Source organism: Tursiops truncatus, chromosome 3 (genome assembly GCF_011762595.2).
Source record: "Tursiops truncatus isolate mTurTru1 chromosome 3, mTurTru1.mat.Y, whole genome shotgun sequence".
Taxonomy (NCBI): Eukaryota; Metazoa; Chordata; class Mammalia; order Artiodactyla; family Delphinidae; genus Tursiops; species Tursiops truncatus.
Window position 1 is genome coordinate 38,834,838 of NC_047036.1, and position 72,089 is coordinate 38,906,926.

General features: G+C 40.9%; 1 protein-coding gene across 1 annotated transcript; it reads left to right on the forward strand.

Moving 5' to 3' along the window:
- Window positions 1-29,447: 29,447 nt before the first annotated feature.
- Window positions 29,448-40,125, forward strand: ISL1 (ISL LIM homeobox 1). Its single transcript, XM_004328915.4, has 6 exons — window positions 29,448-29,641; window positions 30,467-30,656; window positions 33,403-33,662; window positions 35,494-35,780; window positions 37,018-37,185; window positions 39,237-40,125. Exons 1-6 carry the CDS (start codon window positions 29,614-29,616, stop codon window positions 39,351-39,353), a joined length of 1,050 nt encoding a protein of 349 aa, XP_004328963.1. The 5' UTR covers window positions 29,448-29,613; the 3' UTR covers window positions 39,354-40,125.
- The last annotated feature ends 31,964 nt before the right edge of the window (window positions 40,126-72,089 follow it).

Below are 72,089 nucleotides of genomic sequence, written 5' to 3' on the forward strand. Positions count from 1 at the left end.
GATTCCCAAAGGTAGTCTATCTGACAGCACAAGTCTCAGTCCTGTTTAGTCCGATCCCAATCCTCCGTGGATGAGGCTCCATACTCATATATACCTAAAAATTATTGCGATACATAATCCAGGTCGATTGGGAGTTCAAACTATAGGATGAATTTTGGTGGGAAGAGATTCTCCTAAAGTCTCAAGGTCTTCTTGGTTAAAGTTTTCTTCCTCCATCATATAATCATCCTTGAGAAATGGGCTGAAAAAGGTCACCTTGCCCAAGAGTATACCTCCCCTGACCCCACGTCCCAGGGCAGCGCACAGCCCTGGTTGATACAGTGTTATAAAACCAAACTCTCTTTTCCCAATTCTGGGCAACTCTGAAAGGCCATTAAAGCTTCAAGGCCTTCATGGGGTCACCTGAAATGTTGTTGGGACTGTACCATAGCCCAGCTTCTTATTCATCCCAATTCTACTTCATTCCCTTCTCCCAAAAGTGTTGATCATGAGAACAACCACCATGGAAAAAACATTAAACAACCAGATTGATAGAACAATTCAGCCAGTTGACATCAATCCCAGTCTGTCATTAACCACCACAGTGCTGATACAATGGATACATAAATGGAGTAGCCAGAGTAGCAGGGGTGGTAGCTAAGCAATGGCTAAACAACATGAATCCTCACTTGCTAAAGCTGATACAGCAGAATCCCAACCTGCCAGAGACAGAGACCAATACTGAGCACCTAATATGGCACAGCTCCTTGAGGAAACCAATTGGACATTTGATGGCAAGTTTATTATATCTGATCCCTTCTACTATGGGAAGGGACAGAGACACACTTGGTTGGTAATGGACATGTGTTCCAAATACGAGTGTGACTTTATTGTCCACAGAGTTTTAACTAGCACCACCATTCGAGGACTTATGGAATGTTTGATACACTGATACATCATGCTTTATAACTTCATTAGAGCTGTGGGCCCACTTTACAGCAAAAGGGCTGTGATAGTGAGCACATGACCATGAAGTCCACAGGTCCTGTCACATACCATGCACACAGCAGTTGATGGCCTCATAGAGAATGTAATGGCCTACTAAAAACACAGCTGAGGCGCCAGCTGGAAGATGATACCCTGCAAGGATGATGAGTGTTATCTTCCTGGACACAGTGTACATGCTAAATCAATGACTACTGTAGAGTGCAATGATCCCAGTAGACAGAGTATATGGGTCTGGAAACCAAAGATGGAAGCAGGAGCGGCCCTGCCTACCATCATTCTCAGTGACCCACTTGAAAACTTTATGCTTCCCAACGCTGCAACTCTGTCACCAGGGAAAACAGAAAGAGTCTCACTGACCATTAAGCTACAGCTGCAGGGGTAAGAGCTCCCTTCTCTGAAGGAGAACTTGATAGGTTGCCTAAGCACTCTGAACAACTTTTGCCAAGGTACTCAGCAAGCAAAAAGAGAAACTGCCATTCTGGCAGAAGTAATTAACCCAGACCATGAAGAGGAGGTAGGGATGCTGTTACACAATGGGGATAGGAAGGAATGAATATATTTGGCATCCAGGTTGTCAAATGAGACGTGCGTGAGACAAGAGCAGCAGACTCAAAAGAGCATGGTAAGAGGACCTTGTACCCCTCAGATCAGGGTCTTGCCACCTCACCAGATAAGCCATCTAGACCAGCAGAGTTGCCAAGGATGAGGCAAATCTAGAATAGAAAATAGGGGAAGGAGATGCTGAGTATCAGTTGCAGCCTTTAGACAAGCTGCAGCACCAGAGGCTGGAGATCAACCACTAAACTTTCTCTTATTTGTTTTGCTGAGGAAAAGAGGCCCATCAGAGCCCTGAAGGAGTTGCTCTTGACCTCCTCTAAAGCAAGTGGAGGCAAGTAGCTCAAGGGTTGGACTGTGAGAGATGCTGTGCTGTCCTATTCAAATCCTCTTTTCAGGACTCAAGAAATTATTCTTCAGCTGCTGGGAAGTTTGTTGAAGGCTTCCAGATCTGTTCTCAGCCCCTCACAGAATTACCATAAGCTTCAGAGAGCCAGACAGCTGTCTTGCCTCTCAGAGGAGCCCCCATCCAATGACTAGTAAATATGGGGTTATAAAGGCTAGGCTCCCTCACCTTAACTTGGGACAACCTTGAAGAACCATCCCAGCTTCAACCATGAGGTTGGCTGAGACCTTTGTTGCATTTGCATCACAGCCCAAATTCTCCTTCTACTTAATCCTGTTTCCTTCCTTTTTCAAAAAACAGCCTAGTCAACTTCCTGCATAGTAATCTTCCATTTCAAAGTCTGCTTCTCAGGGGACTTAATCTGATATCTACAATAGTAAGTGAGTTAGGTACTTCTGAAAATTATATAAACTTTTGCTAATGGCTAAAACAGATATAACCTTCATGGTCTGTGAAAGAAATACCCATTATATTGTGTGTACTCAGTTATATCATCAATGTGGTCAATTTATGAGAAAGTATAAGTTCTCTGGAGTTATTCTGATTTTTATCCAGTAGGAACGCAGATAGGTACATTTCAAAACATCCTTAAATGTTGGGAAGATACTTTAATACTGAAGAGAACTAAAGTTATAAATCCTTAATATCCATATCCCATAATCATAGCCAAAGATTACATCATATATATAAATTAATTTTCAACCACAATATCCCAGGTTTTAGTTTCAGGAGGATCATTACTCAAGTAGAGTAAACTCTACTCTATTATCCATCATGAGCAAGAAAAGGAATGTGTTGATTAATTATATTATTTTTAATGGAGATTCCATATGTACTATGTTTGAATTACCAATTTTCAAATAATTCAAAACATCAATGTACATTTAAGATCCAGGTGACTAAAAATAACACTTTTTTTTACAATGCAAAAGTCATTTTAGGATCTTGTTACATCACACATGTATCAATATAGACATTGTCATTTAGACTTGCAGGAACAACTACTAATGGAGACTTCTGCTGTCGGGTCACAGAATAATTATTATACTGTTATAACACAGTTTGAACTACATGTTCTAGTTGCAAACACCACCGGAGACCATCATGCTATATCTTAACTGTACCCCACAGTTGAAAAGGAATAGATGAAGTGTTTGCTTAGCTTTCAAGTTAGAAACTAGTTGGTCAGTATATACAACATAAGAATAACTGGGGGAAAAAAGTGAACAGTGGTAGTAAGCTAATGCAAAACTATGATAGTCCAGGGTTGAGTAATATGTGTATCTATCCCCTCAGATCCATGGAAATCATTGGCGACGTGAAGCTCCTTCATTAGCTGCGGCGAGCCGTTTCTGACTGGCAGAATAACGAGCCGCCACACGCAAGATTCTTCTCGTATCACACTTTATTGGAGCACAGCTTGGTTGAAGAAAGATGGAAGGAAGACCCCGCAATCCTATAGCAGTCTGCTTATATAGGGATTAAGAACATGTGTCGCTCTGTGATTGGCTTTCGCCGATGGTGCGATTTGTGAGCCAGCATCGGATAGGTCGCTACTCAGCGCAAGCGCAGTGGCCACAGGAAGGATGACTCAGCTTATTTCAGCTTCCTGCCGCGTAGCAGTTAGCTGACCGCGCCCTACATCTCCCCCTTTTTTATTTATTAGAACACCAAGCGGAATGTAGCCCGTACAAGTGTTCACCTCATGATGTGCTCACTGTTCGAGGGCAGTTTTCTGTTGGCATGTCTGAGACACCTTCCTGCGTGCAATGCCAACAAGGGCTGCAGGGTGCAAAGGCTGACTCAGAATAATGGCTGATTCCCTATAGAGGTGCAATGGCAACAAGGCCTCTCTGTGCAAGGGCAATCAGGACAATGAATGAATGACTCCCTATAGAGGTGCAATGGCAACAAGGCCTCTCTGTGCAAGGGCAATCAGGACAATGAATGAATGACTCCCTATAGAGGTGCAATGGCAACAAGGCCTCTCTGTGCAAGGGCAATCAGGACAATGAATGAATGACTCCCTATAGAGGTGCAATGGCAACAAGGCCTCTCTGTGCAAGGGCAATCATTTCGAATTATTCAGGGCGGAGAGCCAGGCTGCGGGAGAATCTCCTTCATTAATAGCCAGAAGTGCCTGAGTGAGCAGGACCCTATCTCGATGTGCCCTGATGCGCACACGACAGACCAACCAGAGACACAGCATAATCCCAAATACACAGCAGACTCCAAAGATTCCTACCCCCACCCACTCCCCAAAGGAGGAAAAGGCAGAAGAGAGCCAAGAGGCAAAATCTCCAAAGGCAACGGGCTCCAGCCCGGCAGCACTCAGTTGCACAATTTGAATAATCCTTTGTGGAATTCCAACTAATACAAAGACTTCGATTAAGAATCATCAGGAACATCCAGCTCAGCATCTTCTCTGAAGTTTTCTTCAACAATTCTCGTCAGTCTTGATGGCACCCAGATCGGATCTTGATCCTGTGGGGAGACACAAAGAGATCCCCTGGATCGAGTAATAACACGATCCGGGCCCTTCCATTGATTGGACAACACATCTTTCCACATCACTTTGCCATAATTTTTATGGTTTGTTGCCACATGGCGTTCAGCAGAGGTTTCTTTATCATCATTTAAATGTAAATCACAATAGGCTTTCATTAGTTTACTAAGTGGTGTATGCCTCTTAATCTTAAACTGCACCACAGAACCATCCTGCCCCGCCACCTTCAAATTAATATGATCGTTGTTCTCAGTCTTGACTCCTTCCTTGGGCTTTTCGTCGGCCATGGCCTTGTGGATTATAGGGCAAGCCTGTAATATGAATCACCTGCATTTTTTGACTAAAAAGAGCAAAGCTTTTGGAATGCCTCTGGGGTTAACCCCAGTCTTTTGGGTAACAACTCTTCACAATATTCCTAGCCAAAGCTCTGGTAATGTTAAATTTTTTTTTTTTTTAAGACTGTAGATGACACATGATATAGCTTATGAAACTCTTGAGCCTGTGTCGTAGAGTCTAGCGCTGTTAGAGCGCGTGTGGAAATTAAATTAAAAGGACACATCCAAACAGGTTGAGAATCATCACAGCGTTCTAATTGTGCATTTGTAATAGCTTGTTCTACCTTTTGAAGTGCCTGATGGGCTTCTGGGGTCAATTGGCGTGGGGAATTAAGATCAGGCTCCTAAAAAATTTCCCTCGGGAGCAAGAAACAATCCCCCATTCCCTAAATATTTAATCAAAACGCCTAAGGCCTGTTCAAGCAACTCCATACAAGAGGCTTTATCTCGACTATTCAAAGGAATAGAAAAGAAACAATCTTTACGCCATTTCCCTAATTTTTTCTTAATTATTCCAGGGTGACTAGGAGGGTTCTAAATGCCCTAATTGTAACTGCTCATCCACTAGTTTGGATGCCGCCTCCAGCTTTTCCTTTGACAAAGGCCACTGAGGTACCCACACAGGTGTTGTGGTCCTCCATGTAATAGGAGTCATAAATTCAGTGACCCTTGAGAAAAACCCAAGTCTCGGCGGTTTAAATTTCCGCGGGCTTCTATAGGGGCGGTCATGCCTTATAACTTACGTCTTATCCCTCTATTAGATATCAGGGGCGGAAGCTCTAGCCTCCGCAGGATTAAAATATGGTGGGCTAGCGAGTGGCGGCATGTACCAATGCCCATACCGCTCTTGTTCATATGCCGCGGCCGCTCCTTCTAAATCTTCCTCCTCTCTAGGATTTAATTCATCTTGAAACAAATATAATTCCTTAAACTCATCTAGGATTGGATATAATCCCGGCACCGTTTCTTGCTTTTCCTTTTGTTTTTTTTTTTTTTTTTTTTCTCTTTTCATATTTTCAGGCCTGTCTACCGTAGTCCCTGTTTGTTCATTCTCTGATGCGCTATCTTGACACATGCTAAGAGCCTTGCGTCCTCGTTGAATAATTTCTTCACATTTTCCTTCCTTTAGGCAAGAAAGTATCATGCTCCACAAGGGGAGAGCGCCTCGAGAAAGTTCTCCCCTTGTGTTACACTCCTTTAGGTCTTTTCCGAGTTTTTCCCATGACGGAACAGTCAAGCTGCCTGATACCCCAAACCACGGCGCGGCACTTTCGATATCTTGTAGCAGCCTACTTATGTTTTTATGAGAGAGCTTTAGCCCTCGGTCCCTTAAAAGGGCTTGAATAGGCTCATGAAAATCAGTTGTAGGCTCCGTGGACGAACTATTCCCAAAAATGCTTGACTTATCTATCGGCCAGGGAAGACACACTCGATCGGGCTGGTGGCACCGTAGCCACAAACAAACGAAAAACATGAGAAACACTAAAAGGACAAAAGCGAAAGTAAAAACTTCAGGCTCCAAACCCCCGAAAAACATACCTGACTGGACTACTCACCGACGGTTACCACTCCGTGTGTCGAGTTCTGAATCGGTCCTCCATGCAGGGCGCGAAGTTCCCGGGTTTCGGCACCACTTGCGGCGAGCCGTTTCTGACTGGCAGAATAACGAGCCGCCACACGCAAGATTCTTCTCGTATCACACTTTATTGGAGCACAGCTTGGTTGAAGAAAGATGGAAGGAAGACCCCGCAATCCTATAGCAGTCTGCTTATATAGGGATTAAGAACATGTGTCGCTCTGTGATTGGCTTTCGCCGATGGTGCGATTTGTGAGCCAGCATCGGATAGGTCGCTACTCAGCGCAAGCGCAGTGGCCACAGGAAGGATGACTCAGCTTATTTCAGCTTCCTGCCGCGTAGCAGTTAGCTGACCGCGCCCTACAATTAGCATCTTTGCTCATGAAGGAAGACAAGGTTGCTCTGATATATTTCCTCTGAACAACTACAACTCATTTTATGAATACATCTGACATGTACTCAGTATCATTTCAGTGCTTACACTACCTTGTTGTCAAGGAAACAGCCATCAGGATCACTTAGGAAGTAGTGAAAAGAAACCAGTAAAAGAGGAGTATATTGTATGTTGCAATGGTAAGAGTTTCCTTCTCTGAAGGAGAACATGATAGGTTTCCGACGTTAATGAATAGAACCCAAACTCACTGCAAAACATGAAATCTGAGCATGACAGAAAAGGTGTTATGAACAATGCTTGCTGATGGCAGAAAATTAACAAGGGTGAACTGGCCTTATATTTACAGAGAGATTTAGTACATAATATACTCATTATATCCAACATAAGGTATGCTATGTCCACATTTGAAAATTAATAAACTGGTTGAACTTAGTAAGTTAGTTATTGTTTTTAAATTAGTTGCTATAAACAAGTACATAAGCAGTTGACCAAATGCAACTAAGTCATTTCAAGTTATAAATTCACTTGCTTGGGGGATGTGTTTTTGTTAAAGTCACTACATGGAAATGATTAAGAGCTCAGCCTCTAAGTCAAATATCCTTGTAATCAAATTGCAGCTAACTTCCAAAGGGAGAAAAAAAGACGGCACCTTCAGAAGGGTTTAAATAAAAATCATTGAATGGAGGAATTATTTGCAGAGGTAGGGGAAAGTTGAAAGGAACAACAAGGGATGCTGAATAACTCAGGGACTCGCAAAAATGGGAAGCCATTGCTACCCCCAAGAAGTCAAGAAACAGTATTACCAGAATTTGGTGAAACACCAACAAGAGCACCCAACAGGAGCTACGACTGTACGGGAAACAGACTCTCCACAAGCCAGGCAGGAAGGGAGCAGGGTGGCAGTAGGGTAGGGAAAAATAACACCACTTCCCTCTTCTTTCACTTTTAAGCCTCCTGCTGAGATCTTCCTTGTGTTGAAGGCTCCCAGAAGCCAGGAGAAAAGGAAGCCTGGATGATGCAGTTTGAATAGTTTTGCCTCCCACAGCAGGGCAGAGGAGAACAGAAAATTGATCTAGGGAAGCAAATGGAAAACGATAGCCAACATATCCGCTTGTTGGTTATATTATCTGAGACATTTACTTCTCTGTTTCATCATCTCTAAAGTCCAGCTATAATAGTATCTTCTTCATAGGGATATTGTGGAAATAATATACGAAAATAGCTAGAAAATCATAACTACTCAATAAAACTTAGCTATTATTTTTTATCCAAGTCAGTTTTTTTTAACTAAAAATTGTCAAAGTAATTCATGCTATGAGATGTGGAGAGGATAACTTGGGAAGCTGAAAATTTGGAAGAGATTAAAAACATAAAGGCCTAAACATATACAACAGTGTTAACACTAAATGGAACATTACTTTAACATTTTTTTTTGCATTCCTCCAAAAAATACTTTTCAGATTATGAAAAGCAATTCTTTCTTAGCTGTACAATGTGTAAACAAAGTCTCTAGTTTTCATCTCCCAATAGCAGAGGCATCAACTTCTTTCACATTCATAGCTAGTTGGGGTCTGTAATCTGAACACAGAAAAATGGCTCCCCAAAGATGCCCAGGTCCTAATTCTTAGAACCTGTGACTATGTTACCTTATACTGCACAGGAACTTTACAGCTAGGATTAAGTTAAGGATCTTAAAATGAAGAGATTATCCTGGATTACCCAAGTGGGCCCAAAGCAACCACGGGGTTCCTGAGGAGAGAAAGGCAAGAGGCTCAGAGTAACAGAAAGCAACGTAATGACAGAAGCAGAGGTTTGAGTGACTTGAGGAAGGGGTGATGAATCAAAGAATGCATGTAGTCTCTAGAAGCTGGAAAAGGCAAAGAAACGGATTCTCCTCTAGAGCCTCCAGAGGAATGCAACCCTGTAGACACCTTGTGTTTAGAACTTTGGCTGTAGAACCATAAGGTAATACACCTGTGTAATTTTAAGGCACTAAGTTTGTGGTCATTTGCTACAGCAGAAATAAGAACCTAAACAGGGTCTCTGCTTATTGTTGCTTTCTGACATCCCAGATTCATTTTCCACCCTTTCCTCTTTGGGTCTGTGCCATAGGAGGCTAATCTTTGGCTTCTAGCTGAGATCAGTGAATGGAGGCCCTGGCAGGAATGGGGAAGGCGAAGAGAGGCGCTAGAGTACTTATGCCTGTCCTGCCCACAGATCACTGCATTTTTGGCCTTTGATGGTGTCTCCCTACAGCCCCCATTCATAATAGGTATCCTTACTTCCACAGCTTCAGGATCCTAGGCCTAGGGCTGGTCACTCCCCACGGTGGCTAGTCCCAAATGCTTCACTACCCCTGTTGGTTCCCTTAACCCTGCCCACACTTCCCTAAATCCTTAATAATTCTCCGGTTAAGCCCTTTGAGTGTGCCATTTCTTTGCTGCTGGTAAACTGTCTGATTCAATACAGAATATCTATTTTCATATTCATTTAAGACTCAATTAGTTGAGTCTTACATTTTCCTTGAGGTGCTCTAAAAGAATACCAAGCATAAGAAAGTTTAAGACAGTGTAATCATCTACCAGTAATTAAAATTATAGTTTGTTCATCTTTTGAATCGAGTTATAACATGTCTGTCCCCACTTTAGAAAAACTGAATCCTCCTTCACTTAAAAAGTCCACAAAAAGTGTTACCAAACATACCTTTAGAGAGTAAATACTTTCAAGTGTTTTAGGCACTTTAAACTATTTAACAAAGGCACAAAGAAGAGTGGAGAGAAATGCTTTTCATGAAGTAATACAGTTCATTGCAATACTGAAGGTCAATCAGATAGACATAACAGATCATTACAGTAATAAATAAATGGTAACTAGAGTTTAAGAATTTAATTTTTAAAATGTATGTGCCCATCAGGAGCACATTTATTTTGTGTATAATCTATCAAAACTATTATTTAACATGGCTGCTTTTAGAAACTATATAAATGAAATGTCAAATACCTGGATTGATCAAAAATATTTAGTCAATCTTCAGGAGATTTGCTATAATATGGAAAATAAGTGTCCAAAATGACTTATAACTGAAATGCATTTGTCACTTTATGTCTAGATTATTAAGTGTGTGTGTATATATATATATATATATATACTTAATAATGTATATATATACTTAATAATATATGTATAATTAATATATATGTATATATATATATACACTTAATAATATACATATACTCTTAATTAATACACTTAATTATGCCTAAGTGAGAGTTGGTCAAAGTTGCCAGAAGAAGAAACTTTCTTCTGTGCATGCTTAAATCACAAACATTCACACTTTATTGAATTAGACAAATTAGGCAAAGAAATAAGATAGCATAATTTAAAGAACCCTCCACCAGCCCCCTCAAATAACTGTATTTCATAGAAATCATGAAATCCTCTCTCCTTTTGGAAAATATCAAGCCCTACAAGATTAATTTATGCTGTACAGGCAGATGATGAAAGATTCTGGGAAATGAAGCCAAAATGGGCTTGAGATTTCTCAAATCAATTAAAATTGTTTTCAGTTACCATTTTGCTACAGAGTCTACCCCGACTCAACTCTTTCCGCTTTGTTCACGGATGAATGTCACAAAGGAGAACAGAGAACTGAGAATGACTGTGGACACATTACTGCTCCTGGAAATGCCATAGATATGTGTCTTACATATAGAGACACGATAGTGTCAGTTTTACAGTCTCACTGAAACAAAGATACAAGAACAGGCTTCACTCTAGATATTGCATACTAAAAAAAAAAAGCCTCACATCAAAGGGTTGTGAAAATACAAAATTAACTAAATATGCACACTAAGATTATAATTTTAGCACTTGCATTTAACTATAAAATAGGCTCCTGTCTCTACAGGTTTATTCAGAGCAGAAAAGATTCATACATACATTGTCTGCACTAATTACTTGTTTGAACTACCCTAAGCTGCCTTCATTAGAGTCACTGGTACTCGTTAGTAAAACATAACGTGCTTGAAGTGTACAAGTATGGATGAATGCTTGCCCTTCCAAGTTCAATTTAATATTTTTACATAATATTGTAATAAATAATTTGTACTTTACAAGAGAAAGATAGAATTGTAATTAATATATATGATAATTAGTCTGTCTTTGGTATGAGGTATTAGTGCCTCTTTAACTTGATGTGTACTATATTGTAATATACATGGAATCTACATTATAGTAGTGTGATATATTACACATTACATCATGGATAGTACTTATAAAATCTATGCACAACATTCATAAATATGTGCTTATATTAGTATTTTTGCATGTTGTATATATATATATAATATTCCTCTGGTATCTCTAAGAAAACAACAAAGCTATATATTTCTACATGGCTAGAAAAATTATAATCATCAGCAATCTATTAACTAGCAATTATGTCTTTAGTGTATTTCCCATTCTGAAGTCTTTTGCCACTTGAACAGGAACATACATCTACAAGGTCCTTCCTAATGCTACTACTATATACCTTCAATGATAATAACTATAGTACTAATAATGAGAGTTATACTGCCTTAACTACAATGCCTATAGAACAAAACTGCTTTTTATTTACAAATTATTTTCACATTCATTACCTTATTTTGTTCACATCAACCTTGTGATATTCAAATATAATCTTTAATGATAGGGGTATGCATTGCAGGGGGTAGGAAAGAAAAATTAGATTCTGTCTCATTTATCTCTCGCAAGTAAGGGTTACACTTGACCTTCCCTGTGAATAGACTTTCATGCATGCATGCCTTTATGAAATCTTAAGCAGATGCCTTCAAAGTGGGTTTTCTGGGTTGGTGCTTGAAAACCAACCAAACATCAGCTGATATGGGGCTGCCTCAACCCATTAGGCACATCAGTTGAGAGCAATGAGGGTACCTGACTGGCCACATGAAAATAGGGAACGAATCTAGAATGCACAAGCCAGGGCTGAGAGAACAGGACATACTGCATGATAGATCACAATGTTGGGCACTAGAGCTCAGTCAGGATCAGTGTGGGTATCCAAACAACACCCACAGAGTTCAGAGTTTGGCAGGATGGCTCCTTAGGCATGAAGACCACAGTACTATAAGAAGTGGAAGGTCAGGGAGCCTGATTCCTCCAGCTCCATTTGTCTTTCTCAGGATTGCTTTGGGTGTTTGGGGTCTTTCATGTTTCCATACTTACAATAGTGAAGACATGGAAGCAACCTAAATGTCCATCAACAGAGGAATGGATAAAAAAGTTGTGGTACATATATAGAATGGAGTATTAGCCGTAAAAAAAAAAGAATGAAGTAATGCCATTTGCAGCAACATGGATGGAGCTAGAGATTATCATACTAAGTGAAGTAAGTCAGATAAAGACAAATATCATATGATATTGCTTATATGTGGAATCTAAAAAAATGATACAAATGATATTTACAAAACAGAAACAGACTTCAAAAACAAACTTCTGGTTACCAAAGGGGAACGGTGGGGTGGGGGAAGCATAAATTAGGAGTTTGGGATTAACATATACACACTACTATATATAAAGTTGATAATCAACGGGGACCTACTAGATAACACAGGGAACTCTACTTAATATTCTGTAATGACCTATATGAGAAGGGAATATGAGGAAGAATGGATATGCATACATGTATTGTGTGGGCCAAAAAGTGCCTTCAGGTTTTTAGTAAAAATAAAAGACACATTTTTCATCTTCACCAAGAACTTTATTTAACAATGTATTCACCCTTTTGTTCCACTACCTTCTGCCATTTTTCAGGCAACTTCATAATTCCATCTTCCCAAAACTTATCTTTTTGAGCAAAGAACTGTTCCAGGTGCCTTTTACAGTCTTCCAAGGGATTGAAAATTTTTCCATTAAGAGAATTTTGTAAAGACCTAAATAAATGGAAATCCGAAGGTGCAATAACTGGTGAATACAGCGAATGAATCAGAACTTCCCAACCAAGCTGTAACAGTTTTTGCCTAGTCATCAAAGAAACATGCGGTCTTGCGTTATCCTGATGGAAGATTATGTGTTTTCTGTTGAGTAATTCCGGGCGCTTTTCGTCGAGTGCCACTTTCAATTGGTCTAACTGGGAGCAGTACTTGTTGGAATTAATCATTTGGTTCAACGGAAGGAGCTCATAATACAGGACTCCCTTCCAAGCCCACCATATACACAACATCACCTTCTTTGGATGAAGACTGGCCATTGGTGTGGTTGGTGGCGGTTCATTTTGCTCCACGATCTCTTCCATTCCACATTGTTGTACAGTAACCACTTTTCATCGCCCATCACAATTTGTTTTAAAAACGGAACGTTTTCATTACATTTCAGTAGAGAATCGCATGTGGAAATATGGTCAAGAAGGTTTTTCTCATTTTGCTTACGTGGAACCCAAACATCAAAGCGATTCACATAACCAAGCTGGTGTAAATGATTTTCAACGCTTGATTTGGATATTCTGAGTATGTCGGCTATTTCCCACGTGGTATAACGTTGATTGTTCTCAATTATTGTTTCGATTTGATTGCTATCAACTTCAACTGGTCTACCCGACCGTGGAGCATCATCTAACGAGAAATCTCCAACACGAAACTTCGTAAACCACTTTTGACACGTTTGGCCAGTCACAGCACCTTCTCCATACACTGCACAAATCTTTTTGTGCGTTTCAGTTGCGTTTTTTTACCTTTCTTGAAATAGTAAAACATAATATGCCAAAAACGTTGCTTTTTTTCTTCCATCTTCAATATTAAAATGGCTACACGAAAATTCACCGATTTTGATGTCTTTTTTAAAATTCACATTGATATGACAGCTGTCACATACAATCTAACAAAATTGTTTCGAATGAAGTTAAAGACAACTAAGTGATACTAGAGCCATCTTATGGAAAAAACAAACAAACAAAGCTTTTGGCCCACCCCATATGACTGAATAACTTTGCTGTATGCCTGAAACTAACACAACATTGCAAATCAACTATACTCCAATATAAAATAAAAATTAAATTTAAAGAAAAGAAGTGGAAGGTGTGCTAAAAATCAACTTGCTTCATCATTCTGCCTTCTCAAGAGACCACAGAGCCTATTCCCTTTTCCTTTGATTCACCAGGTAACCTGGATATGAAGTGGCATATGAAGTAGATAGAACACCTGGGGGGAACAAGGACTAGGAAACTGAATAATGAACTGGGTGTCTTTTGGCCGCTAAACTGATCTATGGTAATTGCTTACTCACTTCTAGCAGAGACTCGTAAACACATGTTCTATGGCACCTTTCCGGGGTTTTGGAAAGGAAAGAAGGTACAGTATTGTGCTTATATTACACCTTTTTCAGCAACTTTAAATAGATTTGTGGAAGATTTCATCCTTTGAATACTGAAATTCAATCTAAACACTCAGAGATAACTTTCATTTTCTAACTTTTTCCCCCAAGAAATTACAAGTCATCTTAACTAATTTAGACAAGCAATCTACAGTCCCTTTCAGATAACTCTGTAACTACTTTGTAGACAAGGCTTCCAACACTTACTTGAAAGACTAGGAATGTGAAAAATACACATGACTCCAGTTGGAACTTCAGAATGAACTTCAAAGGGCTCTCTTTCTCTAACAGAAAAATGAGAAACCAGGCTGGTTGACTCTGGAAGAATCTCACTTACTCCAACTTTAGAGAGAAAAATCATTACAGCCCAGATCTATTTTGGACCAAGGATATTTCGATTACTAGAGAAGAATGCTATAAATGCTAGAGGAGAATTGAACTATTCTTCATTTGGTTTCAGTTGGAAGTATTTATTTGCCCACCCAAAAAGTTTCCCAAAATATAGCTTATTGAGATTATTAAAAAAGATAAATATTTAGAAGGACACAACATACTCTGCATATTTTTAGAAAATGTTGTTGATATTAGCAGCAGCAGTTGGTTGTTTATACAACTTTGAAACAAAGACCAATCAAGATAAATCCTACAAGTTCTAACTAGTATACTGATTCAGGATGTGATAGTTAGTAATACTTTCTCTTAACAAAGTATATACAAATTATATATTATAAACATGTCTATAGATACCTTTAGAGTAATGCTTTCTCTTAAAAAGTATATATATGAGACATATATAAAACATGTATTTCATATATGCTTGTAGGTGTGGTGTGTGTGTATCCTACCAACATAGGATATTTTCAGACAATATTGAAATGTCTCAAAGTCTAGAATTATCAGCTACATTATGATCCTACATATATAATTATGCATGTGATGGATAGTTTATAAGTGTTCTATCTCCAAATCAATGCAATATATTACCTCATTTGTATCTTTCTTTTTCTCTCAGTAGATAGATTCTCTGGGAGAATGAGAAAAGCAGATCCTGACATCTGTGTACTTAGTCTGACACAGCTGGGGCTCAGTATTGCTAGGAGCTGGCCTGGCCCTCACACCTAAGGCTCAGTGTTCTTCCGTTTGACCCACCAAAACAGTCTCACAGATATCAACATGAAGCGAGGTTTCTCTGTGACTCTAGAGACCAAGACCACTTCATAATTTTGTCTACTCACAAGACAAAAGCCAAGTCACTGTGCAAACCACAGAAATATCAAATATCTCCTGGCTCATTTAAGTGAGCGCTGCTTCTTCAGCAATGACAGCTTTGTTTTCCTTCTGGTCTTCCCTCCTTCTAGAAAAGATTGTTAAGATACTCAATCACAAAATTATCCCCACCTTCTGATAGCATCCAATCCAGAGTGTGCAAACCCCCATTTCTTTAAACCCTCCACCCAAATCACCCAACTAAAGTACAAATCCTCAATTCTTTCTAATACCCTTTTATCAAGATACTCCCAAGTTCTCCATGGTGTGCAGTCTCTCTTGCAGCAATGAACAATAAACCCGACTTGTTCCACTACAAGTGAATTCCTGGTGGTCTTTGGATGGAAGGCATTAACATACATAAAAATCCTACAACAATATTATGCATCACATGATTAATTTTTTAATAAATATAGATGTGTTATATATGTATAAAATATAATTAAACGTTTTATATATGTAATACATGCATATGGGAGTGTGTGACTGTAAATGCACAGAAAAATGACTGTGACTAACAGCCTCTACTCTTAGGGAATGAAGAGGTATTGGGGTGTTTGAAAGAGGGTGTTCACTTTTGACTTTTTAAAAAAATTTACAAACATATGTTTTTGTATTAATTTTGAAATTACTTTTTTTTACTCAGTTATTTCTTTATACATTTTCCCTTACACTTCCAAAGACTGTAACAGTTAGGAATTGTATTTTGTTGTAAGTATTAGAGATGTGTCTATGGTGAAAGAAATGAGGGGTTTATCCTCTGAATGTAAAGGAAGCCCATGGGCAGAATTCTAAGACAGCCTCCAAGATTCTCAGCCTCCTGCTATACGTGCTTTTTGACTGTGGACAGGACCTATGACTATTATGGGATACCACTCCAGTGATTAGGTTACAGTATGTGGCAAAAGCCAAAGGACTTTGCAGATGGAATTAAGGTCCCAGATCAGTTGAGTTTTGAGTTAATCACAAGGGAGATGTCATCTCCCTTCATCAGGTGAAAGCCCTTAAAAGAAGGACTGAGCCCTTCCTGAAGAGAGAGATTCTTCTGCTGGCCTCGAGGAAGCTAACAGACATGTTGTGAACTATGGAGATGGCTACATGGCAAAGTCCTGAACTAGATGTTGAGAGTAGTCCCTGGCTGACAGCTAGCATGAAAATGGAAACCTCAGTCCTACAACTGCGAGGATATGAATTCTACCAACAACCTGAGTGAGCTTGGAAGCAGATTCTTCCCTCAGTCAAGACTCCTGATGAGAATGCAGCCTGGCTGACACCTTGACTGCAACCTTGTGAGACCTTGAGCAAAGGACCCCTGAGTGGGTCTTTTGCTCAAGGACCTAGGCCATGCCCAGACTCACGACCCAAGAAAATTGTGAGATAATAAGCAGGTGTTGTTTTAGGCTGATAAATCTGTGGTCATTTTTTATACAGCAATAGATAACTAGCACAACATTTCAGAGATGGTATCATGGCTCTAGAAAATAATCAGAGACCCAGGAAACTCTTCCATCTGCTCACTGTGCCTGGCTTCTTCCTCATGGTCATCCCAAAGATACAATATGGCTGCTGGAGCTCCAGCCACAATGCCCAAGTTCCAATCAAAGAGAAGAGGGGAAATAAGAGCAGGAGAGATGCATGCTAGTTGTCTGCTACCCTTTAAATAGTTTTCCCACAAGACCCACACATATACCTCCACTTATACCTTGCTGGCCACTCCTATCTACAAGAGAGGTTAGGAAATAGAGTGAGTTAGCTGGGAATATATCCAATAGGCAAGCAAACAAACAGCAAACAGGATTCTATTTGCAAGGAAGAAGCGGGGTGGGAGAGGAATGGATATTGTGAGCAAACAGCAGTCTCTTCCACAGAGAGAAAAGGAAGAAAAAAATTGTTCTGGCAACAGCCTTTCAAATGCTCTTTTTTTTTTCTGCCACAAAAGTTTTCTGGGAGGGTGAGCAAAATAGATGAAGGGTGTCACAAGGTGCAAACTTCCAGTCTTAAAATAAATGTCTTGGGGATATAATGTACAGCATGGTGACTACAGTCAATAATACTGTGTTGCATATTTTGTAACTTTGAATGGTGATGGGAGAAACTAGTATGAAGAAAGGTTTCTAGTCAATACTAGTGTTCTTCATCTTGCTCCATCTCCTCTGCCCTCAAATGCCTCATACCCTCCTCTGACTTTAAGGGAGGTACGTGTTCACCCATGTACAAGTCCTGCCCTGTGGAGAGACCCACACACATAAGCTACAGGCAAAAAAACTAGCTGATCCCTTCCCTCGTGAGTAATGTTTAAACCCCAAATCCAAAACATGGAGACATAAATCTTACATTTAAGCACTGTCACATTAAATCATGTCTCTTTCCCCTCCTTTCCACCTCACAGAAGGGCCTGTGTGTGTCTGAGTGATTAAAGATAGAACCAATGTGATTACTTGAAGATCAGATATAGAGGTCAGCTCACAGCAACTTAAGTTGACAAGGAAGAGGTGAGCTGGGGACGTGCTAGAGACCCATCCACAGGGACAAAAAGAGGAACATGGCAGCCTGTCTAGAAAGCCATGGGCTGCAGCCAGGAGTTGAAGGCAGTGCCTGAAGGGTGTGAAGAGCTCAGACATAAATCAGGCTGACTTTAGGACCTGCTGGGTGACAGAACCAAGTGGCCAAGATTACTGTTCAGGGGAGCCACACACTGACATCTGGAGGAGTTCAGCCGAAGGCAGCAGGGCTCATCTGGCTGGGAGACCATTAGATAATTCACCAAAGATCTGTAGATAGCCAGTGGTTTATAATAATGGACTGGATGTGGACCCTCTGTTAGACTTTCTGATAATGATGGAAAGACATATGCTTAAACAAAGTAGAAAGTTATGTATCATAAACAATTATCAACAAAGTGCTAAAAATGATAGAATTAATTTGACTTTGGGGAAAGTAGGATACTTGAGAAACCTTCTTGAAAGCATATCTTGGGATCCTCCCTAATAGTGATAGTACAAGAGGAAGGGAAAGTGTTTAAAATTATAGAATTAGGCAATAGAAAATTCAGATTGGTGTTCCTGATCAACTGCTGACAAAGCTCCAATCAGGGCAATGGCTGAGGTAAGTTCCTTCTCTCTTCAAGCACCTTATTTCATCATGTACAATGCTGTGCACTTGTCCCTTCCCCTATCACCTCACTGTAAAAAGTATACAGGAATGATAATAATAAAGAATGGGGCAACACAATACTTCAAGCTTCTTTCTTGAGGTTGATTTTTTAAGAGCTTTATTGAAGTCTAACTGATGAACAATAAACTGCACATATTTAAAGTATATAATTTGGTAAGCTTCGATATACACCAGTGAAACTATCACCACAATCAAGGTAATGAAACTCCAAAAGATACATCACCTCCAAAAGTTTCCTTAAAGGCCCTTTGTAATCCCTCCCTGCCTCCCCTCCATTACCTGTCCCATCCCTAAGCCCCTACTTATCCAATTTCTGTCACTATACATTAGTTTGTATTTCCTAGAATTTTACATAAATGGATTCATACAGTGTGTCCATCTGTTGGTTTTACTTCTTTCACTCAGCATATGTATTTTGAGCCTCATCCATGTAATAGCATGTATCAATATTGCATTCCTTTTCATTGCTGAGTTGTATTCCATTGTATATCACTCGTTTTTAGATCCACCATCTTTGTTTCCTTTTTGACATCTTCCTTCCTTTTTTCTTGTTGTCAACCTGCTTATTACAGAAACTTTCATAATAATGCAAAAGGGTAAAGGGACAGGGGAAAAAATCACCTACAGAAAGCTTTCATATTTGAAATAAAAACCAACAAACAAAACTAAACAAAAACCTCTGAAGATTAAAAAGCCTTTTATGAATGTCAAAGAAGTAAATCCTTACAAGAGTTGTTTGGTGTCCCTTGATAGATACTGGGGGAGGGTTGTGGTGCTATTTCAGTCTCGGTAGCCTTGCCTAGAGCTAACGTTTAGAGCTACCTGTTCAGTCCTTCAAAGGCCGTTATGTAAATGTTTTACTTACACAAAGGATGTCTTAATGAGGAGAGGTTATGAAATGAGGCAACATGCTAAATCTAGTAACATAAGGGATATACATAAAAAGTCCTGAAGACCCACAGGCTAATAGCATCCAATAATCTTTATAAATCCATGTTACTCCCCAAAGTGAACGGCATGAGCGCTGAGAGGGAATGCAATTTTGATTACCATGTGTTATCAGAAGTATTTCTACTGTTAAACCACAAATAATTTTTTTTTAACATTAAAAATCTTTAAGTGTCATCCATCTGCCATGGGATACACTCAGCAGCTGCTTCTTTTAGCCTAGCAAAGATCAACCTGACCTTGACCAATCAGCTTGTACTTTGAAGAGTGTACTTTGTGAAACATGTGAGTAGAGAAGTATTCATGCTTGGCAGAATTTGCTGTCTCTTCTGCTCAGTATTTTACCATGATTAATCCCCATCCATCTCTCTTCACTGCTGCTGCCACTGCTGAAGATGACGTTGTCAGTCTCATATTTCTTCTCTATAGCAGACGCCTTTCAAATGTTGTTGGATTCTGGCTGGGTATGACATTTTATGGGGCACTGCTGCCTCCAATCAGGCTGTTATGGGCTTGTTGCTTTGCGCACATGTGCAGACATTCTGACCCCAGGACCTCCGGAATAGATTCTGAGAACAACTGTATCTGACCATTCCAACATTTTGGACATCCCAGCTCTTCCCAAGGGCATGGGTGCGAAGAGTGCTCCCTTGTGGTTTTGGCTTACATTCTTCTCACATCAGAAGAACTAGTCTAGGAGAATGTGAAGCCAGGTCAGAAATGCTAACAGAGCAACGATTTTGCTGGCAGCCCTTCAAGTTCCCTGGCATGAATTTGAACATAGGGTAGTTTTTTCACAACATCTTTCTGTTTTTATTATGGTTTAAGTGAGCAGTTCCAAATACGTGAATTACACTTTCTGGTATAATCCAATCTGTAGAAAGGGCAATGACTGACAAAAACTCTGGAAAACTTTGAAGCCATTTTATAAAATTCCTTCTCAGATCTAGTCCTTTCTCCTTTCTGAGTCCTGAATCTTGTTGTGAAATGAAAATAGTTACATAAAAAAAATGTAGGAATCCATTCTGTGGTATTTCTAATAATTTTAGTTTGTATTTTCTGTGCTGATTCAGTCTAACAATAGTGAGTTTACTTTTGGTAAGCATTCTAGCATAAGACATTTAAAGATGCAATACAACTTTTTAAAATTATTACCAAATAGTCTACAAAAAATCTCCCCCCCCTTAAATCAGAGTTTTAAAGTATAAATGCCAGATTAAAATAATTATAAAGTCTATTTTTTTCCCAAATTCCATCTATTGCTAGTAAAGATCTGGGTGCCAGATGAACTGGGTCATCAAGGCCTCTTCCTTTCTTTTGTTCCTCTTGATATTTACTCCACTTTTTCCTTTTCCTCAATAAGCTTTCTCTTACCCTTCTCAAAATTGAATACTTTTCTCTTAGTCTAACATCTATTTTCATCCTCTCTTTTGATGGTTGATAAAGTCACGTACACTCAATTCTTTCTCCACCACCATATTCAAAGGAGTGATGTTCTACCCACTTACCTTTTCTTCCACTTTGAGAGCTTTACTCATGTTTCCTCCTCACTACTGGCAACATTCAAAAGAATATACTTGCCCTGGCACAGCATATCCAAAATCATGTCAGCAGATCTGCAATGACTTGGGTACAGGATTATGGAGAGGTACGTCATGTGATGTTCGGGATAGCTCAATCAACATCTCAGGATTGGAAGAAACACGCCATCAAGACCTAAAAAGATAAGACTTCTATTTTGTCAAAAAACATAGGAGATTCTAAAGCCAATGAAACTTATCCAGCACTTCTCATCACTATCCCCAATGGTTTGTGCAGCTCATAAAAAGGAGAGTGAATAATAAATTGTAACACTGAGCCAAGAAGACAAAACAGCACACTGTACCACATTCTGAAGTAAGACATGATTTGAGTCCTGATATTCAAGTGAAAGTCAGCAGGATGCTAGTTATAGGTAATAATATAATATCTGATTTAGCATTACCGTTGATGCAGTGATCTTCCTAGGCTATTACACATACCTAGGGAGTGTGGGGAGGATTCTTAAAAATGACAAAGCATTAATTTAACTCCATTCAAGTGAGAGCACACATGATATAATAGTTCAATGTTTTTATAACTAGACTGAACACTCTGATAGCAGAGTGGATAGCTACATTTTGGTTACTCATATGAATCTTATTACTGTATTTTGATAATAGACCCTAAGTAGACATTACAGAAAGTAATGCTTGCTCTTTCACTATATGAATGTCTTGTAAATTATGAGATGGTGAACTATCTAGTTATATTAATATATTAATATTTACATTTAAATAAAGAAGAGCACAATACTCTCAAACCACAGAAGTTAATCGTAGTCATTCCTTAAGCATTATCTAGGACTTATTCATATTTTAATTCTTGTTGATATGATATGATTGGAAATTTCAGAATAGTAAGTGGTAAAATACATACTTTAAATGCACAACTGAAATAAAATGAGACTGTGCAAAACAGAAGGGTATTTCTTTATAGAATTAACCTGTAGCAAACTAGCTATGGACCATGATGTTTGATGGGATTTTGGTCTATGAAGCTTCAGATTTTGTTCTTATTACAAAGCACCCTGAATATTATTTTGAAGCTTGCTAATTATTTTCTTGGAAGGAGGGTGTTATGTGTACCATGAAACAGCATTTCAAACATTTCTTTCTGGAATTATATTAAAATATTAAATAATATTATCATTAGCACATAATTATACATAATTATACATAAAACATACGCTATATACTTTTAATGTTTTTCATATATTTGTAAGGTATATACAATCCACACACAAAGTCAGTTAAAATAGATCTGTCTTACCATTGTTACCTTTTTGCCTTAATTTTTTTTCATTTTTGGATTGAATTTTGTACAATGGAGGCATTCCAGATACAAGTCAACAATAGAGAATTGAGAAAACGCAACAAGGTAATTGTTACCTCTTGCCTGATGAACTCTTAAATCAACAAAGGAGTCCGCTTCTCCGGCTAATCAGCGCATGTGGGTCCCCCGCCTGACAGAAGAGCACAGAAGTGAATCTACGCTGCGGGGTTTCCCTCGTTTTCCAATTCAAACACTTGCCACACAAAGTGAATAAAATAAACCTGGAAAAAAATGCCAGCGAATACTTGGGGCTATCTATATTTTGGTGGTGATATTAAGAATTAAACCACTCACTCCAATGTTCTGTATCAATAGCTATACCATCCTTTCCGGACGCTGCCACCAAGGCAAATGCAGAAGGAATGTCCTTACCATTTTCTGGAATGTAGGCGCTCAGATCAAGTTGAGCCCCTGGCAGCTGGCATAAAGAGATGATTTGACAAAGGGTTTGAAGCAATTAAAATGGTACCTTGATTCTTTGATTTCCACAAGTATATTCATCTGGGGGGGGGGGAAGCCCGGGGGATTGGGGTATGGACAGAGAAGGGGGCAACCTAACACTGAAAGTTTTACCTTCCCAAAGGGTTAGTCTCTGAGCCTGCAGCCGCGGATTCTGCTTTCTTCTCCACTCTTCGGGTCTAGGAGGTTGCAGGGTCTCCCAGCAGGCAGCCCCCAGGTGGCAGGCAGAGACCCCTGCTCTTATAGTGCTCGGCACCGCGGGCAGGCGACCTGATTCACTTTTACTTTCGAGTCCCCACCCGGGCCCACCAGTGCGCGACAGAGACAGGCCATCCGGGGCTCTGGTCCCAAAGGTGCGTGACAAGCAGATTCACACTAAGGAACTGAGTAGCCTCTCTCGGGGGGCCGCGCTCGCCAACCCGGACGGAAAGAGGTCTGCGGGACGTTGGTTTTTTCCCAAGTCTAGCAGGAATTAGGGCCGGGGGTGTAGATTCAGTTCGATTTTCCCACTTCTTTCAATTGGAAGATGAAATTGAAAAATGCCCTTAAGCGCAGAACACGGGGCGCGGGGAGTGGGGGGGGGATTCCAGCACAGGGTTTGGCAAGTTGGAAATCCGGAAGGGAGGAGGCCGAGAGACAGAGATGTGGGGCGCGGGGGGGGGTCTCTTTGTTTCGCGCTCCTCTTATCCTTGGACTCGGGGCAGGCTAAATTTCTAGCGACCTTTGTTGCTTGAACGCGGGCGAGTGGGGTTCTAGGAAACACCAGAAACATGATCGCAAAGCTCTGAGCCCTACAGAGAACAGTCAGACAGGGTTTCCGGCGCCCTCGATGAGAGGCTACCTGGGGTAGAGCGGTCGACCTCGCGCCGCGCGGCTGCCCCAGGGGGAAGGGATGGCGTTCTTGACCCCTTCCGGGAGGCAAGTGATTAACTCGGTTGAGTTGATCAAATGACGTTCTTTCTGAAAGGGGTCGTCTCCTGCGCCCCTTTCTCAGCTGGTATTTAGCAGGTAGGGGGGCAAAGCAAATTCTCCTCTCAGCCTGAAGTCGCAAAGAATTAATGATTTTTCTTAACACCCTGGATCTGGAGGCGTAGAGAATTCTATAAATGTACACGCGCCCGGAGCTCATCCTCCCATTCACCTTCGCGGAGTCGACCTTTAAGATTGTCCCTAACATCATACCTTCTGAACTGACCAGCCATTTACTGGGGTTTGGAGATTTGCCTCCAGCCCCGAAACCACCTTCTCTCCTACGCTCACAATCTGCCGGTAGATGCCACCAATGATTGCCTCCCCCCCCGCTTAAAAACAGCCTCCACCCACGCTCCTCTCAGATACAGTAAACGGCCCCGACACGCTTTAGCCACCAGTTTTATTCGTAGAAAGTAGCTATAACTCTTGACATCACCTCCGCAACCTACCCGAGGACTCCACCCGAGGACACCTTACTGAGGCTGTTTTTTTCGAGCGCTGAATTCTGAGACGTGAGGGAAGGTTATTTGAGGCATAGTGGTAGATTTCCGGGCTTCCAGTTCCCTCCCCCGCTTGGCCGGTAATTTTCTGCTGCCCCTCCTCCTCTTGACCTCCAACAAGGTACCTTCGCCTCCCTTCCCCCCACTCGTTCCCAGTAAACCTCCATCGCGCGTTGGAAATCAATCCTTTGGCGCTAAATTCAGAGCTGCCGGTTGGACAGGATTGCAGTGGGGCAAAGGGTGTCACTTCTTTCGGAAAGAATGTCATTTGATCAACTACACTTGAGTTAACTTGCTCCGGGTTTCCCGAGAGCTCGGGTGGACCCGTGGGTGTTTTGCTAGATTCGGTACAGATGTGGTAGCTTTCAGCTGAACCGCCCAGGATCTGGGAGAGAAGCTTTTTCGCCCCTCAGGACTCCAATTACCCCCGAGAGAATCCGATGCATTTAATGAAGGCTTTGCCAGAGGTAGGGTTCAGTGCGTCCTTGGGTCAGAACCTCTTCGCACATTGCACTCACTGACTCCAACCTGGGGTCCACACAGACCTCCAGTCCAGTTAAAAATTGCCTGTTCCTAGTCACATAGAGTTTCAAAAAGAAAAAAGAAAAAAAAAACTTTAAGAAGGAAGAAAAGGGTTTCACCTGACATGGCCAGCGCTTTTGTGAAATCATAAATGTTTCCAAAAGCACAATTTTAAAGGGAGGGTGCAAATTTCTGTCCTCGCTTGGTCGAAGTCCTACCGGCAATGAGATGCGGAAACTCGCATTCTCAAGACTGATCTGAGGTTTGCGGCTTCGCCGCTTCCGGGAGTGTGGAATTCTATCCTGACTGGGAACCGACCAGGAGACCGCACATGAACGCTGCCTCCCTGGCTGCCGTCCGCCAGTAGAGAATAGCAGAACCGCTGGTGACAGACACAGCGGTTACCTGAATTCAGGCTAAGAAGCTCTGCATGCAGAAGAAAATTCTTGCTAATTCACCCAGATTGTTTTAACTGGTTAATAAAGCAACTGACACTCAACAAAACTACAATCACAGCAGGAGTCCTTGGCAATAAGAATGACAACTAAAGGTTTGTTGTTGTTAACTGCCTTTATTATTATCTTTGCTTAGAATTATTTTTAAAAAAAAGTAAAAGGAGAGAAAAAAAGACAATCATTTCATACCCAATGGTACATAAAGAATATCCCTTCCATTCTTCTCTGAAATTAGAGTGCAGATTCTCTTGATTCATCCTCATTAAGCCAGCACCAGCAACTGGAAGAGAGGCAAATTAGTTCTAAACATCCACACCCGGTTCTGGGTGGAATATAAATGGTTAATCGTGACTCCCTTTATACAGCTGTAATTTTATCTGACCCTTGGATGTGATTTAAGATACTGATGGTTTGTATAGCCTTATTCTTATTCCTATCTTACATAGGATAAGTAAAAACAAAAAGTGTGAATGGGATAAATATATATATATTCCATACCTATTTTCTGAGGTGAATAAAATATGTCCATGTTTCATTTTGACCCCCAAATTATGTATTTGTGGATATCAGAAAATATAAATCCTTCAGTTATATATATATTTTTATATCTGAACACCTTACTCGTGGAGATTGGCATTCCAATTGTTATTCTCAAGCCTGATCCTGATGTGGGCTAAACTGAGCATCACCTCCCTGGGAATAAGTTCCCAAACAAATCCATAGTTCAGGGAAAGCTGATCAAAGCCGCCTCTCCTTCCCAATCTTGGTTAGTTGGGGAGGGAAAAGTTTTCCCCCTTACCGTACATAATTTCCCAAAGAACCTACTTAAAACCCACTTATATCTGCCAGAAGTTGTTGGGAAATAAATAAATCCTAAATATGTAATGCTACTTGTCAATTGCAATTAAAGCCTATTTAGATATTTGAAACGTAGCTTGAGAACATGGTATTTGTTTAGGAATCTGTATTTGGCATTGTTTGATGTGGAGTGTTTAAATTTTAATCAAAGCAGAGAAAGAAAGCAACAACACACAATGCGCAGCTGTAAGAGCCCACCAGGCATTTTAGGTGGAAAAGCTGCGTTTTGGAAGGTGTGTACAAGTCCATGTGGGTGGATGCCACAGACTCAAGTGGAACTTACTAAATCTTAGCATCCCTTTTATATTCAAAGACACTAAAATGTATTTGTGATGGCCAGGAGGTAATGGGAACTATACTTAATAAGAACTCATATTCTTTCTTCTCTCACCAGTAGAGGAGCTGACAACGGGATTCACACAACTGCTGTTTTAAAGGATAGATTTTTTTGACCTACCAGAATATACAAAGGTCAAAATTGAATCCATTTTTGACAAGAGAGGGTCTAATCCCCCCTTTGAACACAAGAGGTCGCTCCTGTGATCAAATACGGGGCGGGGGGGGGCGGAAATATTGCTAATCACAGTTTGATGTGAGTTTGATGTATTCTATAAAAACATTACAAAATTTTTTTTAGATATATTTGATGCGTTAAATGTGTGTATAGAAATCATTTAAACAAACAGGGGAATAATCTGTGATCGCACTTGAACTTCAGGGTGAAGTGAAACAATAATGCCTGCTACCCTAACTTTGATTTTAATGCAAAATGTATTAGCTACAGACACACAGAACTCCAGAGTACATCCGTCATGGAACAACATAACTGGGTTCCCTCAAATTTCTCCCTTTGACAGAAGGTATCTAACAGCTTAGAAACTTCTTAAGAAAATACTTGTTTACAGTAATAGTGTGGGTTGAAGAAAGGAAAACATCTTGTCTTCATCATTATGATAAAATTGCCTACTACTAACGGTTTACCTCCAAGCCACATGCCAGCTTTTCTATTTGGACTTGCTATCATCAGGAGCAATAATTCTTTAGAATAGCTTATGAGTTTAGGGAGTTAAAATACCACAGTGTGTGTGGGGCTGGTTTGAAGGAGGATGGATAGTGAGGGTGCTTTCTGGATCTCAAATATAAGTCATCAGGCTTCTGGCAGCTTCCGTTGTTTAATTCCATGTTATAAAGGTGGCATGATGGAATATGATTGGTTAAAATTCTCTACTTCCTGGAGATATAGTACCTTTTTAAAAAATAGAGTCAGCTTGGTTATCTGTACAGGAAACATACCCGTATGCTGGGAAGATTTGCTTCGTGTTGTCATTACCAGCATCAGTTTTACAAAAGCAGCCTGACAAAAGGCTCCACGCATATAATACCATCGAGACTAGAAACTATGACCAAAAACCAAAACCACCCCGCCCCCCCCCAGTCTGGTAAATGTATCAACCTACCTCTAACTTTCGATTTCACACACGCACTCTGATATAACTTATTGATACAATAAAAACAGAAGGGATGAGATCCATTTAGAAATTTTCCTTGAGAGAAAACAAAACAAATGCATGTTCTTGGCAAAGCCCCAGCCAGATCAGGAGGAAATTCAGCATCTTAGTTTCTCTCTGCGCTCTGGAGAAGCATATCCCTGTAAACCGAGCCACTGAGACCGGCTGAGGGCTCACGGCTGTTATCAAGGGCTAGATCTGGCGAATGATACAAAGAACGGAGTTTCCTAACACACCAGGTTTTCTCAAGGCAACCGAAATTAAACACCGAAATTAAACCTACTACTGCGTGCGTTTGCGGGCCTTTTTAGATAAAACTGGCAGTCACATTAGATAAGGAATAGCTATTCAGGAGTTTTGGAGGAGTGCGGTGGGGGGAGTCTTCGTGGCCTTCCTGTGACTCTTTTGGGGAGATGGTTAAGATATGACGGGAACATGTAAGAAATTATTAAAAACAGTTATTTACCGGCGAGTTGCAGCCAACACTCTTCTCTCTCCAGGTTGTTTCCCGAGAGAAAATGATTAGATAAACACACCCAGTGAAGGGAAATAGGTATTTCGCTGTTCTTCTGTTGGACCTCTCCCTAACTCACGCCCTTAGACTGACGCATTTTTAAAATCTCCAGAGAGACGTGGAGACTTGTCCTTACAATTATGAAACACCACCAGCTAACTGTACACGTTTGCTTAAAAACAAAGGGCAGGAAACCAGAAGAGAGAGGAACTGGACAGGCTATATTCACTTTGCAAACTTTAAACTACTGGCCGATCACTTTGCACTTAGGCTTCGGGTTAGTGCACTTCCTAATTCTAAACTGCAAAGCCGACCTCGCGGGTCGGAAGGAGAGAGTAGTCCGCGGAGTCAGCTTGGTTTTACCTGTGCGCTTCCAACCTGATCTTCCGCTTAGGCACGAAGCGCCCCTTCTCCCCACCCCCCACGTTTCTGGAGATCTGAAGTCAGGGATAACGGGGTAGTGGGGTAGCAGCAGCGAACAATTCCTCTGGGTCTATTCATCCCATGACCGGTTCGTCTTCCCCTAGCCAGCTCCCAGCGCGCTACGCGCAGCCAGTTCGGGAACTCACCCGCCCCGGCAGCAAAGCCCGGCCAGGCCCGGAGCTGTGCGCCAAAGCGCGAAACCAAACGAGGCAAACGGCCTGTTCCAAGTCGCCCCTCTTCCTAAAGCCCGGGAAGGACCTCTTCATCAGGAAGACCTACCCACCAGCCACTCGCCACCGGCGGCGGAAAAGTGAGCCCAGCGCGCAACACGGCCAGCCGGACTGCGGGGACCCCAGGAGCGCAGGGCGGAGGAGCAGCGCGACAGGAGGCGAGGGCGCTGGCGGCACGGCCGAGAAGGAGCAAGGGAGGGGGCAGGAGGAGGAGGAGAAGGAAGCCAAAAGCCAGAGCGGCCGGGCCGCCCGAGCATCGGGGGAGAGCGGCCTGAGCCCCGAGCAACTCGCCTCGGGAGCCCTAATCCTCTCCCGCGGGCTCGCTGAGCGGTCAGTGGCGCACGGCAGCAGCGAGGCTGAAATATGATAATCAGAACAGCTGCGCCGCACGCCCCGCAGCCAATGGGCGAGGCGCTCGCCTGACGTCCCCGCGCGCTGCGTCAGACCAATGGCGATGGAGCTGAGTTGGAGCAGAGAAGTTTGAGTAAGAGATAAGGAAGAGAGGTGCCCGAACCGCTTCGAGTCAGCCGCCGCCGCAGCGCCTCCGCTCCGCCAGCTCCGCCGGCTTAAATTGGACTCCCCGATCCGCGAGGGCGCGGCGCAGCCGGGCAGCGGCTCTCTCAGCCTTGGCAACCCTAGGGGCCACTGTTTCCCACTTAGCCACAGCTCCAGCATCCTCTCTGTGGGCTGGTCACCAACTGTACAACCACCATTTCACTGTGGACATTACTCCCTGTTACAGATATGGGAGACATGGGAGATCCACCAAAAAGTAAGAGGCGATTTTACCTTGTGGGGCTCGGTGTGCTGTTCTTGTGCGGGGGTCTCTCTCAGGCAAGGGTGCCAAGGGCTCTTCGGAGTTCGAGTCATTGCTTGGAGAGAGAGAGAGAGAGAGAGAAGGTGGCTTTTTCTTGTTGCCGCCACGCCTGCATGCTTGCTGTCGGTTCTGATCTTCGGGAAACTGATCGTACCTTGTGTTTGAATTCGCCTGCGTGCCCTCCAAAACCCTAGCCTTCTGGTGCTAAGCGGTGGTTTCCTCCTCGGGAATCCTGAGCTCTCCGAGAAGGTTATTCTGTTGCAAAGGTCCGCCTGCAAGTACAATACCCGGAGATGTGAATTAGCATTAGACTTGCAAAAGAGAACAACGAGTGACAACTGTATTGATGTCTGCTCTTGCTAACAATTTCCAGTCCTATGTGCTATTTAAGAGCGTGCTTCATGGAAAATATAGACATCCCTGCGTTCACTTAACGCTTCTAGTCAAAACCTTTTCTTTGACTTGACTTATCCATAATCTTTCCCAATGATTATGGCAAAGAGGGAGGAGGGAGGAAAAAGAAATACAAAATGAACGGGTTTGATTGCGTGCTAGGCTTACAAATGTAGACTATTCAAATCTGCATTTTACATATATTCCACCTCCTTTTAAAAGTGAGTCAGGGTGTTGATGGCACACTCCAATTACCATCCCAAAGTGCAATACTCTTAAAAAAAAAAAAACTCGCAGAGTACGCCCTATAAGAGAACGACACTAAAAGTGTGTTTATCTCTGTAGGAAGTAAACGGTTAGTCAATCATGTATTTATTTTCATTTCAGAAAAACGTCTGATTTCCCTATGTGTTGGTTGCGGCAATCAAATTCACGATCAGTATATTCTGAGGGTTTCTCCGGATTTGGAATGGCATGCGGCATGTTTGAAATGTGCGGAGTGTAATCAGTATTTGGACGAGAGCTGTACGTGCTTTGTTAGAGATGGGAAAACCTACTGTAAAAGAGATTATATCAGGTACGCCATTTATACTGCTTCCTTAATTTTGTGAGATTTCCCTCTCTCTCCCCATTCTTTATTATTTTGTGTGGCTTTGTCCTTTGGTGAAGTTTGCCTTAATGGATTCCAGCGTGCAAAAGTTACCCTTGTAAGTGTAATATGTAAATTAACCTATGCTGTTCATTTTACTTTTTAGAGGGAAAAAAACCCCCGCGAAACTCGATAGTGGTTCCCATAAATTATGTGGCATTGAAGCTTGTATAATTGCTTTTGGAATTTGTGATGCTCAAATTATTTTCCTCTGTTACCCTCCCCCTTCCAAAACAAACAAAAAAAATCAAGATGGAAAAGTTGGGGTTTCTAAACTTAAAAAAAAAAAAGGTTGGTTGGTTTTTATTGTATCATGCAATGTTTTTTCTTTTTTATTTATTTTAATTAAGTATTTTATTAGTAACTTACAGATTCTTCGGAGATGTCAATGCAATAGGTGAAATAGTTTGACCTAAGCATATTTAGAGATGTACTTTGAAAGAGCAAATAGAGATATTGCCCTTTTACTTTTAGGGTAATGACTCCTGCCTGGAAAATTTAAAAACCAACCCAAATATTCTCTGTAAAAAAGACCGGAAATTTAATCTTTTTAAATATTAACCCTTTGGTGACATCTGACTGTCTTCTTTCTTATCTTATCTGAGCTGATGAATTAGACAGAGCAGATCAAATTGCCCATCATCTGTCTACGAACAATTGGTATATTTAGATAATTGAACAGCTTCCTTTCTCACATTAAAATCTGGTAACTGATAAAATGAGCGAATTGCCCTTACTGTCAAGAATAAAACCACATAAGGAACTTTCTGAATTTTTTTCTTTCAATTTATTCTGCGTCTAAACTTTATGCTTTGCCAATCTCAAATTTTCTGACTTGTGTATACATATGTCAGAAACTTCATTTTCTGCCTTAGGAAGGAAGTAGAATTTCCAAAGAAAATATTATTGTTTTAAGAACAAAACAGAAGAGATAACACCTTCGTTATTATGTCGATTCGTTATTATGTCGAATAATATCAAAATATTATATTTAAAAATAAGTTCTCCAGTGGCTGTTAACAAGTAATTAGCTCTGTAAGTCATAGAGTTTATGGAGCTTAGAACTTAACCTTAAAGTTTAGCTGTGATTTAAGTATGCAGTTACAATTTTTTCCTGCTCACTTAGTGTGCAGTATTTTTTCTTATTTTAAAACCACGAAGTGGAGAGTGTAATTTTAATAAAGCTGAACAGTGCAGAAAAAAAAAGTTTATTAATACTTTGATGGTGGGGGAGGAGTACGGGAGGAAAGAGGGGAAGTGGGGAGCTAGAGGAAGGGGGAGGGGTTTTCCAAATTGTTTGGTCACAGGCAAGGTAAAGTCCTCATCCTATGAAGTGGAAGATCTCACATAGAGTAGGCGGAGGAAGGGAAAACTTTTGAATCTACCTTCTAACCTCTGACAAATGAGCCATTTTCAATTGTTTACTTGATTGGTTTGTGAACTGGAGATTCTGGAGAGGGAGAGCTCACTTCTCAACCCCAGCAGTGGCTTTACTCCTGTGGAGATAGTGTTTTGCTCAATTGTATTCAGACCTGCTTGTGCCTAATTCTGGCTAAACGTTAGTGGAAGGAACCAATCGCTTTTACATTTTCTTCTCCACTCTTTCAACTGTGTGTGTGTATGCGCGTGCAAGTGTGTGTGTCCCGTTGAAATCCTGTAGTTGTAAAAGCAGAACAGAGAGACCGTTTAGATTTCTGAATGCCTTTCCCCCCTTGGGGGAGCGAGGCTCCCCCTCTTACCCCCCTTTGTGTAGGTCTTTTCCTCTCCTCCATTCTCTCTGTTTGTAGGAACGCTCCTGCTTTGGTTATTAGTGATAAGGCGGAGAGGGGGCCAGGGCAGAGCCTCTAGATGAAACCTACAAGGATTGTCTCTTGGTAAAGAAAGGTCAGCAGTGAGGAAGACCTTAGGAGTGGGTCTTTTCATTTTTCTGTCTGGTCAGCGTTCTCAAACAAACTGAAATAAAGGTAGATGCTTCAGCAAATTGAAAAAGATGGAGGGAACCAAAGCAGATTTTTTAAATAATAATAAAAGGAGGAAGGGAGAGGAAACTTTCTGTTAACATTGCTGCCTGAGGAAAAGCTCTTTAGCTGGGGAAAAGTGCAGTGGGCTTGTGCAGAAAGGGCTCTGGAAACCCTCAGAGGTTTCATTTTGTTCTTCTGCCTGTGCATTTGTGTGTTTTCATACCGAGTGGGATGACAATCTCATCCCATAACCTCATTTTCTTTTGAAAGGAGGATTTGGGTTGCAGTTTTAGAGACGTTTCTAGCAGCAGAAATTGGGGGATAGGGAGGCAAAAATTTGGGGCCAGTGACTCCCGAGTCCCCCTGGACCCCTTCCTGCCAAGAGCGGCAAGGGTCACCCTGGACTGGTCGCTGGAGCAGCGGCCCAGGCTTCCAACACGTCAAACATTTTTCGATGGTTTGGACTGGGCGTTTTCAAGTAAGAGGTACGGATCGAGACACAGAAGCTCATAGGAAAGGGAAATGGAGCGGGAAACGAGAGAAATCTAATCATTTCCACCCTCCCATTCCCAGCTTGTCTGCGAATGCTGATTTCAGTGTCTCAGGGCGTTGTGGCCGAGGTTGCCAGCGACCTTGGGTCGGGGGCAGCGCCCGCCTGAAGTGACCACCTCTCTCTGTGCTTCCCTCCCGCCCCGGGCCCGGCCCCCGCGCAGGTTGTACGGGATCAAATGCGCCAAGTGCAGCATCGGCTTCAGCAAGAACGACTTCGTGATGCGCGCCCGCTCCAAGGTGTACCACATCGAGTGTTTCCGCTGCGTGGCCTGCAGCCGCCAGCTCATCCCCGGGGACGAGTTCGCGCTGCGGGAGGACGGGCTCTTCTGCCGCGCGGATCACGACGTGGTGGAGAGGGCCAGCCTGGGCGCCGGCGACCCGCTCAGCCCCCTGCACCCGGCGCGGCCGCTGCAAATGGCAGGTACTTCTGGGCGCGGAGGGAGGCCCTCCTCGGGGAGGCAGGCGCCAGGCGAGGCCAGCGCCACCCCTGCCAGCGCGCCAGCGGCCGCAGCAACCCTGGGACCCTTGCGGCGGTTGCTGCGGTCGGAGACGGAGGGTTCTGGGTGCGGTTTGCACCGCGCTTCACTCTTTCGCAGCAAGGTTCAATGCCCTCACTGTCTCCCTTGACTCCCCCCAGCACAGCTACCCGTCTGTGTGTCTAGATGTGGGTGCCCGTGAATGTACACCGCTTGGGCACACGTGTCTACACACGCCCAAACAGTACTTCCAGTTCACCTTGGCCTCCAAAACGCGGCTTACTGAAAACGGGCTTCAGCTCCCCGCCAGGTATTCTCCCCGCAGCTGCCTAATTAAAGGGGTGGAGCTCTGGGCCCCTGGAGCTTCCTCCTTTAACCCAATGAAGGAAGCTTAGGTGGCCTCAAGTTATTTAGCCTCTCAATTCCTTTTCCCTTGCAAACTGCCCCCCCCCCACTCCAAAATACTTTAAAAATTTATTTGTATCCCTTTGTGAGAGAGTGGGCCTGAAAAGATACAGTTTTAATAATTGCAAGCCTTCGCACGGAGCCGTAATTTAAAACTGTCCACAAGCTTATCTGCAGTAATTGCCTTTGAAAGGGAACCTCCCTCTTTAAACCGTTCATTCTACTTGATTTGGTGAGAATTTCATCTTCGGCCCTGTTGCTGTGACACTAAATTGACCCCATAGGTGTTGACCTGACCCCCGGGGGTCCTGGAAAGTGCAAGATTTGTAACAAACAGATCTGAGGGCCCTTGCCCCAGGAAGGAGAGTAGAAATAGAGCAAGGTTGGCCAGGAGGGGGGCCACAGGTAAGAAGGCAGACAGCGTTTCCAAACCTGCTTTCTGGTCTTGATAGATCTGCCCTGTGCATTTTGAAAGTGTCAATTCGCCCTGAGTTCTGGCTGTGAGAAAACTACAACTCTTCCTCCTCTGCTCTCTGGCAGCTCTAAGAATTCCATCCTGGGGGATTTGTGACTTAGCTTGCAGGGGGGCAAAGCCAGAGGTGGCAAATTCTGTTCGGTGCAACCTGTGCTCTGCTGTGGGAAGCACAGAAGAGGCCGAAGTATTGGGAGGGAGTCAGGAGCCAGAACACTCCCCAGCTGTCTTTTCTCTAGAGGCCAGGCAGCTCTAAAGAGTTTCGATTTTCCTTTTCTTGGGATCAGATCACATCAGGAACATCCAGGTAGATTTAGTAGATCCAGGTAGACTAAGAAAGATCAAAGCCTGGAGAGGTGGCCGAAATCCCGAATTTCTTTATCCCCTTGATATAATTGTACCCTGGGGACTGAAGTTCAAGCTCTCTGTCAGAATCCTCCTCAGCCTTTGCGCTGCAGGCATCCCGCTGGGGTAGTGTCTCTGGCTGTCACTGGGGTTCTGCGTTTCTTTCCCTAGTACCGCCTGTGCGTTGGGGGTGGGGGGCTGTGTGGACTCGGTGTAACCTGGGCCCAGTCCGGGTACTAGAAAAGTCGCAAAGGGAGGAGAAACAAGGCAGAAGGATGCCGCCCTTGCTGTGAGCAGGGGGACAGGCCCTGAGACGTGCGCCCCTTTGCTGACTCCATGTTGACACGAGCAGGGGCGAAGGCTGCTTTCTGGGTCCGGATTACTGAGCATTGACCTCTGAGATTAGAGAGCGAGATTTTATTCTCCCTTTCGCGCCCCTTACCCCCACCTCTGCCGCCCCTGCTTTGTCTGTCGAGGCTGCAAAGAGCTGCCCATTGTCCGGGAGCGGCGCGGGCGGGCGGCCCGGCCCGCTCACGGCACCCCTTGCCCCGCAGCCGAGCCCATCTCCGCCCGGCAGCCGGCCCTGCGGCCCCACGTCCACAAGCAGCCAGAGAAGACCACCCGCGTGCGGACTGTGTTGAACGAGAAGCAGCTGCACACCTTGCGGACCTGCTACGCCGCCAACCCCCGGCCCGACGCGCTCATGAAGGAGCAACTGGTGGAGATGACCGGCCTCAGTCCCCGCGTGATCCGGGTCTGGTTTCAGAACAAGCGGTGCAAGGACAAGAAGCGGAGCATCATGATGAAGCAGCTCCAGCAGCAGCAACCCAATGACAAAACTGTGAGTGGCCCTGGGGCCCGGGCAGGGGACGAGAGGGGGAAGCCGAGGAGGCGTGCGTGCCGGCTGCCCAGGTGGGCCGGCGCCGTTTCCCTCCGGCTCCGGAGCAGGACCCGGCACTGGCGGCCCCTCCCCCCGACCCCTGCCCCGGGGAGAGGCCCCCCCACCGGTGCCCGGCCCAGCGCCCACACCGCGGCCCGCGCTGCTCCGGGAGGCCCCAGCCCGCGGGGGTGGGCTCGTACCCTTCAGCCTCGCCCCATCCCGGATCCGGAAGGGCCGTCTCCCCCTCCGTGGGCAGTGAGGCCTGGCGCTGGTTTTGCCAAAGTTCCGGTCATCAGTTCCTCAGGCAGCCGAGAGGAGGGACAACTCCTTGGCTTCCTTTTTAATCCAGGGTCATCCCGGTGTCCCCCGTGCGCAGCCTGCAGCAGAGCCCCCAGGTGGGCGAAGTGCCCCAAGGTGACCCGTGAAAACAGGGCACCTTCTGCTCCAGGTCAAGCCCAGGTCTCCAGAGATGTCAGGCCCCTGGCACTATTACCCACAATCATCCCTGGCCCAGAGCGGCACCCAACTGGCAGGCCTCCTGGTTAAGTTAAACTAAAGAGTTTCTTTCTTCCCCCCACCAACCAGCAATTTTTTTTTTTTTTTTTTGCTTTTTACGGCTTAGGCCCTATTTTTAAATGCCATAAAACATGCTGTCATTAAATTTGACAGACTGGCCAAGCCTGGGCCAGGGCATTTTCTAAGTTGGTTAGTGCATAATAGCACAATAGTGGCCTGACCCAAGTGCTTGGGAGTCGGGGTTGGCTCCCAGAGAATTGCCTGCAGAAAATCTACCCCCAGATCTGACTAACAAACTGCCCAGAAAATCATCATGTCTAGAGGCTGAAGGGAGGCCTATCCTGCCTCAGCTTTCCACTGAGATGCTATGGCCTGGAAAGGCAGACGGGCGGAATTGGGATTAACAGTGAATTTAAAGGGAAAGAAGAAAGTCGAAACAGAATTTCACTTAATAAGGTCCAAGCAGACCTAATAGTCCAGCCCACAGAAACAGAAGAACAAAACGTAATAACACAGAACTGAACCCTGGCTAATATCCATACGCGCAGCAGATTAACTGAGTCAATAAAGGCCACTATATAGATAAGATAATACCAGGGTATATTTGCTTAGCCTGCACAGACAATGGAGGGAGGGAGTTTGCTCATTAACATGTTGGGCTTGCGGGGGGACCTATTCACAGAATATCCAGGGGATGACAGGAACTCCCATGGTGGCTGCCAGTCCAGAGAGACACGACGGTGGCTTACAGGCAAACCCAGTGGAGGTGCAAAGTTACCAGCCGCCTTGGAAAGTACTGAGTGACTTCGCCTTGCAGAGTGACATAGATCAGCCGGCTTTTCAGCAACTGGTAAGTGTCAGCTCCCAGAGTGGGGAGGCTGAATCTCCAGAAAGGAGATTCTGGTTAAACTGTCACACAAGGAACGATTCTGGGGGGTTAGCGAGGAGGGTGCTCCCCGACCCCAGGCGTGGGGAGAGACGAAGGGGGTGTGTTGGAGAGAGGAGGGAAGCACTCAAGGAAAACAAACCTCTTGTCAGTCTTTTCTGTGAGAGTTCATAGTTTGACCATATAGGTTGAATTTTCTATCAATCAGGCCTGTTCTGAGGGATTAACTTCAAGGTGCCTAACTAAATAGACACGCGTGGGAAGGTATCCTGGGTTGCAGAATCATACATCTTCGACTTGTAGCGTCAGAAGGGACATTAGAGATCACCTTGGCATTTTGATCAGCAGCCAGTAAATGTACTCCCTTCTCAGCTCCTAGAGCATGGTATAGTTAAGGACCTAAATCAAGGTGATTGTAATAATAATCAATGTTGTAATACATAATCAATGTTATTATCAACGGTCAGCAGGCACCTATCTGCACTCTTCAAATATATCAATAAAAAGTTCAGTTATTCAAAGATATGATTGATACTTTTGTGACTATATCTCTTTCTGGGACTATATCTTAATCTAAAATGTAGGAGTGCTTAAACATTTTTTTAGTATGTAAGTTCAAATATCCTACACAGTCACATACTGTGGGGCATGTATAGCAAAAGGAACCTGAGTTCTACCAATCAGAGAGATAATAATGTGAAAACCGGTTTTCGTGTTAATATTTCTACACATCCAGAGAAGAGAAAACTCAACTCACTTTTCACCTGGGTGAAGATAACTAAGATTATTAAGTATATATCTTTTGTGAGGTGATATATGTACACATACTTTTTTTTTCTTAAGTAATTAACAGCCCTGTAGGATCTTGTTCTATAAAACAAGATCCATCCAAAAAACTTGTTCCTTTCTTTGAAAATAAAGCTTGAATTGAGGTTAACTTTTTCCCCTCACATTTACCTGGAGGGCATTTTCTTTCTTTGTGGCAACAGTTGGGTAATGGGCCACAGGCAGGGGTTAAAAGGGCTTGGCCCAGGTGTCTGTTTGAAAGTGGGCCAGTCTAGAGGAGGCAGATTTGAGAAGTCCCTTGGCTTCACAGTGGGAAAGTTCAATAAGATAGCAAGGAAGGTAGACCCCGGAATTAGGAAAAAGAAATTATTTTTAATGTCAGGCTAATCTTACCAGTTATTTGGATCATAGAAGGCAGGTAAGGGGAGGGTTCAGGGCAGCCGAGTGTTTGCACCTCCTGAAACTTTAGTGTCAGCTGAGAGCAGTGGAAGGGAAGCCGAGGATGGGGAGGTGTTGGGAGCAGAGTGGAGAAGAAGGTTTACAACAGCAACACAATACTTTCGGCTTAAGAGAAGGAGCCAGATATTTATAATGTGGATGACGTTATAATATATGGGTCTCCTCTCGGAAGGAAGAGCCTGATTGAAAGAGAGAAAGAGGCCAAAAGGCAGCAGGACCAACAACAAGGAAGAAAGGCCACGCTGTGAACCCTCTGAGGAGTTAATCACTGTTCTGTGGAGCCTCCTCTGAATCTCCCGTCACACGATCTGAGCGGCGTGTTATGGATTTTCCAACTCAAGAAGAGAGGCTTTGACGCCTAGAGACTGAGAACTCGCCTGCTCCCAGGGCAACACGTAGCCAGCAGGATAATTTTATTTCGAGCATGCATGGTAGAGTTGCGATGCCATTTTACAGTGGGAAACACATTTCTTCTTAAATAATTTAATGCAACATAATGTTGGGAATTCAGTTTCAGTTAAAACAGAGATCTCTTGGAAGATGGGAAAGCGAGAGGATTTCTTCCCAAGTTCTTTTCCTTGTAGGCTTTCTTTAAGCCTGTTAAAATTCAATTATATGTGCGGATATCTCTATCTATATATCTGTCTCTGCAAACAGACACACACACACACACACACACACACACACACACACACACACAGGACAAGTTTATAATCCTTTTGTGAATACGATCACAGCCTCCTTTATTCATTTCTTAACCTTCTATGCAGGTCAATTTTTCAGAAGGAGGACCGGGCTCTAATTCCACTGGCAGTGAAGTGGCGTCGATGTCCTCTCAGCTCCCAGATACACCTAACAGCATGGTAGCCAGTCCAATTGAGGCATGAGGAACATTCATTCAGATGTATTTTTTTCCCTGTTGGAGAAAGTGGGAAATTGTAATGTTGAACTCCGAAACAAAAGTATTTAACGACCCAGTCAATAAAAACTGAATCAAGAAATGAATGCTCCATGAAACGCACGAAGTCTGTTTTAATGACAAGGTGATATGGTAGCAACACTGTGAAGACAATCATGGGATTTTACTAGAATTAAAACAACAAACAAAACCCAAACCCAACATAATGCTATCCAATGACCTTAGGAGTACTGAAGAAAAAAAAAAGACGTTTTTAAAACGTAGAGGATTTATATTCAAGGATCTCAAAAAAAGCATTTTCATTTCACTGCACATCTAGAGAAAAGCAGAAATAGAGATTTTCTAGTCCATCTTATTCTGAATGGTGCTGTTTCTATATTGGTCATTGCCTTGCCAAACAGGAGCTCCAGCAAATGAGCAGAAAGAGAAACTGGCCTCTTTGGCTGAAAGAGTCCTTTCAGGAAGGTGGAGCTGCGTTGGTTTGCGATGTTTTTAGTTGACTTGAACAAGGGGTTAATTGAAATCCTGGGTCTCTAGCATGTCCTGTAGCTGATTTCTTTTTCCCTTTGCCCCCCCCCCTTTTTTTTTTGAGATCCATCCTCTATCAAGAAGTCTGAAGCGACTTTAAAGGTTTTTGAATTCAGATTTAAAAACCAACTTATAAAGCATTGCAACAAGGTTACCTCTATTTTGCCACAAGCGTCTCGGGATTGTGTTTGACTTGTGTCTGTCCAAGAACTTTTCCCCCAAAGATGTGTATAGTTATTGGTTAAAATGACTGTTTTCGCTCTCTCTGGAAATAAAGAGGAAAAAAAGGAAACTTTTTTTTTGTTTGCTCTTGCATTGCAAAAATTATAAAGTAATTTATTATTTATTGTCGGAAGACTTGCCACTTTTCATGTCATTTGACATTATGTTTTGTTTGCTGAAGTAAAAAAAAAAAGATAAAGGTTGTACCGTGGTCTTTGAATTATATGTCTAATTCTATGTGTTTTGTCTTTTTTCTTAAATATTATGTGAAATCAAAGCGCCATATGTAGAATTCTATCTTCAGGACTATTTCACCAATAAATGTTTGGCATAGATAAATAAATAAACACAATGATCCAGGGTCCCTCTTTTATATGTTTACAAGTAAGTCATTAAAATGTCTGAAATTAAAGACTGCATGTGAATCGGGGTAAACTGACATATAATAGGTGTGATATTTTATTGCAGATAGTTAAGGTGGAACTTGCAAGTTTGCATTTCAATAGTTGGATCAAAACTGGTTGGAAGCCTTTTGCTCTCAGCTGTGATAATATTACTGGTTTTTTGACAATGAGATGCTTTCCTCTGTCCTGTTTCCCACCTTTCTTTCCTCCTGTCTCTTTTCCTGCCCCACCCTCCATCCCACTCCACCCCACCCAAAATAGGAAGAGGGTCCTGCTTAAAATGGATTTTGATCCTGAGTCACTATGTTTATCTCCTTAGAGTGCTTTATACCAAAGTCTTCTGCTTAGGATCGTTGAAATGACCCATATTTCAAGTATAAGCTCTCGCTAAAAGAGAGGCTTTCTGCCTAGCCAGTGAAGTATGATCATTATTTACCAGTGGCGGCTGTCAGCCGTTTGAGAAATGCTGCTTTATTTGAGCAGGAAGACCAGACGGAGAGAGGGGAGTTTTCTCACCAGTTCCCAGACCAGTCAGTGGGTGTCTTTTCTTGCCTCTCCTTCCCCACCGTCTCTAACTTGTTTCCTACCCCCCTCCCCTTCTCTCTTTCTCCCTTAACTCAGACCCCCAAAACCTTACGAGGGTGATTGGTTAGGGTGGAGGGGCGCGGCGAGGACTAGGTGGGGAACCGCCTTCTAGGGGCAGGAATCCGGGTTGCCTGCGGTCAGAGTTTCGTGGACGTGAGCTCTTAACACCTTGCCCGCTGGCATTTAGCAGCGGCTCCTGGGCCAGAACCAGAACCCAGGGAAGGAGAAATGGCTCTGTTCGAAATCAGGCTTCTCGGTTCGTTTGTGGGTGTAGAGTAAGGATTTGGGGCTCCACCCTGTCTCCTCCCCTCCCCCTCCCCCCATGATACTTTGGCTCTCTACAGACTGAATGCATTTGTACGCGCCAGTGTAATGCCTTTTTAAACATCTGACAACTCGTAATAAATACGAAAGCTAACGTACCCTAATCGTGTGTCTCGTGGCGTGCGCCCCTTAGGACCCCTGACGGCGAGCGGGGTGGAGGCCGGGCTGGAGCCCCGGGAGCTCCGCGTCTCCCCAGCTCTCAAGTCGCTTTCACCCTCTCCAAACCTGCCGCAAGTCGGGAAAGAGCCTCAATTAGGCTTTTGTTTGGCTTTGTCCTACATAAGGGGTTAATTACAGGCTCTAACGTGGTGGGGCCAGAGAGAAAACAAACTTTGCATTGAAAATGTTACAGTGCATTAGACATGCCCGTTGATTACTTTGATTGTTGTGTCTAATTCTTGACAGAGGGGTAATAATTTGGCCGCAGTAATAATGGCTTGTAGTCATCTGTTGAGAAAAACAGGAGTTATGTCTTATCTCACACGGATCTTCTCCAAGAAAGGCCTTTTTTCTTTTTTTTCTTCTCCTTCTCCTCCTTCTTCTTCTTTTTCTTTTCTGTCCCGTCTCTCTCCTCTAATCTCTTGCACCAGACTTGACTTTTTCAGATTCCGATTCACTGTTTCTATTCGCCTGTCTTTGATTTTCCTTTTTGCTCACCGTCATACCTGAGGCGACTAACTAATAAGTGCAAGGATGGCAGGTACAACATGGATATTGGTATCAGGAGTGCGGAGTTACGGATAGCCCAAGCCCTGGTTTGAAAACCATTAAGTTCCCTTTCCCAGCCATAGCCTTTAGTAGACACTTTTGAAAACATTAGGACTTGGATAAAAACTTTATTTAGGGTTTGAAGGCAATAGAGGTACTTAAGTGAGGCACACATCTTTGTGGTGGTTTTTCATCCTGACATTTATTTCTAAGATTAGGTTTGTGTGTGGGGAGATAATGTTTTACATATATAGATGTCAGTCTGTTCTGAAGTCCACAGCTCGAATTTAAGTACAGTAATTTGGGAGGGAAGTGTTGAATGATTTGGGTTCACTTGCTAGATTCAAGATATATGTTGCCTGATGGCTGAGAATGGATTGATGGGTCGATAGCATTCCAGTTATTGTATTATTCATAGGAAAGGTGTGTTCCCTTCTAGACTCCTCAGCATGTGCTCTAAAATGTGTCGCTGAAATGTCTTCTTGTTTGCAAACCATCTTTTGCACATACTCTCCTTTTCCCTGCACACCTCTGGAGATCGAATTTTGAGCGTTGCTCTTCTAATGAAATTCCTCCTGTTTGCCATTATCTTTGATCCTCCCTCCCCTTATTACTCTGAATTCTTCCTTCTGGACATTATGACTCATTTCCTCCAGCTCTGCAAGCTAAAATTTAATGCAACCAAAAACATCCAGGACGCTGTCCTTAAATCAGGGAATCTATATCAACATCTATACTCCTAAAAAGACAGGATTTTTTTCTCCTTATTGTTCAGAGCAATAACATCCTCTGTGTCAGTTTACTGTCGCTGTCTTTTCCTTTCATCAAATGGACCTGGCTTTTCTTACCATTAAAATTTAAAAAAAAAAATGTCCTTTCTAAGTTAGAATCATATTCGAAGAGACTTTTTTTTTCTTCATTGAAATAACATTTCTGGTTATTTGAGATTCTGTGTGGGTGTGTCTACCCACTTCCCAATTCACAACTTTTTTGGAATCCAAGATTAAATAGATGATTTTGTGTTGCTCTGCTGCTCTTCACCCTGATCAAGTTGTTAAACCTATCTATTGACCCCCTTTTTGGTCTATCTTATCCTTTTGGCTAAAAGCCAGAAAGACACAGTGTGCTTTTGAGGTACCTCAAAGTACTTGGCATTTTTCTAGCACCTTGAATTTTTAAGCCATAAGATCGATCTCATTGAAATATCTCTTATAAGCCCCCTGTGGATTTACTTAGCCTTTTCCTTTTTCTTCAAAAAGAAGAAGAAAAAAAAAAAAGTAAAAACTAGGTCCAAACCACCAGAAGAGCTAAGTTTGGATGGAACCCCGCCAGTTTGAGTTTAATCTCACCTCTAATACAAGTAAACTAAGCAGAAAGTACTTGTTTTCTTATCTGTAAAGTTCAGTTTAGTCAACTTTTGTAAAGGAGATTTATAATCCAAATTATGCTTGGGTTCTATTCATTAAGGACTATTTACTTCCTCGCTGCTAATCAACAATTAAAGATCATGTCACAACAAGACAAGTCAAATTTTCTTTGGGGGCGCTGGGAGAAAGGGGGAGGAGATTATTTTTGTGCCCTTATTTTAAAAGTGTTACTTTCAAAAAATGGCTGCAAATCTTGAATTCTCATTAATTATTTAAAATAAAAACAATTAACTTGTACAGTGTGAGTGGGTATTTTTAAACTAAAGTGTAAGTAGTTAATTCAGGGTGCTGGCAGCCGATTCTGTTTACTGATCTTTTCTGATTGTTGTTTTCTTGATAACCGAGCAAGCCACTGAATGGCTGTTTGAGCCCAGGCGCCACAAACATAAACTTCACAGCTTACAATGTCCCAAGTCGTGATGGAGGATCTCTCCACACCTCCCGGAGACTTCTGAAGTGTAGACAGAGAAGTTGGTTCACTGGGAGCGAAGGAGGGGGAGGGGCAGGAGGGAAGGCTGCTGAGTGTTTGCTGTGAGCATTGTTACTATCACATACTTTAATTTTTATGGCGCTTAAGCTGTTGGCTCCGAGAAGCCAGTTTCTATGCCTTGGAGAAGCCAGCCTCTCCCGGAGCCGCACTTAAAGAGTACTTCATCCTTTTTAGTTTTTTTAACATTTATTTTGCAAATCTTTCTGCTTAATTATGCCTCTGAAAAAGGGCTCAGCAATGATAAGCAAAGCGTTCCAAAAAGAAAACCATTTTTTTTCTCCAAAAGAGGACGCCTAAGACTAGGGGGGAAAGTTGGGGGGTAAGATTGCTTTTCACCAGATGGGAAGAAAGGCACCTTAACCTGAGCTTTACGAGAGCCCTACGGGGAGACTCCGCTCAGCCCTCTCCACGCCTAGGACACTCTTTCCCTTCCACTGAGCAAAAGTTCGTGCTCATTTCAGGGTGATGTTATTTGTGGACTTGATTGGGTTGGCAACTAATTTTTCCGGTCTTCCTAGGGGTCTCCCCTCTGAAGTGTTTCCCATGTCCAGCGGGCAGGGCAGAGCCGGGCTGCACTCGGGTTTGGGGTGGGTGGGTGCTAGGAATGGGGGACCCGACAGCGGTCTAACCAGCCCCATGACTCCCGCAGGCAAGTCAGCCCTTGATCCCTTAAAGCAGGGACAATCGTGGTCCGGGAGAGGAAAAAAGGGTGTTGCTGGGCCCTTCTCTTTCAGGGGTTGATCAGGTTGGCAGATCTGGAGGGCTAATCCAAACAAGGCGCTTGACTTGTGAGGTCGCGAGTCTAGACAGAGCTGGTGGCTCGGCGGCTCCTTATCTTTCCCTGGAATCAGCCGAAGAGGCGCTCCCCGGCCCACTGCGCTCGGCTCGCCCCGGCCGGAGCCACAGCGCGGCGCAGACGGCACAACAAACACGGCACCTGAGGCTTTACAGCTCGCTTTATTGTTTAATGGGGAGGGCCGCAAAGCAGTCATTTGTTTTCTCGGCCCCGATCCGGGCCGTTCTGCGTGGCGGCGGGCCTCGGACACCGGGTGGGACGCGCGCCAGCGCAGCCGTCCGCTCGGTCCCCGCGGGCCACCGCGCGCGGCCATCCGGTCCCATGCCGCCCCCGCGCAGGCCCTGGCCAGGGCTCGCCGGAGACCCCAGCGCGGCGCGCATCTTTATCCGCGCCTCGGAGGCCTAGGGGGTGGCGGGCTGTAGGAGAAAGCTCAGCGCGAGGTGTCCTAGACTAATCCGGTATCTCCTCTTGCTGCCTGGAAATGACAGGTCTGCGCTATAACCACTTACGGTCTGCGGGGTCAGTGGGCTCTGACTCAAGGGCAATCAGTAAAAACATTTAGTTCAGTAATAAGCTTCTCCCCCCTTCGCCCCACACCGTGTACCGAGAAAGATGCGTCACCATCTTAGAGTGTCCCTGAGCGGCGGAGCGCCCTTTCTTTCCCAGCAAGCACAAGGTGTGGCGTGACTTTCTTTTCGTGACCAGTTCACTGGGCAAACCGTGGAAGCCTGCCTTGATCCTCCATCTGGCTTCCACCACAGAGAGGCTGGCACTACCATCCACTTGGGAGCGAGGGGACCATTGGGACAGAGCTTGCAGTGCCCTTTTTGGAATGACGAATAACCCAGCTTGGGGATTTATAACCAAGGATTTTGTGGCTTGCATTTCAAATTAATTGAGTAGCGTTCAGTTAATTATAATTTTGGTCCTTCCCTGTGGGGTTTTTCTCTTGTTTCAAAAAGAAGGGAGAGTTTCTAGTTACATCTTGTTACTCACTATTCTTCTAGTTTGCAAACAATGTATGTGTGTATGTGTGTGTGTCTTTGGCATGGAACAGATAATACTGCCTCTGTTTGAAAACTAACCATCAATGGAGGTCAGAAAATTTGGTTATTTGCTTCATGTGATGGCCATACAGACAACACCATCTCCCAGCTTTGGAGGTATGCGAATTCACATCATGTTCCTCCTTGCCTGGTCCCAGTCTCACAAATGTGTCAAATGAAAAAAGACAAAACCCAAGTTTCGTGAAATAGAAGAATTTCTGTAGGGAGCTTAATTTTTTTTTTCTTTCTCCAGAAAATAATCCTTAACTGTAACTCAGGCATTGACTTTCCTTTTTCTCATGGGTAAGAGTTGCTGTTTATTTTGACCTGTCACAAATACAATGTGTTGTTTGAAACTTGTTAAACTTAGCAGGTATATGGAGATAATACTAGACAGGCCACTGAATATGATAAGGTAAAATACGGTGGGAATGAACTTTTAGGGGCTATGAAGGATTTTACTTTTTCCCAATAGCTTTTTAATTAATTTCTTCAAAATGTTACATCTATTTTTTTTCACAGTTCTGTAATATCATACAGTAAAGAATTGTTCGGAGCACAGTAAAGACACGACTGGCAAAATGCTACTTGTGCAGATTCTGGTCTGCAGTTATTTTGATAATTTAGATTACTTATAGTCTCAATTAGTTTTAAATAAGTTTTCTTTACCATTAATAAAAACTGCCCACACTTAGTTAAGATCATGTTTTGCCTTAAAATTTTCAGTAATTATTAGATCAAATATTACTTTGTTTTTATTATATACAGGAGGTTTACTTTAAAAATAGGTTTAGCAAAGGAAAAAGAATATCTGACTTCGGGGGAGAACTAGCAGGAAATAGAAAAAAGAAGTTTTATTTGGGAAGAGAGCGTATATACTTTGAAACAGTATATTTTAAGCAATAAAGGGGAAAGTGCTTGTGGGCTAAATAGTTAAAATCTCATTTTAAACTCACAAACTATAAATAATAGTTATTTAAAGTTTTGTCCAAGAGTTTTTGTTGTGGGATATAAGTTCTCAAGAAGAAATACTTGAAATAAAAATAGTCTGGCAACCTAAATAACATTTAAGATTTAATTCATGAAACAAAATGAGTGATTTTATTTATAAAATGCAGTCATTTTCTTCCACTAACAATGAATGCTGATGTCTAAAACGATTAAGTGTGGAAAATACATTATTGTCAGTTTCTGGAGAATGAAACTGATTATCAGTTTCTGGAGAATAAAAATGCTGAATAAATTCTGAAATCATTTACTTCCTTCAGTAATGTATGGAAATATTTTAGAGATCACTACTTAGAATTTCATTTTTGTATCAAAGTACATTTCGTATTTTTAAGACTATGCTATATCCTTGAAGTCTTTACAGCTTCAGAGATACTAGGCACTGTGGCATTTTATGCATGGCCAAATTTCTCCCTGCTTACCAGAATTTTAACACTTGGATGAAGGATTGTATATCACCAATAGAAATTCACCTTTTAGTTCTATTATCCCATCAATGGATTCATAAGTCTCATTAATGTTAATGGAAAATGTCCTTATGTGTCATTTGCAAAACAGGGCTTGGAGGTATTTCACCCAGCAATGTCCTTATAGCAGGTATGTCAAGGCCAAAACGACCTAAGAAATAATTTCAGTCACACCTAGGCCTAGATAATATATTAGTCTCACAGGTGAAAATCAGCATATGAAATGGTAGGATTAGAATTGACTTTAAAAACAGATGCATTAATTTTTTTAAAAAAGGCCTAAAAATATTTTCCCTGACCTTTTAGAATTTTAGGAGTAACCCTTATTTGTTAACTGACTGTTCAGAAATATTCCTGCCAGGCCAGGCAAATAATACAGCTTCTCTACCATTGAGATCTAGGACCAAAGCTGGTGATATACTGCTTACTCACCATATAGGAACTTGTTTCTAATGAATTAACTACTGGAATTGAGTAATGCTTTGTTTATTTGTTTTCATTTTGTAGTGGTGATGGACTCTATGAAATCATTCTTGTGGATAAATGTGTGCATTTGTAACGTGTATTATGGCAGCCTTTGGCCATGGCATAGTTTTCTCGAGGGCCAGGCTAAGTGGCTGGTATTAGAATTGAATCTGTAACATTACAGAATTGAGTGATGGTCCAAGAATATAAATGATGAATGTTGTTCATCACGAATGTTGTTCATCATGAATGTTGTTTTGGTTATTCAAGTTAAAATCTTCTAGAACCACTAGATAGACTAAGAATATTTTAAATCGTCTTTATAGGGAATATCAGGGAAGGAGGCAGTTTCTCCTAAAGCAAGAGACGCATAGTGGTTGCTTCTGCCATGACATGACACTTTTCTATCTGTAAAGCACTTTACAGTCATTACTTATGCATGAGAGCCTCCCTGAGCCCGTTTTTCTAATGACCTCTCTACCTGTTTCTCAGCACAATTCTCAATTCCCTTGTCTTTCCCTCATATGTGTAAGAGCAGAACATCAAAGAAGCAATACTTTGTCCTTGATGGCTTCAGTGAGGACTAAATTAGATCAGAGAATGGAAACCATTCCATAAACATCTTCAGTGAGGTCCACTCTCCTTACTTCCAGGAATTGAGGGGAGATGCTGAATGGTGAAGTGGGTGCGTGAAATTGACTAGCAAAACTGTAATTTATCTCCTTAAATAAGTGACTCTCAAACTTTTTGATTTCAGGACCCTTTAAACTCTTCAGAATTATTGAGGATCTCAAAAAGTTTTGGTTTATGCGAGTTATATTTGTCAGTGTTTACTATATAAATTTTAAATGATGATTTTGAAATATTTATTATTTATTTAAAATAATGTGTCATATGATCACATAAATTACTTTTTAATGAAAAATAAGTATAGACTACAAAGCAAAAAATCTAGTAAGAAGAGTGATATAGTTTTCTTTTTTAAAATCTTTTAATATTTTTAACTTTTTATTTTATATTGGAGTATATAGATGATTAACAATGTTTTGGTAGTTTCAGGAGCACAGCAAAGCAACTCAGCCATACATATACATGTATCCAATGGTCTCCCCCAAACTCCCCTCCCATCGAGGCTGCCACATAACATTGAGCAGAGTTCCCTGTGCTATACAGTAGGTCCTTGTTGGATATCCATTTTAAATATAGTGGTGTGTACATGTCAATCCCAAACTCCCTAACTATCCTATCCCCCCACCCTTCCTCCCTGGTAACCATAAGTTCTGTTCTCTAAGAAGAGAGTGGTATAGTTTTCTATCTTTGCAAATCTTTTAGATATCTGGCTTAATAGAAGACAGCTTAATCCTCATATCTGCTTCCTCATTCAAACTGTGGTCATATCACACATCCTGTAGCCTCTGGAAAAGTCCATGTCCTCCCATGAGAGAATGAAAGTAATAAGGTAAAAAAATGTCTTAGCATTACTATGAAAGGAGTTTTGACCTCACAGACCCCCTGAAAAGGTTTCAGAGACACCTCCTCAGAGGTCCCCAGATCACACAGTGAGAATCTTTGCCTTAAAAATGGGCTTTTACAAAAGGATTATAGAGAAACTATTGCTTGAGGGAATTTAATTGCTTAGGTTAATGTTCTAGTGATAACACGTTTGTTTTTAAGGCAAATTCTCGTTGCAGTTTTATTTTGTGACTTTCCAATTCCGTCACCAAACACTGATCTGAAAGTCACCTATATCCAGGGCCTTGAAGAAAAAAAATATTGTGATGTTACATAACTGAAAATTTAAGACTCCTTTCTAAAAAAACTTTAGGAGAAACAGATCCATGAATGTGGACTAGAGTATGTAATATGTGCGGGACTCATTTATTTTATGTTTTATCTTTTAGAATCTTTTTCTCCTTTACCCTAGTAAAGTTGGAGGATGGTGAGCACTGAAATCCATGAGGAATAATTCTGACCTGACATATGTGGGAATTTCTGGCTGCAGTATTTTGAGACAGCAAATTAAAAATGACAGTGATAATTTGGAAAAGTCATTTGGATTTTGGAATGAGATAAGCTTGTGAGATGAAAGACTAAAGGCTAGAAAAACAGCAAGTCAAGGATCATAGTGGTTCAGGCAAGGGAAGGACTTTTTTAGATTTGGCAGGAAGAGAATGGAAGGAGGTGGTCTGAAAAATATTCTGAGAAATTGACTGATGTGGAGGAGAATGGCAGTTGTCTCATCAGAATCTGTTTTTCCCTTTTGGCATAAGCTATTGTATAATAGGCTTATATCCCAGGTTCCCTTGCAGGTGTGTGTGGGGTGCACATGATCACATCCTTGCCAATGGAATCTAAGCAGAAATAATGTAGGTTATTCTGGGCTTGGGGATGTGCTTCATTCATGTTCTCTTTTTCCTTCTAACTGGCTGGAACCCAGGAAAGTCCAGTGTTAATAGGACAGATGAGGAAAGTGCCCTACGGGTATGGTGGATCAACATGGTGGAAATAACTAACGTTCTAAATAATTTCACGGAATGGAGCTGCCCAGCTGCCCAGTGGAGCCTGAAACAGTTCAAACTATAAGTGAGAAGTAATTTTTTAAATCTTCGTTAAGCCACTGAATTATTATTATTATTATTATTTTTTTTTTTTGCGGTACCCGGGCCTCTCACTGTTGTGGCCTCTCCCGTTGCGGAGCACAGGCTCCGGACACGCAGGCTCAGCGACCATGGCTCACGGGCCCAGCCGCTCCGCGGCATGTGGGATCTTCCTGGACTGGGACACGAACCCGTGTCCCCCGCATCGGCAGGTGGACTCTCAACCACTGCACCACCAGGGAAGCCCCAAGCCACTGAATTATTGTTAGGTCTATTTATTACATCAGCCTAGCCTTAGGCTGGTAATTAGCCTTATTATCCTAATACAACAGGATATAGACTAGAGCATTGAGGTAGTAAGAAATCAAGGATGATTCTAAGGTTCTGAATCTGAATGACAGATTCTGAATGAATCATGCATTTATTTACTTAATCACTCACTCATCCATTAACCCATTCTAATATTTATCTTGTGGTTACTTCATGCTATGTACTATTTTATGTGTTGGCTATATAGCAGTAAACATGAAGCTTTCATGAAGCTTATATTTTTGTGATGCATTCAGATGACGTACAATAAATGCACATTACAGTGAAAGCAATAACAAATGCTATGAAGAAAAATCAAGCAGATTAAAAAAAGGGGGGACAGAATTTGAAGTAGGGTGATCAAGTACAGCTTCTCAGAAGCAGTGACTTTTGAAGAGATGGTGAGCACTTGAAAAAGTGAAAATGAGATAATGTATGTACTGTATCAATTCTATATTGAAACTGTATATTTGAGTTTTAACATGTCCTTGATGTACGGAAAGAAATGGATCAATGTTAGAGAGGTATCTGTAAATTATTAACTTACACAACTTAGTGAAAACAAAAGAATCTCTGTAGAATTAAAAAAAAAAGCAGGAAGACACAAGGAAAACAGTAATTCATCAAAGATATGTTTAGAAGAAAAGTGACTGGAAAGGTATAAGGAAAAAAGAAAGACAAAGAAATGTGAGAAATAAGTGAAGAGATCAGGGTGATGATGAAGAAAAATAAATGACAATAGAAATGTCTCAGGAACTAAAGCCAGAAGCCTTCAAAGGGGCAGGTATGAAAAGCTGTGCCCCATACATCAGAAAGATCAAGGAAGATAAGGACAGAGAAAATGCCTTTGAACTTGGCTGAATTGAGATCATTGGATACCATAAAGAGGCAAAGATGGAAGCCAGATTTAGGAGGGGAATTAAGGGGGAAATATTTTAAATATAGTTCATCTAACTCTTCACCATTGTTATTGGACATTTATTGAGTGCAGTGATTCTATAGAGTGCTGTTCTGATAACCAAAGTATTCGCTGAATCCAGTTACCAGGTTTGTGAAGAATGACGGAAGTACCAGACTCTGGTACTTCTATTTTAGAAGGGCTCTGGGGGACAGAATTACCTAAAATGCTTTTAATCCCTTTGGCCGTCTGGCTTTGCTGAGTTCAGGAAGACTCAAGTATCCACAATCTAAGCAGACAAACCAATTAGATGTTAAAATCCCAGAGGCTAGAACTAAGCTGTCAAAAGAAAGTGAGTATGGAGAGGTCATTATCCAGTAATTATAAGAACCTAGGCAAAAACCTAAAAGAAAAAAGTCCTATTGGCATGTTGTCAAACTGAGAGGTTAGCAATTTGCTTAGTTTTGTTGACGATAGGCTAGTGTATGTGATGTTTCAACAGTAAGTAATATTCCTTGGGCTCTATATTACCATACTATTAAAAACGCAACTGAAAACACTTTGAGAAAGAGCAACAGGTTTGAAAACCACGTGAAGTAACGGGAAAAAAAATCAGTTGGGCCTTAGAAACTTAAGTGGCGAGAAGCAAAGTCCTCATATGTTTTGAATTGTGAGTCATCATCTAACTGATGCTTTGCTAGTCTGAAAACACTGGGGAATCAGATGGTATATCGTTTTGCATCACGGAGGTGTCCATGGGAAGACAAAACCAGTAATAATATCTGCTACAATTTGCCTCTCATGGAATGGATGCCTACCAAGAATTCAAAGTTTCTCTTAGTTTTACTTTGCTCTGTGAGAAATGGTGGGTTGTATATGTACCACTATAGATGTGCCTATAATGTAGGCCCTTTAGAGGGAAAAGTAAAGACTAAATCTAGTAACATAAAAACACACTAGGTTAGTTATTATTTGTAGTTAAAATAATTTGAAAAGATTAATTATCCCCCATCCAATATTTTGAAAAGATTAATTATCCCCCTTATTTGTGTACACAAGAAGGTAAAACATAAAATCTTTGGTAAAGGTAGGAATGAATGGAGGAAGAAGAGAAAGGCTTACTTGATTTTGGGGGCCAACATAAAGGAAATGGGAAACACTCATCTGATAGCTAAATGTGCTAGGTGTAGTATGGACAAGTGTGTAAAGACAAGACAAAAGACTTCAGTAAGTATCGTTGAATTACTCAGTTTTGAAAATGTTTAGTCTTGGTGAGTTCTTTAATACTATTTTCCCCTAAAATGATAGAGATTCCATCTTTTTCCACCTGAAGCTCTAATTTTGGGATTATGTTAAAGTGCATCAAACGATCAAATGAAGACACCTCCATAATTGTAAAGGTTTTAGTTATTCTATTCCTTGTGGAATCCAGAATTGGCATATAAAATACTTTCCAATATAATCTTTGACTTTTTTTCTGAATGAAATATCATCTGTGTTCATGTGATAAACTTTCCAAAATACACATCATGTGGAAAGTATACTAATAGTGGAAATGTAATTTACCTCTTATAGCTAGATTAATTTGATATCACCTGATATGAATTGTCATTTTTCAAAGACAATGTCTTGATTGTTTCTCTTTGTGGAAAAAAATGCCACAGCAATCCAGACTACATTTGTTTTCAGAAAAGTGGCTTTCTGAAATCAATTGGTTAGAGAAAAATCATTTCTCTTCAAAATGATGGTGATAAATCTATTTTTATACTTGAGAGTTAATTAAGATCATTTTCTTCCCCACCGATCACTACTCAGAAGGGCAGCCTGAATCAGTCAGTATTGCTTAGCAAGAATGTATAAGCGACATAGCCTAGAAAGTTGTAGAGTTAAATAAAGGTCTTGATTTTGTAAGGCATGCTGCAGTAAACTATCTCAGAAAGAAACATGCCAGGATAAATTCACAAGAGTTGGATGCTCTACAAGAGTCCCCAAACCTCTTGGCGTTGAACTAATTAGTTCTATAGCAAGCTGTGCATAAGCCCCATAGGTGGCTAGATGACACAGGCAGTGAACGAGAACTTTTGTGACGCGTCCTCCTAAGTTTAGGAACGTTCTAACTGTGCCTAGAGGCCTTATCCTCGATGGATCAAGCCTTCCATTCTGATCTGTAGCCATTGATCTGTAGCACATATTCTTATATGCAACATGAATGCATATGGAATAAGGGAAAGAGAGGAAGCCTTCTGAGTCATTAATACAGTTGAAGTTCGCTGTTAGTAAAATAATCATATATTTGAACAGCCAGTCAGTATTGGGAACAAAGTGTGAGGCAGGTGAGCAAGTGGCGCTTCCTTCTATTTTTCCCCTTTCTTCTTCTTGTCACTAAAATGATACTTTATGGGCATTAGGCTTTGCAAACTCTCCTACTACAGTTATTATTTAATGGTTGTCCTCTATGTACCAGGCACCCAGCTAGGTGCTAGTTTCATATTGTTTCTCTTTCTCATGCATAAACATGTAAGATAAGTTCATTCCATTTTGCAGAAGAGGAAAGTAACCTCCAGTCGAGAAAACTTGCCCAAGTTTTCAGAATTCGTGGAACTAGACATAATGATATTTAAATTAATTGCACCGGTAATTTGCATAACAAACAATTTAGGTGTGCTCATTCTCAAAGAAGTTTTTATTGTTGACATGCAATGAGGGAAAACCTAAAAATTTTTAAATGTTGCTTTTTTTTTTTTTTTTTTTTTTTGCGGTACGCGGGCCTCTCACTGTTGTGGCCTCTCCCGTTGCGGAGCAGAGGCTCCAGACGCGCAGGCTCAGCGGCCATGGCTCACGGGCCCAGCTGCTCCGCGGCATGTGGGATCTTCCCGAACCGGGACACAAACCCGTGTCCCCTGCACTGGCAGGCGGACTCTCAGCCACTACGCCACCAGGGAAGCCCTAAATGTTGCTTTTTGACATCATGAATAATTTTTTCCTTGAAAAGCAAACCCTCCAAGTCTTCAAAAAATAATACTGTTCAGGCACAACAAAGTATTCATGGTTATTATTGCATGCCAAGTCCAGCTATATGGGTCACTTTCAGCTTCTGGAATACACCATGTTTGTTTGCTTTTGTTTTTGTCCTTTTTGTTTTCCCCCACCTTGGCCCTCTACAGGAATTATTTCCTATAATGCACCATTCATCTGCTAATCCTAGCTCATCCCTCAGTTTCCCAGTTCAGATGTCAGTTCCTCAAGAAGCCGAAGTCATATGCCCCAGCTATGAGCTCCCATCACAGATTGCACTTGCCTGCTTGCCCGTTTCTATCTCCCACTTGCCTGTATGCCTCCAGAGGGTCTATTTTCTTCAGCTCTGTATCTCCAGAACCAGCCCAATACAGAGCAGGTACTCAAGTATTTATTTACTGTATGTGTATATTAAAGTATGAGTGAATATCAGACCTGCCAAAATCAGATGAGAATTGCACCGTTTTATTAGGGGCAAGGGAGGAATTGAAAAGAGGGCTATTTCAGAATTATGACTGGACCTTAATAAAATAATGAGAGAGACAGAGAGACAGAGATTGAGAGAGGTGCAATTTAGTGGTTAAAGACAGAGTCAGGCAGTAGTCTTGGATACGAACACTTGCTGTTTGACCTTGGACATGTTACTTAGCTTCTCTGAACTTGTTTTGACATGTTTAGGAATGGCTTGTTGGACTAGTTTGAAGGGTGCCTACTACGTAGGATTATTATTATATTATGAAGGGTGTAAGCAAAGTATTATTCTCATGAATGAATTTACTTGGTTCTGTGCATCTTTTTCTTTGTTCCCTATTGAGATGGATACTGAGTCTTTATGTTTTTTCTTGTTTTTATATTTTTACACTTGTTTCCTTTCTGTGGTTACAGTTTTCTTCATGAGAATGCTTGTATACATATACTTCTATGGCTTCCTTTAACTGAGGAGAATTAAAGGGATTTTAGCAAATGATTAAAAGATAATTTTTAAAAATCATACCACCCTACCTAGCACAACTCATTTCATTGTTACATATAACTTCCCACAAGCACAGATTCTCATATAGTTATGATTATAATGTGTATGTATTTTTTATGCCCTTTCTGCTTAATATCCCATAATAAGTATTATGTGCACTTTCAGAATCAAAAACATCTTGAGAAAATGGCTTTGTTAACATCAGTTGTTCCTTAAGCCTTTCTCACTGGTTACCATCGCACAGTCCATTTAACATTATTGTGTATGCTTAATAATTTCATCACATTTCTTGTGGCATAGATTCCTAACCTTTTAATTATGGCAAAATATTCAAAAGGTTAATGAAACAGCCCCCAGAGGAGCTTCTGGTACAATACAGTAGCACAGGCTTATTTTCCTTGGCTTAGAAATGATTGTGTGAAAGAACAGTGTGCACCTCTGGAAAGGCTAGCAATTCTGCCATCAGATAAATGATTGCGTCTTCAGTGGGCTGGCTCCCTTTATTTGAGCTACTAGTTGTGGAGCTGGGAAACAGAAGCCTGCACAGAGAATGAAGGCCCAGACTTTTTTTTTTTTTTTTTTTTTTACTGAAATGTCAAGCTATGTGGCTATGCACGGCAGAAGACGACCCCCTGCGAGATGTGATAAGCCCCAGGCCTGCTCCACACACTACACTGAAAATGCCGTGGGAGGGCTTCCCAGGCTGATGGAACTAATGACAGTAATAGCTCTGGGTAATTTGTCTTTTTCCTTACTGTGCACATTCTCTACATGTGGTGCACTTTACACCTACCACCAGGCTCACATCTGGAATGCTACGACCCTCTCAGGCCTGATTCAGATAGGTTGAGTTCTCCTGTAAAGTAAATCTGACCTCTAATTTTCTTAATAATTCAGGATTATGCTAATGTTAGCAACCAGTAAAGAACAGTACAGGAGCACTGAAGAAAGCTTAAGCCCTTGTATAGGAAGCATGACCAAGTTTTCCTTACATAATGGGTTAGAATTTTTTCCTCTATATCGTTCTAAGAGAGAAAATATAAATTTTGGAAAATGTGTAATTTGCATTATTCCTACATCATTTCTCGTTATAGGACATCCTCTGCTTGAGAAGAAATTTTCTGTTTCTTTTCCTTGGTAAACAGATTTTCTACAGAGGATTTGTAAGACTCCTAATGATAGGTTTGGGTTTTTAATTCTAACTGTAAAAAATACTTAGATAGTTAAAAAGACTGACAAAATAATTTCAGGAATAGATAAAAGAGACCTCACAGCAGCTTAATCTCATAAATGCAGAGTGCTTTCAGGGAAATTTTAACAATAAAAATCCTGTTTTAGTGCTGGTTCCATAACAAGACTATACTTTTAACATAGTCTTAAATATCGTATTTCTGTCTTGTATTTTCTGTATTTATGTAAAACATACCTATATTATTAAAAGTGTAAACATCTGTGCATACCTTTTAGAAAAACATAAATGAACTTAAGTTTTAAGAAATGTTGTACTACATTAAAAGGGTAGGCTCTCCAAACCTAGCTCTCTGTGAATAAAGGGAGATTCTCTGTGAATAAAATAAAAGTATTTTCATAAATTAGTAGGTGAATGATTCCCCCAGAGAGCAAGAGATTTTCAGCATCGTGGAGGTTGGAGAACCACACTATTTTCCAGAAAAAAATATGTGTGCTCATTAGTATGGACATCTGAATCATTCTGTCAGAGTATTTGTAAACTTATTTCTAAGTTATAAATAAACACTTAATTTCATTACCTTTTTCTTCAGTTCAGGTCCAGGAAGGTGCTAGTGAAACACTTTGTTTCAGGGACTAAAGATTGTGCACAGAAACCCACAAATTACAAATTGTTTATTTTGGTTAGTAATTTATGTTTCTCATAAACAATGTAGAGATTGTAAATATTTTTCTATAAATAATGTCCGTGGCTATAATTGGTCAACAAAATGATAAATCATCAACAATGTTTGGTCTCTCTCTTGGTACCTCTGACTATTGACTCAGTTATTCAAACTCCGCACCAATTAAAGGCAGAAGTGTTTGCATCTTTAAGTACTGGGTCACCTCAGAATTTAACCATGGACTCAGACCACTCTGTAAAACCTCCTATGTACCTCCTACATGGATGGTACAGATGAATTTTAGAAAAGAATTTTTTTTCTTGGAATCCTAAGAGGTTGACACTTACCCCTTGGTTTATGGTAAAACCAATCAAATTAGGGAGGGAAAGACAGATGAGGGAGAAATGGCAAGCTGAGCATCCCTCCCCGGACTGTTCCTTTCTGCTGGGTCCGAGCCTCTAGGAAGGATTACTCTAGGGAAAATAATGATCATCATTATCCCTGGATGAAGCAAAGGAGGCTGCAGAAGGACTGCTAGAGAGGCTAATTGTGACAGGTGTACTGTATTGACCCTTCCTGGGCCACATCCCTTTGGGCAAGATTTGTGCACAGAGTGGAGCCTTCTGCCTAAATGACAGATCATGCAGACTGAGGTTGCTGAGAGCAGTTTTGCTCGTGAGTTTGGGGTTAAACGAAGGTGAAGCATTTAAATATTACACGCTCTTAAATATATATAATGCTTTAAGATATTTGACAAGAAAATTCCCCAAAGAACAGCAACAAATTAGGTGGTATAATGTGATTTCAGCAGAATCTGTGAAGGGTGAAATATCAGTTAGTTCATTTCATTGAATGAGTGGATAGCCCAGTAACGAGAAATCTACAAGGACATCCTGTTCATAAGACCAAAGTTGACCGCACTGGCTGTTTTTATCAACACCTTCCATTTACTGAGTCAGGGTCCTCATATGCTCCGTCTTACACATTCCTCACAACAGCTCCAAATGGCCCATATTATTACCAAGAAGGAAGCTGAAGATCGGAGGGGTTCAGTATAGGGAAAGTAGTAAGATATGAACCTAGATTTGTCTCACAGCAAAGTCCTCTGCTCATTCATCTTCTCTCTCATCCTCTTAGCCACCCTCCCTCCTCTTCCCCATTCCCTTCCCTAGTGTTTGTGGTTTTACTCTCAATAGTCAGCAGAGTTCTGAAAAGACAGAGGTCTGTAGAAAGAATCTCTCATACAGGGGCTTGAATCCCACTTCTGCCAGTTGGGTGACCTAGGGCAGTTAGCCTCTCCAGATCTCAGTGTTCTTCTCAATAAACCATGGATAACCCTAACTCGGAGAAGACTGAGAGGGAATCAGATAAACTGCTGAGCGTGGCAGGCTCTCAATGAGTGCCAGACATTAATTTATAATGATAACCCTCCCAAGTCAGAGTTTGAAAGTTTTATTTTTTTTTCTTTCCTCTGGGAATCTGAAGTAGAGGTCTTTACAAATACATGTCCCTTTTCTTTAGAAGTCTCCTAAAATTGCAACACATTTATACAGAAAGGCATATTTACTTACATTTTTATAAAACCTCTTAGGATATTTAACACTTTTCGGACACAGTTTTTCTATGCAAAGTAGTACTTTGAAATATTTTTCTTGAAACCAATTTCTTTAGTTTGTAAAACTGGTAAGAGTGGCATTTTGATTTAGAAAGTAGTTAAGCTTTTATAGCTGATTTAGCTGGTTCTTGAGAAATGCTGATAGTCATTTATCTTGAGCTGCCTTCCTTCCAGTACGACCTTTCCTTGAGAGGTGCTTGTTAGTATATTGAAGGTGGAATGGGGATGGTAACTAGTCCTTAAGAGAAGAGAGCTTGCTGGATAAGTATTCTGCCTGCCGTCAGCTATTATGCTTTCATTACTTCATTGATATCATATACATTTACTGAATGCCTAAATTCCGTGAGATTACAAAAATATGTAAAAAAAAAAAAGGCTCTTTGACCCAAAGCAGCTTATTGTTGAGTAAAGGAGCTGAAGCATTATATATAAACTGATGTAAACCTGGGCAAGGGGAAAAACTGAGTTCACAGGAGGAAGGAATCACTTCAGCTGAAGGGATTAGGCTTCATGGAGGGGCAGTTTTTTTTTTTGTTTTTTTTTGTTTTTTTGCTGTACGCGGGCCTCTCACTGTTGTGGCCTCTCCCGTTGCGGAGCACAGGCTCCGGACGTGCAGGCTCAGCGGCCATGGCTCACGGGCCCAGCCGCTCCGCGGCCTGTGGGATCTTCCCGGACTGGGGCATGAACCCATGTCCCCTGCATTGGCAGGCGGACTCTCAACCACTGCGTCACCAGGGAAGCCCGAGGGGCAGTTTTTGAACTCGGTTACAGAGTAGGGAGGATTTGGATGAAGATAAGGGGAAGGCATTTCAGGTGGAGGAAAGGAGTGGAATGAACCAGGGCTCGGGAGAGGTAGCGTGAGGGCCGCATGCAGGGGAAGGCATGCTCTGTTGAGCACTGGGTCGGGCGGGTGTTTCACCCTGAGTTGACAGCGGATGACCTGTGGAACTTCTTAAACGCCCATGTTCCCAGAATCAGCATGTTTAACATGGATCCTAGTTAATTCTGAGGGAACGACTGAGAAACACAGGCATGGCTGGGTCATTGGAAGTGATGGGATGGCTGGAGGGTAGACAAGTGGCTCTTAGCCCAGGCTGCTCGTGCGCTAGGATCACCAGGGAGAGTTCCCTCCTTCTTCCTACTTTCCTTCCTTTTTCCCTCCCTCCCTCCATTCCTTTCCTCTTTCCATTGTTTCTCTTTCTTCCTCTTCCTCCTCCAACTTTTCCTCCTCTTCCTCTCTTCTACTCCTCTCTCTCTCTCTCTCTCACACCTGAGCCCCAGGCCAATTAAATGAGAATTTCTGAGAGTGGGGCCTTTGTATCAATGCATATATTTTTTGCTTTTTATTAGGGAAAGATTTAAATATATATAAAAGTAGGCAGAGCAGGATCGTGAACACCCATCCCATCACCCAACTTCAACAATTGTAAACTCACCGCCAGTATCATTTCACTTGTATCCCTACATCCTCCCCATCTTCTGTATTGTTTTGAAGCAAATCTTGGACATTATATATTTCATCTGTAACATTTCAGCATGTATCTCTAAATAAGGACATAAAAGTGCCGTGGTACCATACTTTTAAAATATCATGAAAGAGCCAGTTGTGTTTTAATTAGTTACTGTTTCATCAGTGTGAGTGTGTATGTGTACAGTTTTCTACAGATCGTTTGACTCAGGATTTTGACAAGGCCTATACAATAAGATTGGTTGGTATGTGTCTTTGAATCTATAATATATGTTCCCTCTCCATTTCTCTCTCTCTCTTTCTCTCTCTCTCTGTTCAAGAAACTAGATTGTCCTACAGAGTTTCCTTACTCTGCAATTTGCTGATTTCATTCCTATGGTATCATTTAGCATATTTTCTAGTCATGTATAGATAGTTGGATCCAGAGGTTTTATAAGATTTCAGTTCCAGTTTTTTTTTTTTTCAAGACCAGTTTCTAGGTCGTGGTGTGTTCTTTCATTAGGAGCATATAATATCTGTTTGCCTGTCTTATTAAGATGTTAGCAAAAACTGAGGAGCAATGCCTTGAGCCATTAACTTAATAGAAATTGCAAAATGATAATATTCTATTGTCTCTTCATTAACTTGCTGAAATACTTTTACAAAGAGACATTTCCTTTCATCTACTAGTTGCTTAAAAGGTGGTACAGTTTAGACAGGAAAGGCAGGACGCATGATTCTTTCCCTTATTTACCAGTTTTCAAAAATAATGAATTTGTTCATTAGCATCATTCAGTTCAGTTATCTAATTAATTTGTTTAATTTGTTTATTTAGTATTACTATGAATTTAAACATGTTTGGGATATTCCAGTCCATTGTAATGTTACTGTTACTGATTCTCAGATTGTTCTTTCTTTGCCTGGTGGGAACCTCTTCAGTTTGGCGCCAGAGTTCTTCTGATATGACCCTAGTAGTATTTGAAACATTATTTACTTTCTAGTATGACAAGATGTCTCAGGATCATCATGTACATTTCCTGTCCCAAACCTGCAGTGGAGCTCTGATATCTTTCACTAGGAAACCATATTTTAAGATTACAGTCTGGATACTAGTGGTTTGCATTGCTATTAGGCCATGTTTCTAAGTCTTTTAAATGGAAAGAGCCAGGGAAGATTTTATTTTCTAAGATACCATCACATCACAGATATATACTGATACATTCCATTCAAACACAGCACCACAGGGTTTATTTTATGTTGGTATCTTCTTTACCACAGTCCTCCCCCAAATTCCAGCTTTCAATGACACCAGGAATGTTAGAAGGAGAATATTTTATTATGAACTATTTGCTTTGTCCTATAGTGAACACACAAAAGTTTCAGATTAACAATAATAACATCTTTTCTAATGATATTATTACTGGTAACTTTGTTATCTTTTTGTTCTTAGTGTATATATCAGTAGGGATATACAGTCAATTTGCTTTGATTTAAAGTTACTTTGAATAGTTCATCTATTTGATTGCTCCAGCAATTGGTTATGTATTTGTCTAATTTTCATTTGTTTTATTTTCATTTTGAGAGGTTAATTTATAAATTTAATTTTGTTTTATAATTATGTAGAATATTTACATGTTTCCAAAGTTAAATTTACAAATCAAGTTATTGTCAAAGTAATTTAGCCTGTCCCACCAGCCTATCTACTTCCTCTCCCTATAGATATCCATTTAAACAACGTATGATTTGGCATTCCATTGTTTATGCTCAGTACATAGTTGTAAAACTCCCCCAGTGATCTTATGTGGAGTCAGACTGGAGAGCCTTTACTGTAGAAATGATGAGCTGGAATGTCAGTCTTGTGAAGCAGGGAGTTTGTACAATGTTTTAAAAACTGTATTTCCTGCATCTAGATTAGTGGCTGTGACCTAGCAGGTGATCAGTAAATGTGTTGAATGAATGAATGAATACTTGTTAGGAGTTTGCAATCAGAAGAGTGAGAGGATCTAAGCTGTGCTTTTTTGAAAAGCTAGTCTGACAGCAGTGGTTAAGGTAGCTTGGCAGGAAAAACTGAAAGCTGTATCATCAGTTTGGAGGTGATTAATTGGATGATAGTAGTTTTGAAGGAAGAAACAAAAAACTCAAGAGTGTGTGTGTGTGTGTGTGTGTGTGTGTGTGTGTGTGTGTGTGTGAATTCCATGGATTGGCAAGGTACTCTGTCTGGGCTGGCCCCACTCTTCTCTGTTGGGCTTACTCACATGTCCATGGAGAGCTGGCAGGCTGGCTGGCCTTACTACAGACCTGGCAGTTGGCAGGTTTTGCCTAGAGGCTGTCTGATTGTTGTCTGTGTCACCTCACTTCTCCTTGGGGTCTTTTCATCTTTCCTCCCCCAGGAGGCTAGCTTGGGTTCTTTTCCATCCATGGTGGTCTTACGATACCAAGTATAGTAAAAGGCAAGCCCCGAGGTGGAAGTGTTTCTCAAGCCTCCCTGCCCGTGTCATACTTGCTAAGGTTCCATTGGCCAAAGGAAGCCACAGTGACAACCCTGATCCAAGAGGTGGAGAGAACAGACTTCAGCTCTGGTAAGGGAAGATTTATGGCTGTTTTGAATCTCCCCATATGATGCTGTGTGAAACAGACGTGTAAGTCATCTACTTATAATTTTTAGTCCCAGTCCCTTACATGGTTATTAGTTTCCATCTCTGTGTCCTGTCTCATGTCCCTTCCTGAAATGTTTGTTTTTATCTACATAGTCCATTTTGAGTTCCGAATCCTCAACAGAGCCCTCCCTTACCGATATTTCACTTATGAGAATTTCTTTAGTATGTCTGGCTTTTATCTTGGTGATTACCTTTTAATTTTGCACTATTTTGTATTTTTGCATTGTTCTCTAAATTCTTTATGTATGCTTCTCCTGAGTTCTCACCTAATTTGTCTTATGTTTCTATTGGAATCGTCAATGAATTTAACGTAGTACTAGAAGCTAAGTTCTCTATAAATCATTGTTACTTGAATTTTGGATCGACTAAGTGAACCCTCCTGGGATTCAACATTACCAAAAGCCTCTTTGCTTTGATTTCTAATGGAGCTGTCTAATCGTGGTTTGCCATGTGTAAATAATGGTTAAAGCAATCTGGTTAAATTCAGTAGACTATTTGTTTTTAAGTGTTTTGGCAATTGGATTGAATCAGTTAAAAATATTTGAAATTGTGCTTTTTGAATGAATTTACACATGCAATAATACCACTTACAAGTAAGACATATATAATACCCTTGCTAAACCATGTGTATGTCTGAGGAGGGGTCTTGCAGTGGTCCGAGTAGTAAAACAAAACAAAACAAGCAACAGAGATTGTGATGATCCAGAGTGTGTCATTGGGAGACCACCTTCAGTTTCCTTTAGGACCAGGTCATATTGGAGAAATCTCAAGAAGAGTTAGTGGTGTTTGTGAGAGGCAGAAAAATAAAGATAAAAGCTAAGAGGCTAGGTGGGAGAGAGGAGAGTAAGGTTGTGCAATGCTAGGATGGCAGTATCAACTTACAGCTTCTGGCTCTGATTTCCTTTCCCATGGGCCGCAGAAGAGTACTTAGGCATTCTCAGAGGAGGAAGAACTAAAGAAGCCCTTTCCTTCTCATCCTTACTGAAAATTTCAGAGAAGAGTAAAGGCAAAGGGTGCTGCTGCTGAGAGAGCAAAGGATAGGGTGGGGATCATTCTAGGTCCTGGAAGAGAGAAGGAAGGGGAGGTGAAATGGAATTTGTGCAAAAGCCACTTCTCTTAAGCCAGTATTGATCTTTGCACCATGGTTGAAGAGATCTCTGTCCGATTATGGGTGAAGTTTTAAATTCAAATTAAAACTGCCCAGAAGGTCTGGCTCTAATAAAATTATTTGTGAAATGCTCTACCATTTGGGGGTAGGGCGGTAAGGGTATCAAAAATTGTGAAATTTTTTTGACTAATGAGAGATTTTGTTTTGCCTGGAGACTGTCAATCTAGACTAAAGTGAACCTCAAAATTCTGTGTCTATCTCCTACTTAAAAAAAGAACTACAGAGGAGTTAATGTGAATATATGGAAAGAAATGAGGTTTAGCAAAACGCATAGCAATTCATCAGTGAGAGGGATACTAGTGAACAGAAGTCTAATAGATACTATCATTGTCAATAATTGTTGGGGACTGCTTGTCAGCAAATTGGATTGTTTGTTATAGACAGTGACACACTAAAGTATCTGGATCTTGTACTTGTTGCATACGTTTTAAATATTTAGGTAAATATATATATGCACATGTATATTTTTAATGAGACTAATGTTTTCCTGTGTTACAAAGTTTCAGGATTTGTCTAATAAGGCTTGAAGTCTTTTTGCTAAATGGTGGAACTTATCATGACATTTATATACTCTAACATCCAACCATACTGGTTTTAATGAAAATATTTTCCTTAAATATTTTGAAAGTAAAGCATCTTCACTGAATCAAAAGTGACACTTTAATTTGAACTCTCCACTCTGGAAAGAGTTTGCAGTCAAAATTTGTCATTAAAAAAACTCAATGAAATGAAAAATAATGATATGCTGGCTTGCTCCTACAAGCATCTGGAGCAGAAATGCTAAAGATACTATATTTTAATGCTTAGTTGGCTTTTACTGCCATGCAGGGATTAAGTGGGAGGCAGCTCTCAGTGCAGTAGAAAGAGCCTCGACCTTAAACTCAGAAGAGCTGCATTTAAGACAGAGTCTTGTCATTTATCAGTGGGATGACTGTGTTGAAATAACTTAGTTTCTTCATCCTTAAATTGGGATGATAATAGATATGTCACAGAGGCTTCAGACAATCTTGTATGGAAAAGTGTTACACACAAAATCTTATGTAAATGTAGGATTATTAAATATACATTTTATATATTTTCGAATTAATGGTCTTGTTTGTATTCAGGTTCTATAAAAATCAGTGTACACTTGTTTCAGTTTTCTTATTAAAAAAGCAGTACACGGTGAAGTTAAAAAATGGCAGCAAATTAAAATAAGCAAAAAGGAGTAACTGAGAATCATCCATAATCATTCCAAACAACTATTATCACATGTTTATGTCACCTTCATCTTAATTTTTACCTATACATATAGTTTTTTAAAGTGTACCCTATTATTGCAGTGTATAATATACAATATGTAGTTTGTTCTTTTTCCCTTAGCATTGAATAGGATAGCATTGAATAGGATCCGTTAATATATACTCTTTCATGTGAATGAACCATAATTATAATTTACTTACAATTTCCCTATTGAACAAAACTTTAGGATATTTCCAATATCTCAGAGAGATGAATATTCTTTTTTATTAATCCTTATACACATTTACTAGTATTCCTGGATGAAAGAGTGAACAGCGTTTTGAACCTTTTGATATAAATTAACAACTTGCCTTTCAGGCAGACTGTTTTTAATATCCCCAGTAGTGTGTAAAAGAGCCTGTTTCCCCACATCGTAGTCATTACAATAATTTTAAAAAATTTTGTCAAGGTCATAGGTGAAAATATTATTTCACTGTTTTTAATGAGCATTAAAAAATATATATACATATATAGTTCAGTTGTAATTCTTCTTTTTGAATTGCTTGTTCATGACTTGGCCCAACTTTTTCTTATTAATTTTTATATCTTTATACATTAAGGTATCAATCCTTTGTAGTATATATTATGAATATGTTTTTTCATTTACCTTTAAATTGTGTTTATGATTTTTAAAAAAATGATGTATGCATTTCTAATTCATAGGTAGTAATGCTTCATTCGGGATTGTCCAAGAATGAGGAATTCTACCTAAATAAAGTTTCAAAATAATTGAAGCCTTTTTTAATGCAAAGCTTTAAAATGGGGCAATTTTTAAATGAAAAATCATTCTAAATTGTATTATCTACCTCTTTGCCTCCTTATACAAAATGTATTGAATACTCTTATATAATAGGCACTTTACATTTTTTTTTTTTGGTCTTTAAAACAGTCTTGCCAAATAGTTATTGTTATCTCCTTTTATAGCTGGGGCCACTGAGGTTACAGAGATAATAAATACTAGACCCAGCTTATAAGGGGTAGACCTATGATTTGAACATGAGACTAGACCCACTGCTTTTGATCGTGTACTCAACACACTTCTTTTGTGTGTTAATAATCTGCGGCCCTCAAGTCTATATAATGTGCAGGGCTTTATTTGCATGATACCTGCATTGGAGGTTCATGCTTATTTCTTTTTAATAGTTTCTATATGTGCTTCCTCAGTTTCAGCAAGGTAACTCTAAATGTGTCCTACTCTCAGCTTTCTTGCTTCTGACTTGGCAACAATAGCCAATACAGTTGACCCCTGAAGGACTCAGGGGTTAGGGGCACCCCCCCGCCATGCAGTGGAAAATTTGCGTATAACTTTTGACACTCCCCAAACTTAACTAATAGCCTACTGTTGACCAGAAGCTTTGCCTATAACATACACAGTAAATTAACACATATTTTGTATGTTATATGTAATATATACTGTACTCTTACAATAAAGTAAGCTAGAGAAAAGAAAATGTTATTGAGAAAATACATTTACAGTACTGTACTGTAATTAATGATACCGTAAGTTTACATCATCTGTTTACAAGATGAATTGTCTGTCCAGTAACTACATCAATATTGTCTTACATGATTCAGAGCACTGAGGATGTTATACAACTTACTAACATTAGACGTCAAAAACAAAAAGATAACTAGAAAAACAAATTCATATTTATTTATTTATATGTGGACTCTAAAGAATGATCCAAATGAACTTATTTACAAAACAGAAACAGATTCACAGACTTCAGAAACAAATGTATGGTTACCAAAGGGGAAAGGGGGGCAGGGAGGAATAACCCTTACAGTGGTTGTTTGGAGCTTTCCCCCACCATTGTTTTAATTGGCTACTCTTAATCTGTTGTAGGGTGGAAAATAGATAACTGGATTTGTAAAAACAGCAGATGAGTAAAACTTTTTTTTGAGTGACGTCTGAGAACCTTTTCTATAAGTAGACACCCTGAGTTTGTTTTGCCTCAACCTAATTCTCAAATTTATTGACGTTGGTGTTACGATCTGCAGGAAACACTTTAGTAACTTTACCTCATTTAGTTCTTAATATAATGCTGCAGATTAGAATTATTACCCATTTTCATTTTATAGCTGAGGGAATAACTTGCCCGAAATTCTATTACATAGAGTTTGGGGCTTCTGTTTGGAACTTAAAAAATTTTTTTAATATATTTCTTTTATTGAAGTATAGTTGCTTTACAGTATTATATTAGTTTCAGGTATACAGCATAGTGATTCAGTATTTTTACGGGTTATACTCCATTAAAAGTTAGTAGATGAAAATTGCTATAAGTCCCATGCTATACGATATATCTTTGTTGCTTATCTGTTTTGTCCTTTTCCCCCCTCCCCTTTGGTAATCAGTAGTTTGTTTTTTTAAATTTGAGTCTGTTTCTGTTTTGTATACACATTCATTTGTATTATTTTTTAGATTCCACATGTCAGTGATATCATACAGCATTTGTCTTTCTCTGTCTGACTTATTTCACTAAGCATAATATATGCTAGGTCCATCCACACTGTTGCAAATACCAGAAGTTAATTCTTTTTTATGGCTGAGTAATATTCCATTGTATATAAATATACCCTCTTCTTTATCCGTTCATCTGCTGATGGGCATTTGGGCTGCTTCCATATCTTGGCTATTGTAAATAGTGCTGCTGTGAACATTGGGGTGCATGTATCTTTTCGAATTAATATTTTCTTTTTTTTTTTCTGGTTATATGCCCAGCAGTGAAATTGCTGGATCACATGGAACTCTTTATTTGCTGATTTTAGGCTAGGTTGCAAGATAAGTAGTCTTAAAATAACTGAAGAGTTACTATATCTCAGCATTCAGTTGTAGGAGTCTCACTGAAGAATGCAAAAAGTAGAATGTTTTGTTTATAAGATTTAAGCTATAAAGAAAATATGCATTTTTAAATAAAGTTGAATTTAATGCCACAACATGACATCCAGATTGAGTGTTCTTTCCTTACCAAAAGATAAACATCTTGGAGGGAAGACATATGGGAACATATGTATATGTATAACTGATTCACTTTGTTATAAAGCAGAAACTAACACACCATTGTAAAGCAATTATACCCCAATAAAGATGTTAAAAAAAAAAAAAGATAAACGTCTTGACCTCTGCTAAAGATATTTTCAGTGTACTACAAAATAAGATTCCTATTATGATGAGAATGTTTATATGGAATAAATTATACATGATTATACTAGTATAAGATTTGATTGTGATGATTCAATTCAATCTATATTTGTTGAATGCTTACCTATACCATATATAGGTATAGTTGGGGAAAAATACTAACATATCGAATAACTATGCGTTGCAGAATAATATTAGTATGCCCATCTGAATTTACAAAGTACTACCATATTAGATTTATTCTTAAGTGGGTTCCTAACTGAAAGAAATCAATGGAAGTCAAAGTAAGACTTACCGTGGGTTGTAAATGAAGGTGAGATTTTGAGAGACAATGAGATAACTCAGGTAAGGGGAAAAATATATTGTATTGATTGTCTTCTTGATAACCAGAATTAAAAAGAGATACTGGATAGCTGCCAGAACAGAAAGAAGAGTTAAAAAATCGGTTATTTGGAAGGAAAGGAATCAGGGCAGCTTCGAGGGTCCAGGAAGCAGGAATTTCCTTCACCAATGAAATAATTCAACTCCAACTGTTTGCAGTCTTCTTTTCCTTCTGACAAAAAATGATCTAGAGGTATTAAAATCATTGTGAGGTGATTTGAACTTATTTATATCTTCGCCAGTCAGGAGGTCAACTCATCAAAGATTTTAGTGTAGGTTTTTGTTTTTTTTTTAAACCATAATCAGTCCCTGTGATCGGAAAATCATCTAAAAGAGCTTACAGTCAGATCTAAACTATAATATAGTTGATTTATTCTACAGCTTGATTGATCTTGCTGACTTTTCGCCTGGTCACCCTGGCTGTGTGCTCTGCCCAGTCCGAGGTTATGCACACCTACCTCTCCGCCACGTTGGTTTTGACCACTCACCTGTCTAGACCTGTGGAGGGGGCTGGGGTCTGAGCTAATTCCATCATTTTCTTAGTTAGTTTGCCCCTGTTGTTGCTCCACCAGTTTGCCAGACATAGACAAGTATATCTGACTCCCAGCTTGGGTATGAGTTGGTACTTCACTACAGGTCCAATACTGTTTGTATAAGCCAAACCAGAAGGGCCTGCAAATTACTCACACAGTTTGTTGTTTACATCTTACACATGTGTTCTGATCAGTAAAACGGGGAGATGCTATAGCAGTGGGATATGGAGCCTGTCTGCCTAGTTTAAATCCTAGGTCCACCGCATACTGTTGGACCTTGGGAAAATCACTTAAACTCTTCCTGCCTTAATTTTCTCATCTATAAAACAAGGATCACAATAGTACCTAACATTTAGGATTACTGTGAGGAGTAAAAGAGTTCATGCATATGAAAATCTTATGTCTGTGCATGGCTCATAGTTAATTCTATACATGGATTAACTGTCCTTATTGGTGAAAAATCTACATGGGTCCCACTCTATATCAGTGAATCTTTTAGACTCATTCAGAATAATTAGGATCATATTTCTGAGGTGAATTAATTGATCTTTAAAAAACCTGGAAACCTGATATCTTAATATCAAACATTTCAAATCAAAATTCTTTTTTTTTTTTCTTTTTTTTTTTTGCGGTACGCGGGGCTCTCACTGTTGTGGCCTCTCCTGTTGCAGAGCACAGGCTCCGGACGCGCAGGCCCAGCGGCCATGGCTCATGGGCCCAGCCGCTCCGCAACATGTGGGATCCTCCAGGACCGGGGCACGAACCCGTGTCCCCTGCATCGGCAGGAGGACTGTCAACCACTGTGCCACCAGGGAAGCCCGCTAGTCTTTTTCTTTTTCAAAAGATCTGAGCACTTTCTCTCCAGAGGCTCTGCCTGGAAGATCCATCCCAGTGTTCATCACTTACATAGGTTCTTCTCTTGCTTTGGTCTCAGTTTAAAAGGCCCACCTCTAGGAGGCCTTCTCTGATGACTCTCTATCACTCTTGTCCTCAGACTGTTGTTTTTCCTTCATAGCATTATTACAAATTTATTCTTTTTTTTTTCTAATTGCTCCAATCATGTAAGCTCCACAAAGGAAGAGAAGATGTCTATATAGTATGTTGTTTTGTCTTCAGTGAGTAACACATTTCCTGGCACATAGTAGGTGCTTAAAAAATGTTTAGTGAACAAATATGTTGTTACTTTATTGGGGGGACACACAAAAACCACTGTATACAATTATATCAATTTTCTAATTTAAACAAAAAGAACAGAAAAGTAGATCAATTCTTATAGAAAAAAGTGAAATAAGTAGAAAAAATATTTGGATGATTCAAGAAGAAATTCCCATTTTTATTCAATCTATCTTTCACTACAAAGGTAATGAACAACATTACACCTTTACCATGATTTTAAGCATTTCTTTTTAAATAAATATTTTATTATTTATTTATTTATTTGGTTGAGCCAGGTTTTAGTTGTGGCCATCAGGCTCCTTAGTTGCAGCTCGTGGGCTCCTTAATTGTGGCTCACCAGCTCCTTAGTTGTGGCATGCAAACTCCTAGCTGCGGCATGCATGTAGGATCTAGCCCCCTGAGCAGGGATCGAACCCGGGCTCCCTGCATTGGGAGTATGGAGTCCTAACCACTGAGCAACCAGGGAAGTCCCTAAGCATTTTGAAGGTAGAAAGAAATATAAACTGTGATCTATTACAACAGATATTTTAATCTAGTTTTCTTCAATTACCTAATTCAACTTTTGCTTGAATATTTGGGTAATTATTTAAATATAATGATCCCTATAAAAACATCCTTAGATAATCTCTGAATTGGCTTCAGTTCCCCTTTTGTATTGGTGGATTCACACTCTGCTAGGCAGAGGATAAAAGAAATTTGCCTCACTTAAATTAGACCACTCTTCAGCTCAGGCATTTTCATGTTCTATTTAGATTAAAAATGTCTTAGTGACCCACATTCAGTAGTTGGTTTTTTTCAGGTAGAGGTTATGAATTAAACCTTATTCTTTTAAGGCTTCCATTTGTCCCTCGGTATGTATTGATAAGATGCTTATTGGGGAAAAGATGCCACCAAAAGCTGGTACTGCTGCATTTTTCTGTGAAAATAACTGTATTTTCAACGATGGCACTGACTGTTAATAATATGCTCCCAAGAATTCCTCTAAAGCCAGGTATCCATATAATAACTCTTTTGCCCTCTGTCTCGTCTGGGAATGAGACCCCTCTTGCCCTTCCTTTCTCAATGGCTGAATCGAGAATGTGAGTCCCTTAATTCATGAATAAGACAGAAAGACAAGTGTTTCTTTAATATATTAGGATTAGAAAAATATATAGTTGTGAATTTTACTCACCTGTTTTACATCAGGAAC

What these genes read in the sequence shown, in the direction of transcription:
- ISL1 (XM_004328915.4), top strand. Translation starts at nt 29,614, where the DNA reads ATGGGAGACATGGGAGATCCACCAAAAA. An exon ending in GCGGCCGCTGCAAATGGCAG is followed by an intron (nt 33,663 to 35,493) that starts GTACTTCTGGGC and finishes CTTGCCCCGCAG; the next exon opens with CCGAGCCCATCTCCGCCCGG. An exon ending in AGCAACCCAATGACAAAACT is followed by an intron (nt 35,781 to 37,017) that starts GTGAGTGGCCCT and finishes ACCTATTCACAG; the next exon opens with AATATCCAGGGGATGACAGG.